Here is a 71779-nt window from a genome sequence, read left to right on the forward strand (position 1 = left end):
ATTTACATCGGAAGTCGGAACTGGGAGTGACGTCATTTCCTGAGTCCAGTCAATAACGACACCACGTGGAGTTTTCTGTACACGAACAATATAGAACGATGTTTTACGGTTCAAAAGTACCATATATAAGACTGATTTACTGTGAAAAAAAGTGCCGTTTGCAGTAAAAGTCGCAGTGTTTGTACAGTGCCAGCCACTCTGGAATCTAATGGAGTTGGTGAGGTTGCTCCCAAGTTTCCAAGTTGCAAATCTGACTCCAGGGGGCGTTCTTGTGTCATCTGTTTCACTATAAGTCACTCACAGACATAGTACTGTTCAGTTTTTATAAGCTGACTTGTTGCTTCACTGCTAGTGTGCACAAAATACAGCGTGGCCCAAGATGGCCCATTTGTGTCCAACTTCTTTGTGGAATGCAGTCAACTTGAAGCTGACATCACTCCCAGTTCCGGCTTACAATTTGAATGTGGAAGTAGTTCTACAGAGTCAGCAGATACACAACTCGAGTGTGTGCGGCTGAATCTTTAACAAAGACACCAGAATTTAGTTACACAGTAAAACAAAACCAGAACAAGCCCTTCTTCATAAATTACTCAAGTATTCACACAGGAGTCTTTGCACCACTGAATCCCATAGCACCAGCATACGACATGTTGCTGTCTGTAGTTAACAGGAAAGTGGTTTGTATTTTTAATCTCATTTAAAGTTCATCTTTCTCCTCTCCTTGACAGTAGCACGATGCCCTCTGGCTGTTCATGTAGGGCCTGCAGCCCAGAGTCCATACGGTGTTGAACAAGGTGTCGGCGACAGTTTCGCACGCTAGAAAAGTGACAAAGCGAAAGGAGAAAGTGGGGAAATGTGTCAACGTGAAGGTCACACGAGGCAGTGTCATACCCAGCCTGCTCTTCTTCTTTTTTTTTTTTTTTACATCAAATTTGAAAGATTTTCAGTGCTCTCTGACCTTCAACCTTTGACACGAAGCCGAGGCTCTTCTTGAGGTCGGAGCAGATGCTGTGGAGGCACCAGCGGAACTTGGAGTCACAGCGGTACTTGTTGGAGCCGCAGGTGTCGTAACACATGTCCAGCTGATTGCAACACTTGGTCATAGCAGGGATGCCCATGTCCATCTGCCACAAAACAACAACAGAAGTCAGTGAGGGTGTGGTGTCAAGAGTTTGGACTGAGGACTAGGCTTTAGGAAGGGAAATAGGGGACAGTTATGTTCACTTGTGTCTAGTTATATGGGTCTAAAATGAATATACTTCCCATAGGAATGTTTGTACAAGTGTATTATTGCTCTAGAATAAGCCTTCATCATTTTAATGAAAGGATTCTAGGGATTCAGTACAGTCAAAAGAACTGCCATTCCCACAACTACAACACAGCTTAGCCAGGTACCGGCTATAAGATCAAGGCAGTGATAGAGTTATTTTAGACGTTCATCATGGCAGAGTTGGCAAAAAAGAAGCAGAGAAAACGATCTGTGTATTTGCACTTCCTCCGTGTTTGCTATTGTTGTAAAGGCATTTGTGCTGCCATTTTTTATGAAAGATTGCTTTTTAGTTTTCAGTGGGTGGTTGGCTGTTTTGCCATCGGCATGGACATGGCTCCCTGGCACTGTTGAAAACAAATGCACATGGCCAGGGGAGGGGAAGTGAGGGGAAGTGAGGGGGGTCGGGAGCATCAGAGGTGAGTTTTTATGACAATGAGGATAAAGAGGTTGACACAAGGGGGAGCTCTGTAGAGACAAACAACCAGACTTGCAAAGTTCCACTGCTTCACAACATGTAACCTACAGTCATGGCTGCTGTGGGAATGTGGTGGCATACAATGGCGGCCTCCATAAAGCAAGGCCCTTGCTTAAAGTGCATATTAAAGGCTTATTTTTAAAGCTACAAAAACCAAAGTATTTAACAGTCATACAGACATACTACTTACTTATATTTAAGTGTATACATATTAGGAGGTTAAGAGTTTGTTAAAAGGGGAAGGTACAAATTAAATAGCAAACTCTTGTCTGTCGAGCCCCTGATAAGGGGGTCACACCCTTATTTATACAGTAGTTTGAGCACAGTCAGAGGGGAAAAAAAATACCCCTTCTGGAATAGGAAGTCCAAAGAAGTAGGAGGTGCATCCATCAGGTTCAGGCATCTGGTATCCAGGACGAGGAACAGGAGCTTTACCTGTGAGGGAATCAGATTAGGTGTGATCAGATGGAGGTCGTGTTTCACAACAGACTAATATCTGACACGTTCTGTGTTGTCACCACATGAAACCTCTGCTATCACACTGAGGTCACAGTCCATTTCCAGATATGCACCTCCACGATAACAAACATGGCAATAAGTGAATGAGGTCAAAATATCAACCTAAGTGAACTGTCTTAGTCTTTAATTGAAGATTACGATTATTAATTTATATATTTCAGATGTTTCAGTGTGCACTCATGGTGAATTCATTTTGATACTTAAATTGTGAATTCCAGCAGTAATTAACTAACAACTAATTAAAATCCTAAACCAGTTATTTTCAGACTTATGTTCTAGCTGTTTCATTTACTGTTTAAGATGGCACTGAGTGGTTTCTGTACTCTGGTGTTTTTTTGCTTTTTACTTGTTAATTCTGTTTCTGCAGCAATTCTGGACACCCTTAAACCAGAGGAAAGTTAAAGATTGCATAATTTTTATCTTCTGACTCGACATATTGCACAACTTCCGTAGTGCACAGATAAAAACAGAACTGTTGATATTTTAAAGTAAGATTTGACAATGTTTTATTGTTTATCTTCACATATCTATTTCTAATTTGTATGTTTATATTTTCATTGTTTCTACAGTTACGACTGAGTTAATTTTAAAATGTACAAGAGAAATAATTATACTACTACTACTATTATTATTGTTATTATTATTGTTATTAATAATAATAATAATAATAATAATAATAATAATAATAATAATAATAATAATAATAACATCATATACACATAGCACTTTTCAAGTTATTTCCAGATAAAAATGGAATACAGAATAAATGCAAAGAAAACTGATATTTAATCGGTGTCAATAAATTGATACTAACACATTAAGTAATGTGCAAATACAGAAGATGCTCTCGTGAAAAAGATAAAAACATCCACATAAAATTTTACTTAAAGAATATGTAAGAATGTGGCCAAAAACGGTTACTACACTCAAATTCAAAACACCAAGGTCTTTTAGGTTTCGTTTTGTTTCCATTGTTTCTCAGGCGTAACTGGCAACCCGTGGTTGCTCGGCAGCTGAGATTCTACTGACTGCAATGATTGGTAGACGGCGGTAGGTGGCGCCACATGTGAAAACATGATTTCAAAACATAAACATGATTTGCAGTCCGCAAAATATTTTTTTAATGCAAATATTTTGTCTGTACTGTTGTTGTTGGTGAGTTCAGTTTGTTATATGAACATTATTCCTGAGTCTGTGACATATTAGGAGGTTTTTTATGGCCAGATGCTTTAGATTTATTACATAATGCACCTTTAAATTTTGAAAATAAATGTTTAAAATAAGAAGTACATAACAATATTGTCATAGACGTAGAGATGCAATATTATAGGAATTCCATCTTATTTGCAGTAGCTTGGTACCAAAAGTTTGGTCATAACATTGAAAATATTATTGGTTATTATCTATTTTTGGTTCCTAAAGATTTTCATGTGAATATATTTGCTGATAGGCATTGCCATTACAAAGCTTATAGTTGTATATTACTGCAGAAATTACACGTTATTACTGTAATTAACTCCTTGTTACAACAATATTGCACATTCTTGCTGTTCTGTAATGTAAAGTATTACCTAGTATTTTGTGTTTACCAAAACATATATCCTTTTATATTCTGTTGTGAGTTTTATATCTGAAATTGTCTTGTCTGTAACTATTTGTACTATCCATGCTGCAATCTTGACCAGGACTCCCTGTACGAAGAGAAACCCTGAATCTCAATGGGACCTTACTGGCTAAATAAAGGATGAAATAATAATAATAATAATAATAATAATAATAATAATAATAATAATAATAATAATAATAATAATAATAATAAAATACCACTCACATCTCAATGGGACCTTCCTGGCTAAATAAAGGATAAATAAAAAGATCAAATAAAATACCACTCACCATATCTACAGCGGTACTGACACACTCCATCACGTCCACCCATAAACTCCAGCATAGAGTCAAAATAGCCGCCGACAGCCTCAAAGCTGCCTCTGATAGAACCCACTCCCCATTCCTCATTCTCATCCTCCGTCTGTGCTCCATCAGGAGCTTGGCCTGATGATGAGGATGGCGTTGGAGGTGCAGCAGAGTCCTCGGCCTCCTGAGCAACAGCACCAATGGCGAACAGCCCCAGCAGGAGCAGCAGAGGAGCGAGAAGAGCCCAGCGGCAGGTCATCCTGAAGCTCGGGCAGGTCAGTGTGAACACTGGAAACACAGACACGCACGGACCGAGGCAACAGTGAAACTGTCTGAGTGACCTGAACTTTGAGCCAGACACAGGGATGGCTTCACATGTGGAGGAACAAAGTCCAGATTCTATATCTCGGTAGATTTTCAACATCACAGAGCTTTTATTGTTCCCCCTGATTGACCAGTGGTTGCGTTTGCTGACTCATACTAAGCCAATGAAGATTTAATAAAATTTTAATCCCATCAGTTTCAGATTGGATCTGACTTAATCAGTGTTGTTTAAAGTACATAAAGGGATACTTGAGTAAAAGTACAAGAATCTTACCATTAAAATGACTTTAGAAGTTGAAGTCACTTTTTGTAATATTACTTAAGTAAAAGAATGAAAAAAGTGAGTAATGCTTGAGCAAGGTGTGGCTTAGTGGTAGGGCGAGGTGTCTTTCAACTGGAAAGCTGTGGGTTCAATTCCTAGTCCTGCTAGTCTATATGTGTCCTTGAGCAAGACACTTAACCCCATGTTGAAGTGCCTGAATGGGTATGAAAGATGGGTGAATGGCAAAACTGTAGTGTAAAACAGCTCATTGAGACTAGAAAAACTCTGTATAAATACAGACCATAATACCAACTCTTCTTCTGTTATTTTTTGGTAGTATTGAGTAACAAAGATAGTTAAAGGAAATGTGGTGGAGTAAAAGTACCCAATTTATTTAAGAAATGTAGTGGAGTAAAAGTAAAGTAAAGCTGCGAGAAATGTAAGTATAAGTACAGATATTATGTGAATTTATATTTCTAGCAAATTTTACTTTTAATCCACTACATTTCCTCTAACTATCTGTGTTACTCTTTACTACCAAATAAAATCAGAAGAGTCGGAAATTGTCTGGAACATGGGGTTAAATGTCTTGCTGTCGGACGTATAATAGGCTAGGAAGGCCCGGGAATTGAACCTCCATCCTTTGAGTTGAAAGACCATTTGCCCTACCACTGATCTACCATCAATCCTCACCTCTCTCCTCAAACTTAAGTACATTTTCATCCATCTAACAAGAGTTGCAGGGGGAGCTGTTAAGTACATATTTTATATTACAAAATTACTTTTGATACTTAAGTACAGTAAATAAATATACTTTAAGACTTTTACTTGAATTCAACTTCTACTAAGTAATTTTCTGTTAAGATTCTTGTAGTTTTACTCAAGTATCTGTTTTAGGTAGTTAAACTATACTGATTAAGTGTTGCTTGCTTTGTGGAAAAGTGTTGATAATACTGACACCACTGGCGTTGCTTTTGCCTTAACGCATGCGCAGATACGACAACATCAGCAAAAATAGTGGGCGTGTTTTACCGGGGGCGTCCTTTCCTGGGTGGCTGCGGCTTCAACTTCAATGACGTTTGTCCAAAACACGGAAGAATAGCTTAACGATGAAGTGATGTCGACAGAACCACGCGAATGTGAACTGATGTGAACAGCTATTAAACTTAAATCAAATAATATTTGTGGAGACCAGGAACTGAACTCCTGCTGCAGACAGCTGGTTTAGTTAGCTTATTTGCTAGCTTGTCTTTTTAAAACGTCCTCCTGTCGCTTCTCCTCTTTCTTTATATGGAGTAACAAACAACTCGGGCCAGGGGTCATAGAATGGCTTTCGCAAACCTGTTCAGTGGATTGTTTTCTGCCAACGAAGACATGAAGAGTCAATCAGCCATTTCACACAGGTACAGTTCTTAGCCTAGCGATAGCTTATCCTTTAGCTGTGGTGCGTTTAAGGGCCAGTGTTGTTACCGTTCGATCTCATTTTTCCCCCAGCAACGAGGTGAATGACGGTGAAAGAGGGAGCAACAGAAAGAGGCAAAGAAAGAAGAGTCAGACGGAACCTGACAACAAAGTGAGTAAAGGTTAATTACAAGAAGCAATTATTATGTACACGTGTGTTCAATTGCTTGTCAGTGATCTTGTATGAAGTAGCTAAAAGGGATACTTGAGTAAAAGTATCTGACCAGAAATTACTTTTATACCAAATTACTTTGGTAGAAGTTGAAATCTCCTTTTTATAATATTAAGTCTTTAAGTATATGACATTTACTGTATTGAAGTATCAAGTCATTTTCTGATATAAGATAAATAAACAACTAAAACTGTAGTGTAAAGGCGCTCATCAAGACTAGAAAAGCTCTATATAAATACAGACCATTATCAACTTCTTCTGATTGTATTTTTCTAATAATGAGTAACAAACATTTTACATTATATTTGGTTACATTTAGTGACATTTATTCACATTTATTCTGTATGACAATTACATGTGGCCCTTTGAGGGTACCAATTATACTGATGTGGCCCTCAGTGAAAATAAGTTTGACACCCCTGCTTTACATGAATAAGTAGTAGTAACAAAGTATTTGTACGTTGTTACATTGATAATATCAACACTGATAATATCAAGGAATGAGTGATATGGAAAATGTTATCACGATAGAAAACATTTTTTTTTGTTTTTTTTATAATTGATATCCATTTATAGGGCTGAAACAATTACTTGAAAATTGATCGTTATTAATTTTGATAATCGATTAATTGTTTTTAGTGTTTTTTTTCACCAATTAAATACTGGTTTTCTGATTATTTTTTGATGTGAACATTTTCTGGTTTCTTTGTTCCATATAACAAATAAATCATTAAAATGGAATCATGTTGCTTTGTGGACAAAACAAGACAATTGAGATCGAAATAATCATTTGTTGCAGCTCTATATCCATTATTATAGTGATATTATGTCAGGCTGTAAAATGACGCTTGATGAAAAAAAACAGTTCACACATGAGGCAAAACACTTAAAAGTACAGTGTGTCAAATTAAGGTGAAATTATTTTTTTATTTGACAAAAATTGAAGGTAAAATAATTATACACTTACCCTAACCCTTATAAGCATACAATCACCGCAGTGTATGAATTATTTCCCCAAAATGAGACAAACTAAATATCTTTTGAGTTTTGATGCTAACTGAAGGCTATAAATGTTTCTAGATTTTTCACACTGTACTTTAATTGTAATTATGTGTTATGTCTCAGAGTGTTTGCACAGTGCTGTTGTAAAAATTGTGTCCAGGGATGGCACTTTTTCATGTCTGATACCGATGTCAATATCACCAACTTGAGTATCTATCGATATCAATGTCAGTATGATATACTAGTTTTAGACCTTTTAAATTATGAAGTTGTTATAGAAGCATGCAATATATAGGATTGTGTCAGATTTAACATTTCTTATCCTGTGATTTTGAACAGTATCAGCCTGGTCGGCTCATCCCTAATTTTTTCAAGCATAGAGAATATGAATGACACATTCTTTTTTGTTCTTATCACATGTTTGGCCCCTTATAGTGGGCGTTGTTCAATTTATTACATTTCTTTCCACAGAGACAATGTTCTCAAACATGGCAACCTTACAATACCAGAAACAACACAATGCTTAACAGTCAAGCTGGAAGTATTGGCCTCACCAAGGAAGTGACCTGTAACAACACGAGCCACAAAGGTCAGAACAACAAAGCCAAAAATGGCCATTACAAGCAGCAGAAAAATGAGGAGGAGCACCACAATAATTTGCATAATCAGAATGAAAGAGGAGGCAAAGGAAGAAGAGGGGGTGGAGGAGACAGAGGAGGAGGAAGAGGAGGAGGAAGAGGAGGTAGAGGAGGTAGAGGAGGCAGAGGAGGCAGAGGAGGAGGAGGAGGAGGAAGAGGGGGAAGAGGAAGCAGCTCCTATCAGACCAGATCAACTACAAGAGGAGGCAGAGGATATGGTAAACAGAGACCTGACAGACAGGTAAGCAGGATACATATTATTTATCATCAGGCTGTTTTCTGTTAAAATGCTTGAATGAAATCAAAATGATGTGTTCCATGTACCTCGGAACTGGGAGTGAGTTCACCTATTCCAGCCAAGAAGTCGGTAATACTTTACAAGTACACACTATTAGCATTAGTTAAGCATTAATAAATATTGAATTAATCATTTCTAATACATGAATACTCATTAGTATATGCCAACACTTCAGCACATGAGTAAAACATAACTGTGTTTATAAACTACATACTATGAGTAGTCATGCTTTATAAATGATGAATTCAGTATTTATTAATGCTCAACTAATGCTAAAAATGTGTACTTAAAGTGTTACCATGAAGTCAGAACTGAAAATTTATCTCAGGCTAACTATGAAACTATTATTATATGAGTGCTATTAATGGGCAATGCAATTATAGTAGTTTAGTTACTAGTAATGAAGTTGCTTCAAGTTTCTGTGGAGCTGTTTGATCTGAATGATTTGCCTTTTGCACTTGGTCACTTACTCTCCACAGCAGCAACAGATGAGATAAAGTCACGTTTATAATTTGTTTCTGAAACCTTTTTCTTTTATTTATTGTGATCCCCTTCATGCCTTGCGAGAAAAATTGCAAGAAGTCAAAATGAGTGGATGGGTTAATCTAATACTTGTGCTTATGACCTCTTAGGATGTCCAGGTAAAATCGGTGAGATTCATGTCTGAAGAGTTCAAGGAGCAGAATGCTTTTCTGGTGGATGGACAGCTTCTTTGTCGACATTTCATTTGGGGACGATGCATCAAGGCAAGTTGTCTCAACTTTTTAAACTTTTTTTGTTTAGAATTTAGGAGAATCTGTTAAAGTTTTGTATCATGTTGGCTTTTTATCCACATGAAATTGGTGTTTTGGGAGCGCACTGAAATACTACACTACATGGACAACAGTATTGGGACGCCTGACCATTACACCAACAGGGACTTTAATATGGACAGCTTCCACACTTCTTGAAAGACCTTTCTCAAGATTTTGAAGTATTTGTATGAGAATTCGTTCTGTAGAGCATTTATGAGGTCAGACACTGATATTTGACGAGAAGGCCTGGTTCACAATCTCGGTTCCAGTTCATCCTAAAGGTGCTCGATGGAGTCTGTGAAGGCCAGTCAAGTTCTTCTACAACAAACTCAAAGTCAAACCATGTCTTTATAGTCCTTGCTTTGTGCACAGGGGCAATAGAGCAAAAAGCACCTTCCTCCAACTGTCACAAAGTTGCAAGCATAGCATTGTCAGTGAAAACAAAATGTCAAAATGTCACCCTGACGTTTTCAACCAATATGGAACTTTGGGAAAACAGTGATGTCATAGCTCCACTCCTCTAACCTTTAAACCCACTGGACATATTTCTTCATGGAGCTTGTACTTCATGCTTTATGAGCGTGCCTATGTATATCCATTATTGATGTATTTCCGTGGAAGTTACAGCACCACATACAGGCTTGGTATTATGTCTGACAGCTTTTACTTTAATTTTGTTATTTTTGTTTTTGTTGTGTGGATGAAGACATTGCTCCCCCCATTAACCTGTTTGCAGGGTGACGACGAGTGCCAGCTGAAACACATTAAGGGTTACAACGGTCTCATCAAAGACGTCTGCAAATTTTACGTCCAAGGATTCTGCACGAAAGGGGAGAGCTGCCCGTACATGCACAATATCCTTCAGTTCAACTTCAATAATGTGCTGTATAATAAAATATAAATGTTGAAAATATTTCCTTAATAAAACTGCACAGTCATTTCCCTGCAAGTTCTTCCATAAAAAAGGAAAGTGTCTTCAGGGAGCGGAGTGCAAGTTTTCTCACGAGCCACTTGATGACACCACTAAAAGACTGTTAGATGAGGTGTGTATGTAAACATTTATGTTTCTGAATATTTCATAATGCAATGTATTGATGTACTGAAAAATATTATTGCCTCTCATCGTAGGCACTAAAACGGGACATTGAACTTTATGAACTTGCAAAAAAAGCTGAGCAGGAATCGTCGGAGCAACCAGAAAAGATGATTGAAATTGCCGAAATCACCAAGGAAACAACATCTGAAGCACCAAAACACCCACTCAAGTATGTTTATTTTGTTTTTTTATTTAGTCAAATGTGAAAAAATAACAATCAACAAAATAACAAATACAAATAAGAGTGAAACTTCATCAAAAGAACAAAAATAATTAAAAGTCAAAAAGTGTAGGATGAATTAAAGAACTTTTCTTGTCCTAACACTTTTACACTCACAGTCTAAAAAGTTTGCCTGTCCAAAATCAGCACCTGTTATTGTGTGGAAACGCCATTCCTACCTTGAAGTTTATCTTAAAATGAATCTCAGATTTAGAAATAACCTTATTATAATTATACTTGGGTATAATTAATGTAACTTCAGTGTGATTTCCCCCCCAAAAATATACTGTACATATGAATACATTCATTTAAAAGAGCAGAATTAGATTTGAATGTATTTGCAATCAATATAGTGCAAAATGTTACAGTAGTGTATAGTCTGCTGTGTGAGTGTGCGTTCTTGTATTTGTTACCTCTTTAGGATCTTTTCTGGAATAAATCCAGACCTTTCAGGACTAGTAGTTCTCATGGAAATCAAAACTTGGTTCCTCATTTATTAGAAACTGATTATGTGTTTGGATATAAGCTGTGGTATCAATGATAAATAGATATTTTTCACTTTTCAGGCCAATCTTGTATAACAGTGGAGAAACGAACACTGTTGCAGATGTTGCACCTCAGGCATCAGATAGTGCACAGCCTCACAGTCCGACATCTGCTAATCTTAATCCTGAGGAGCCGGTGTGTTATTCAGTGGAAGCAGTGCTTGGATCTCAGCTGTTTAAACCATTCCAGAGTCTCTTTACATCTCCTCAGAGTCAAGTGTCTACATCTCTCTCTGGTCCAGAGAATTCCTCCGCTTGCATGTCAGACTCCGCACGCCGAAACACTGTCGTTCCCTACTCTGTTGAAAGGGTCTTGTCTTGTAAATCAGCAGCAAGTTCTACCTTGAGCCACATACCCACATCTTCTCCTGCACAAAGTGTGCTATATACTCCCCTAAGAGTTCACAAAGATCCTCTGCTGAGTCCAGAAACTGAGACGCTTGCATATTCTCACAGTTCCAGAAGAGAAGCAACTAAATCCCAAGAAAACATATTTAAAATTTCAGAGACTAAGCTCACTCTGTACAATGAAGATCATAAAAAATGTGGGGAAAAGGTGGCGTCCATGAAACCTACTCGAAGATCATCTAATGAAGTCAAGTTGGAGATGCTGGAGTCTGTGTCTTCCAGAAGAAAAAGACATGTTCAGGGAAGCACACAGCAGTCTGTGGATGCTTCACTCCCAGTGAAGTGTAAAGATGAAGCCGAGTTCAAAAGCAAGTTATATTCTCCTACTCGTCCCTCGCAGCCGAAGCAACGTTTCTCTGGTCAGACCCCTGCCTCTCAATTATCACCAAAGCCTCACTGTCCCTCCTCAGGTTTTTCAGAGTTTAAATGCAGAGCTGCTCATCCTGTTGAACCTGTCTCCAGCTACAAGGAGATGAGTGATTTTGAAACCTCAAAACAACCCGCTGAAACTCTCCCACAACTCAAAATACCCCAATACTGCCTCAGACCTGGCACCCAACAACATGATTCTACTGAAGAGTGCAGCAGTGATGCGGCACACTGTGGTGTCCTGTCAAATGCCCGTAATAAGACACAGAAAAGACCATTTTATAGCCTTTTTGCAAACCCCATCAACGACAGCCTGAAGTCAACTTCATGTCTTGAATCGACTCCTCCATCTCTTCTGTCTTTCTGTTCTCCTTTACAGTCCTCACCCTCCAGAAGTAAAGATACAAGTGTTAAAGATGAGGCTGAACCTGTCCGTTCCTTCCTGAATATGTTTGCTGCTCCTCTCAGTCCTGCAGCGACACCTCTGAAGGACAAAACTTGTGTCAGACATAGTCCCAAATTCTCCCCTAATTCTAAAAATAACAGTGAGGTTTTATCTGAGGCTGTAGGTCGAGATGCAGAACATCAGGCCAGTCTGACCTGTAACTTCACGCCACCTTCTCTCACCGAGGTTTCGTCCAGTTCAACACCTTGTATTGAAAATGCAGATCCCTCTACAACACGTGCTCAACAGAAGTGTGACAAAGGTGAGGACATGACGTATCACCTGTCTGATAAACACAGGACTTGTGCTGGTCACAGTCTAATGTTTTGATAAACCACTTCTAGCTTTGATTACAGCACTGATTCCCTGTGGCATTGTTTTGATAAGCTCATGCATTATTTTGTCACTAAATGTATTTCTGGTGCCTTTTAAGGCTAGGTAATGTATTGATATTATGTCTATATCAAGATATTGTCTTAGATTTTTGGTATCGTCATATTGTGATAAGGTATCTGTGATGACTTTTCCTGGCTTTAAAGGCTGCTAATCATCATATTTACTATATTCAATACATTTGTAAAATACAATTGATATTATATATTGATTAGAAAATACATAGAATCTACAAAATTGTAGTTTCTAACACCTGTAAATATCCTCCATTTAACATTAAACAGACAAAGAAATGAACCAGATATTATCTGACATGAAAAGTGTATTTTATGATCATGTAATAATAAAATTTGACTTTTCATGTCAGACAATTAGCAATCTTTATTTTATTGTATAGTGTATTGTCACTCTCACTCTTTGAGAAACAAAAACATCTCAAAAGAAAACTTTTTTTCGAGTCCAGAGAAACAACCTGTGTGCAGCTTTATATCCACATTTATAACATATTTATCAGGATATAGCCCCAACATATCAAATATATTTAATAATATTATTTATAAGTCATATCACCAAGCCTTTTGGTGCCCAGGGGTGAACATTATGACTCCCTGAACCATTCTTTCACAATTAGAACCTGATGAGCCCTGGTGTTGTCATCCTGGAAAAAACCCAACATGGTCATTTGTGGTTTCCTAGTCTTATACAGTATTCGATATTATGTTGACTGAGATGTTTTACATAATATTGGATAAGATTCATGGCCTTTGTGATAAAATAATCTTAACTCTGCTCAAATTTTCATTGCAGGTTCTGCAGCACCTGCAGGATCTACTCACACTTCAGTTCTGAAGACTCTCTTTCTGTGTTTGAGCCCTTTCCAAGACGACAGAGAGCAAGAGGACAATGTTCCTCCTCCAGGTTTGCTGCCAATCTTCCAAGTTAAAGATGCATCGTTTTGTATATCTCTGAGTAAAATGTGATCACCTGGTTTTAATTGCATTTCAGTAAGCGACAAAGAGCAAAACGGCATAGGTGTTGTCTCTGTTCAGCAACGACGGAAGAATAAGAACAAGAAGAAAAAAAGGAAAACTAAGGTCAGATGGACTGGACACATTTTCTCACGTACCACACTTAATCAGCTTCATTCTTGATCAAAGTAGTTGGAAATTGTGTTTTGTATGTTTGTGCAGCACTAGATTTTACTTTGAATTCAAGCTCTACTTTTTTAATGTGTTTATATAACATCTTTTATTTGTTGAAATCCTCAACAGCCAAGTTATCTGGAGGGAAGAACATATTTAAGCCACTTAACAAAAAAACCTCATCTCATACTATCTTCGTCTACTCTAGAATATCTTAAAAATATGTTTCCTTTTCCAGCTGGAAGCTGAAGGTAAAGGTAAATCAAACTGTTTTCTCTCCGAACTGAAGTCCATAGAGATCAATTTCACATACAGCACAAACGTGTTAAGTCCTTTGTTCAGATTTACCTCAGTGACATAAACCTACCACACGACAGCAGACGTGCAGCTCCTGTGTCATCGTGTGCTAAAACACTGATTTTCTCAATGGATTTGGTGCAGGAGTGTGAGTGGTTTACAAAATGCTGAAAATGACAGAACATGTTGTCTTGTTTGTTTGTTGGTAATCTGCCTTTCAGACTCGGACAAATTCCCAGCAACAGTCGTGTGACAGAAGTGCTTCAGAGCATCAGCTGTCTCCTCACACCTCTCCAGTCTTCATGGAGACGACAGCGGGGTCAACTATCAGCAGTACAGTCGGGACTGAACCACAGGAGCAATGCTTGGACTCACAAAATGTTACAGTAACGCACCTGACGCATCAGCACAGCCGACAAAGACCGTCACACACCACAGAGGGAGGAAAGAAAGGGACTGAGAATGTGGAGGTCACACCACTCAAAGATCTTTTTAAAACTTTAGACACTGCTCTTTTCAACTTTGAACATTAACTAATTATTTTTGTTTTATCTCAATCACAATCTTGATTAAAGACTTTTAAGTAATTAGTGTGTTTGCACTTGTGTTGATACCTTTAAAGCAGGGGTGTCAAACTCATTTTCCCTGAGGGCCACATCAGCATAATGGTTTCCCTCAAAGGGCCAGATGTAACTGTAAGACAGAATAAATGTAAATAACTGTAAACACACCCTCAGAAAAAGACTTTGGAGCACTGGTGATTTCTTCAGCCACAATAAAGCTCGCTTTCACTGCTGCATGGTTATGGCTTTTGTGAACACTAAAAATCTTTCTCTTCCTGGACATTATTTGTGGATATTTCAATCTCAATTTCACTCGTCGCATGATGCATATACAATGATACACTGCAAACTAGTGGCGGGATGCCGTCACTTCACGGGTAACACAATCACCATGCATTGTTGGAAATGTAGTTTATGGTCAACACACGCCTTAAAGCAGCATAGACCTTGCGGGCCACATAAAATGATGTTGAGGGCCACATCTGGCCCCCGGGCCTTGAGTTTGACACGTGTGCTTTAAAGTTTAAGTAGACAAAAACTTATCACATTTTATTGAGATGCTTTAATATGAAAACAAAGAATTTTCCCATTGACATGAACTTTCCGTGTTTCAAAGTAGCCATCATTGAAGGTGCTAATTGTGGTAATACATATTATGGTGGCTTGAAAAAGCAACAGTTAGAAAAAATAAAACACATACAAAAATAAATAACCATATAGATCAATGAAAACCATTTGGATGCTAAATCAAAATAAACTACAAATAAAACTAATTTTGCTCACTTTTTATTGATAGAGAGCAGAAGCATTTATAATAATAATAATACATTTTATTTGTAAGCGCCTTTCAGACTCTCAAGGTTGCTTATTTAACAATATTTATACACACCATCTTAAAAAAACGTGTTATAACTAGCATCACAAATATCTGAAGGCTGTTTACTCATAATATAACTATATATTACAATGTAAGGCCAAGGCACACAAGGTCAGGAGAGCCAGGAAATGGCTCCTCACTTCTCAGCAGGTTTTCATCGACAAAGGGTTAATGGGGGCTCGTCCATCTTTTGATCACATGATCAGACTGGACACAAAACCTGGCATTAAGACTTGGGTCTGTGCTAAAGTGACGGGAGAATGTGTGCTTTTTCATGTCGTCTGCCCCATTTTCACTTACAAGAGCAACATGTTTCTTTTAGCCTTGTGATTGTTGTAGTTCCTGAGGAATGTCATGACAGAATCTTGACTGCTCAGGTGTGGTTGCCAGAACCTGATGAATTAGGTAAACTAATTATTAACTCTCGATTAGTCATTGACTAGTAATTCAATAATCGATAGGTAACCATTTAGTCATCATTCACTAATAAAAACCTTCTTGTGGTATTGGTTTAATGTGCACCAAAAATGTACTGATGATCCCTTAATTATTAGTTCCATCCATCCATCCATTATCTACCGCTTTTTCCTCCACCAGAGGGTCGCGGGGGGTGCTGTGCCTATCTCAGCAGACATTGGGCGATAGGCGAGGTACGCCCTGGACAGTTCGCCAGTCCATCGCAGGGCCACATATAGAGACAAACAACCATTCACTCACACACTCACACCTACGGTCAATTTAGGGTGACCATATTAGTTATTATTATTAATTATTAGTTACTAATAATTAAGCCCTTAATTATTAGTTACTAATAATTAAGGGCTCAATAGACAGAGATATTAAGTAATGCTTTTCTCATAATTACATACTTACTATGAACCATTACCTAATGAGTTAATAAATAACTAATGACGTTTGTTTGCTGTGTACCAAAAATTTAGTAATGAACTCTTAGTTGATCATTAACTAATGATAAAATAATCCCAAGGTTTTACTTTAGAGATTATTCTCTTAATGGTTACCTTACTGTGCACTAAATATTAACTAATGATTACCTAACTATTAGTTAATCATTTACTAATAAGATAATCCATAGGTAGTCATTAAGTAATTATTCACTCATAGTATCCTGCTAATTACATTTGTTTACTGTTTATTAAATATTAACTAATGATTAGATAATCCACAGGTAATCATTAAGTAATAATTCACCCATGATTACCTACTCATGGCATTTGTTTACTTTGTACTAAATACTAACTAATGATTAGATAATCCATAGAATAATCATTAACTAATCATTTGTTTAATGTGTTCCAAAAATCAAGTAATGAGCACTTAATTATTAGTTAACAATGAACTAATGACAAATCATTCTAGGTAGTAGTCTATTTATTAGATGCAATGAGATAAACAAATTGTTCACTCATAAGTTAATAAATACTTAATTATTAACTTGTTATGAGATAACTAGTTATGTATTATAGTTAAATATTATTTTTTGCATACTTTATTGCACTTTGATCACGTGCTGCTTAGACGTTCATTCATCAAGAAGCATTTTCCCCTCTGAAGGTGGGTCGGGTTTGTCTCCAGTCTCTGGTTGGGCGATCATCCCGTTTGTGGGGGCGGGGCCGCAGGGTGGCACGAGGGCGTCGCCAAAAAGGGCAGCAGCTTCCTCCTGATCGTCATAATATTTCTTCCTCTTGAAACAACCCAGCTGGTGAGAAAATCATTCAAATCATTTTAACTCAGCGACTCAGATCCGAGCATCGGCTCTTAATATGAAGTTTGAAATCGTGTCTCACCTTAAACATGATGATTGTGATGATGATGAGAAGCAACACTCCCAGTACAACTCCAGTCAAAATGATCAGCAGTTGATTTGGGGGAATTATGAACTCAACACGAACTTCAGTCTGTTGGTGAAAAAGAAAATTAGGCTTAAAGGGATAGTTCAGAATTTTGGACATAAGACCAACTCAGCCGGTGTGATGGAGACGTCTGGAGACGTTTTCAAGAAATTTAATTCAGTTCTTCTAGTTGCCTAGTTCGCTGGTGCTATGGCTAGCGCAAGTCAATGCTATGTGCTAGCATGGCATTAGAAACACTCATACTGACTCCACAGTGCACCCGAGTCAAATCAATTGCAACGGCAGACTATCGATGTACATATCTGTGTTGATAGAATATTTGAAACAAAACTAACCTCGCAGAGCATGAATTTTTGAGGGACTACTTTCAGTCCGCCGCTGCCATAGCCTAACAGGAAGTATGACACGCTGCTGCTGCTGAGACATAAATCCTTCAAATTGCAAGGTTGGTTTTATTTCAAACATTCTATCAACACAGATATGTACATCGATAGTCTGCCGTTACAATTGATTTGCCTCGGGTGCAATGTGGAGTCTGTATGAGTGTTTCTAATGCTATGCTAGCAGGGGGACCGTACCTATGTTCCCCGGGTCCTATGTTCCCCGCTTTGTATGCGACCGGGGAACATAGGACCCTTTCTCTAACCCTAATCCTAACCCTACCCTTTTTCAAAAAAATGGTCCTATGTTCCCCTGTCACATACAAAGTGGACCTTTTTTGGGAAAAACGGGGAACATAGGACCCGGGGAACATAGGTACGACCCCCTAGCAGGTACCATTGACATGCGCTAGCCATAGCACCAGCGAACTCGGCAACTAGAAGAACTGAATGAAATTTCTTGAAAACGTCTCCATCATACTGGCTGAGTTGGAAAATAGGTCTTATGTCCAAAATTCCGAACTATCACTTTAAGCTTTAAAAGTGAGAATCTAAAAATTCCGATGGTTTTGACTGTTTATATGAAAAACAAGTGGTGTGTGCTGCGTTCCATTTGCAGTTGGATAGCATAGCCTAAAGTGTGGTGGCCCTGAGCGGTCACGGCGCTGCAAATATCACAACACATGAAGAAAAACACACTGCAAATATCACAACACAACACATTAAGAAAAACACGCTTCTTTTAAAAGGTGGTCTTCAGACCTACAACTCTACTTTCTAGTACTACCTTAGTGCCCAGGTAGCCTGGAAAAGTGGCCAAACACAGGTGGAGTAACCACTGACAAACCCACTTGGGGCACATATTGCCAGCCCAAAAACACCTTCTTGGGGGCCACATGGACTTGATGGACTTGACAAGCTTGATTATATCATTTTACTAAAACTGCACACGAACGCATCACTGTTAGACGCATAGAGGTGAAAGGTGAAATGAAACAGAAGCAAGTGTAACTTTTTTGGGGACTGCAGCAAAAGTGAAAAGGAAAGGTCTACAAGACGGTAGTGAGACCTGCTATGATGTATGACTTGGAGACAGTGGCACTATCTAAAAGACAGGAGGTGGAGCTGGAGGTGTCAGAGCAGAAGATGCTGAGATTTTTGTTGGGAGTGACCAGGATGGACAGGATTAGAAATGAGCATATACCTCTAAAACAGGGGTTCTCAAAGTTTTGATACCTGAGGGCCAATTTAGGATCCCAACATTGGACTGAGGGCCGCCAAAGGAAAAAAAGGGGAAAAAAACCAGAAAGAAATCCCATTTGTAATAATTTTAATGACCAGATTGCAGTTCTACACTTTAGCGTTAAGTAATATAAGTATTAATATGATAACGTTTTATAATTTACTGGGTAATAACCCAGTATTTTGGCCATTGTTCTTACCTTCTAATTACAGGTTAATACCAAGTAACACATTTCTGTTACCATATATTTACTGGGTAAATAGCTAGTAATTGGGGGCTGTAGCTACCTGTTTATTACCAGCTTATAACACAATACACTAAAATTCACCATATAGAAACCAGGTAAATACCCAGTATTTTTGTTTGCACTTATTGGTCTGTATCCAGTAATGTCCAATAAACATTTAACAAGCTTAGTAGCTCCTGAATTAAAACTATCAACTGTAATTCACTGCGGGCCGCCAGAAATGTTTCTGCGGGCCGTCATTGACCCCCGGGCCGCACTTTGAGAACCAATGCTCTAAAAGGAGAAGCCAAAAGAAGAATATAATCAGTATAGTCTGATTAAAATTCAGTATTACCCATTTCTTTGTTGGATCGTTGTCTTTCCATGAGCTACTTTCATGAGACGACGTCTGCATCAAACCATTGTCATTCTACATGATCAAAGAATATGATAAATTAGTCAGTAAAAAAAAACTGTGAAATCAGTATTCCATCGGAGCAACATTATTCTGGTCAAACCTTTCGTTGACGAGAATCCAGCACGTATCGTTTCCTGTCGCATGCAACATGGATGAAGCTTTTGAATTTGACCTCCGCGCTGTCTCCAGTGTATCGCTTCAGAAATTCAATATTCTGCAAATAAATCCAAGACAATCAATGATATAAACACAGTCACAATTTTGGAAGATTAATTAATGCGGTGTGTTTTGTTGCCCCGTACCTCTGCGTGCTTCTTGAGATTCTTAAATTGTACGTTTCCTGACATTATAACTTCAGTGTCGGATTCTTTTTCCAGGGTGAAAGTGTCACACACTATGGCTTTGCAGTTTGTGTCTGGCGAGCAGTTCTGTAACACAGCAGCAGTTCATTTGTTTGATATATTTGTACTTAAATTGACACATTTGACAACTATTTTCACCATAAATAATGTTTTACTCACTTCAGAGTCAACGTCGGTAACACTGCACCGAGATTTGTTCTTAAAAGAGAGAAAATTATTGGTATTTCTGGCATGAACAAAAGTGCTGTTTTATGCACAACACTAGCATCAGTTTGAACAGTGGTTTCCAAACACTGGGTCAGAGCCCACAGCAGGAGATTTCTTTAGGGGCCCCAAAAAAACTTTTAGTGAAGTTTTGTGTGTAAATGCATACAATGAAGTAATGACTTTACCTCTATGAACTGATTAGTAATTCAAGTGTTATTATATTACATATTAGGTGTTAGGGATGTTGGCTGTAAATGAGTTGCTATATTGTGCACACATTTGCTCTTATCATGATTTATGTTTTTAAAAAGTGGGTCCCCGAATAGAAAGATTGGGAAACTAAAATTAAAAGAGTCATTGAATTACCTTTTGGACAGAAACTTGATAGTCCGTCATCTCAAAGTTATGTTCCAGTTTTGTCGGGAAGAACAAGGACACGTTGACGGGGAAAGACTTCCAACCCGGATTAGCAATCTGTGAATGGTGAAACACAGTTGATCCATTTTTATAATAAAGAAATATTCTTGAAATTATCACGGTTTCAACGTCAGCATAACATTTATCATTGTCTGTTTCATTCTGATCAATAACTCTCATGTCATTTCCCAGCCACCTGATCTGAAAATTGACTTTCTTTAAATCCTATGTTCAAATTTCATAATTATTTCAATTTAATAATAAAAATCATTATTATATTTATTATTGCACACATGTATATATATATAATTCTATATATAATATAACAATTTTTATTGTTACATAAATAATTGATTTTACAGTTGTTTGTCGAGAAGATGGAAGGACAGACTGATGTTTTTTAAAGAAGGGTTTACCTTATATATAACCTCCACTTTTTTAGGTGCGTCATCATCTGAAGTGAAGTTCAGATAAGTGGTGGTCTCTTCTTTCCTGAAATTAATATTACATACAACATAAATTCATCAAAAAATAATAATAATAAAAAAAATCTACAGCCACAAAATGTTCTTTGTGTGTAATTAGTGATACTTACACTGTCACTGCCATTCTGATTTCAAATTGTACTGGAATGGTTCTGGTGAAGGAACTGATCCCGGTGATGTTCGAGTTGTCACTGAGGATGCAAAAAAAAGCAATTGTTGTAAATATATTAGAGTGTGGTTGAAAACCTTTTTTTCCAGGCAAAAACTAATGTATCTGGGTTTCTAATAATGTTGGTTATTAATCCAGTTTCAGGTGAGACAAACTATGTTTTGTAAACTGTGGGCTATACAAATAAAGATTGATTGATTGATTGATTGATTGTTTAATTTCTTAAAGAAAAAGCAGATCACAGACATGACACAAAACTAAAGTCATTTCAAATGGCAACTTTCTGGCTTTAAGAAACAATCTTAGATCTGCACATTAGTCTACAGTTAACAAAGGAGTGATCACACCTTGGAGAGCTGTTGCACCAAGTGGATTGACATGAATCATAGCTCCAACTCCAGATATGTCAATTGAAAAAAAGGAGAGGATTATCCAACTCCTTAAAGAGGGTAAAACATCACGCAATGTTGCAAAAGATGTTGGTTGTTCACAGTTAGCTGTGTCTAAAATCTGGACCAAGTACAAACAACATGGGAAGATTGTTAAAGGCATACTGCTTGACCAAGGAAGACATCAAAGATCCTTTCAATTGATGGAATAAGAAAAGTGTCCAAAATGTCAATGTAAACTTGTGCATTTATTGATGATGTAACCAACATCGTTTGCAACATTGCACAATGATTTACCCTCTTTAAGGAGTTAAAAATCCTCTCCTTTTTTTCAATTGACATATCTGGTGTTGGAGCCATGATTCATGTCAATCCACTTGGTGCAACAGCTCTCCAAGGTGTGATCACTCCTTTGTTAACTGCAGACTAACGTGCAGATCTAATCTGATGCAGGTGTTTGTTTTGGGAAAGACAATTTACAGGGTGATTCCATCATTTTTCCTCGGCATTGAGTGATTCCACACCCCCCCCCCCCCCCCCCCTTATTGACTACCACATTTTTTAAAATTTCTTTTAGAGTTTCTTAAAGCCAGAAAGTTGCTATTTGAAATGACTTAAGTTTTGTGTCATGTCTGTGATCTGCTTTTTCTTTACGATATTAAACAACTGAATGAAAATCCTCCAAGTCTGGTGATTCCATCATTTTTGCCAGGGGTTGTAGTACCTTCTCAACGTGGGTGTGGTCATCAGTGACTTAACTTTATACGCAACACACAAATAAAAACTAGTGACTAGTGACTTGTAAACCAGTTGTTTTCGGCGTGCTCAATCATTCGAATCAGTTAATTAAAAAGATTTGTTCACAGAATCGTTCAGTACTTCCTGCATGACTGGAGGACAGACTCCGTCACTGAACTGAAATACAGTGGCATGGGTTGTGACGCGGCTCGCAATCTATGCTTTCAGCAGTGCTGAATACAAGTGATTGTCTTTGGGATCTTGGCCAAAATCAGTCTTTTCCCAGACCTCACGTCATTTGCTTAACTTTACTTGCTCATTGTTCTGCATGGAATCTCACGTCAAGGTGGGCAGTGTCCACACTGCTAGTAATTATGACTCCATGTTTGTTCTGCGTAGGCCTAGTTCATGTACATCAAACAATGCAGGGCATGAAACAGTAGACGGTGTTGTTATCAACGAGAGCGATATTTACCTAAATATCTTTGCACAAAATTCAAGCACTTTCATGACCCATGTCTATTTATGGTCATTTTCAAAAACTTTCAAGAGTACCCACGGGAACCCTGATTAAAATAATGCAGAGAATCAGTTTTCTACCTTCTTCCAGTAATGGTCATTGACAGGGTGTCATTCCACTCATAGTCAGTTATGATGTAGAAAGAAGATTGGAATGTTGCCTTCACAGGGAAAAAGACAGCGATGTTAGATTTCCACATAAGGGAAGTTTACCAACATTGAAAAGGTCAAAGGTCAAATGCAGTGCAGTCATTCGTGGCGTTTCACTTCTGTGTTTAGTGAAAGCGTCTGAGTGTGTGATCTGTGACTCACAGCAGATCTGCTGCGATAAACAGGAAGACTGATGCCACATATGGTTCTATCGTGCACTTCAAGATCAATGCAGTTGTAGAGCGTCTGCCTCGTCGCCTGTTTTAAGACAAAAACACACAAACTGTATTGAGCTGAGGCTGAAATTCAGTGCTGTGACGTTCGGGTGACATTGACTCTGGTTATTGGTTTAAAATTTTAGCCAAGTTAAAAGGAAGAGTGCGGTGTTTATTTTCACATTTTCATGCCGTGGATTTCCATCTGACGACACCCACTTCCTGTGCAAGTTTCAAATCCTCCAGAAAATTTCTGTTCCGTGTCAGAGTAGAGTGGGGGGTTTTGAAAAATCCATGGATACATTTCACAAATTGATAACAGTATACTTTTTTTTTGTTGCAACAATTCATGCTACTGCTTTTATAAATGACATTATAATCCTATGAAAATATCACCACTTCTATCCCCCTTTTGTCCCCCACCTCTCCTCTGTCTTTAAACCCCAACCAGCAGAGACAGATGGCTGCACATCTTTGAGATCGTTCTAATTGCACCGTTTTATATCCATGAAACATGCCATATTTATCCAGCCGATCGTAGAGAAACATTGCGGTTTCCATCAGATCCAAATGGACTCTTCTATTCTCTCAATAGAAGCTTCTGTACTTGTACAGTTGTTATACCGTAATGCGAGAAATGAATGTAAAGGAATTCAATGACATGATAAAGTCACCTCTATCAGAGTCATCCTGGAGAAGGAGAGGCCTGGAGGATAGAACATTGTAAGGTTGGTGTTGTAGGAGTCATCGCCATGATTGGACAGTTTTACCATCACGTGGAGGTAGTTGTCTTCTGCTACCAATAAAGTCGGTGTCCTATAAGAGACAGAGATTCTTTTTACATTGGCTCAAGCGATGATCAAATTACAGTTGCTGCTGTGTTGTGTTTGTCACTTGTAATGTACGTACGTGAAGTTGAAATCCACCTCGAGTTCGGCAATACAGGTGTCATCCTTTGCACAATGCTTTTCAAAGGGAACCTGTAAAAACAGAAGAAAAAAATGGCAACTTGTGTGAAAGACCAATGAAATATTGTGTGTTTTGTGAGCAAATGCAGAACATCATTAAAGTAAAGTTGCTGTTCGTACCTCAATCACAGCCTGGCTTCGACTGTCAACGTTCAGCACGGCTCTCGTGCTCTCACTGTCGACTTTGGAGAAGTTTAATTTAATGCTGATGGGCATTAAAGTGTCTTTCACACATTTCTGCAAGATAAGAAGAACCATCTGCATATTGTTGAACAGAGGACAGTGGCAAATGTTTTTTCAGTAACCCGGTAGCGTAGTAAACAAATAAATACATTTTACATCTATAAATACTAGGAATGTCCGTCTGTCTCCTTGTTCATTGCATTAACCTTCCAATGGTTTGCCTGGCAGGCTTCGACCGTGGCAGGAGACTTACAAAGGACACCAGTGTGTGCAGTGCCAACTTTGATGTTTGGATAAGACATGCAAGAGAATTGGTGCTGCACTAGCATCACTTAAGGGAGAAGAGCAAGAGTGAATGTCCGTACTGGCATGGAGATGTGGTAGCTGAAGCAAACATCTGCATTCCTCAGATTGAAGGTAGACGTAAGATTCCTGGCTTTACTGTCACCTCCAAAGAAACCTCGATACGTTTGTCTCATCGGATCCACGTTGAGCATGTATGAGATGTTCATCCCCGAGCTCATCACCCCTGTGAAGACATGCAGCAGCAGGGTTTGAGATCATTTAAAGGCACAGTGCGTAGCTTTGAATTTATTTCCTTTCTACCTGCTTTGCTGTTTGTCGTTTCCACCATTTTGAAGCAAGCTGTTAAGTTTCCCATTGGTAACCTTTCATCTGTTTTGGTCACGCAGTCAAATGTCTCAGTGCTTATCTCGTTAGGTTGGAAATAGAGATGAGCCGTGACATTGACGACAGGCCTGGACCTGAAAGACAACCATTAACATTAAACTACCTGATCACATCAAATCCACTGCTCATTGATGTGTCAGTGGCGTTTTTCCTTTTATTTAAAAAAAAGGGTTAAGTGTTTTGCCCAAGGACACGTCAGCATATAGCGAGGTCAGGAATCAAACCCACAACCTTCACATTGAAAGACAACTTTCCTCCGGCCTCTGGGATGAACAAGACATTTTCTACCTGAAAACAGCTGCTCACTGGATACTATCCCTTTAAAAAAAACAAAACGAAAAAACAACCATTCTATGCACTCTAGATCAGAGGTTCTCAAAGTGTTGATACCTGAGAGCCAATTTAGGAACCAAACATTGGACTGAAGGCTGCCAAAGGAAAAAAAACAAAAAAAAAAACACAAATAAATAATTTGTAATAATTTTAATGACCAGATTGCAGTTCTACACTTTAGCGTTAAGTAATATAAGCATTAATATAATAACGCTTTAGAATTTACTGGGTAATTACCCAGTATTTAGGCCATTGTTCTTACCTTCTAATTACAGGTTAATACCAAGTAACACATTTCTGTTACCATATATTTACTGGGTAAATAGCTAGTAATTGGGGGCTGTAGCTACCTGCTTATTACCAGCTTATAACCCAATAATACACTAAAATTCAACATATAGAAACCAGGTAAATACCCAGTATTTTTGTTTACACTTATTGGTCTGTATCCAGTAATGTCCAATAAACATTTAACAAGCTTAGTAGCTCCTGGATTAAAACTATCAACTGTAATTCACTGCGGGCCGCCAGAAATGTTTCTGCGGGCCGCCATTGGCCCCCGAGCCGCACTTTGAGAACCAATGCTTTAGATAGATAGTTGCATGCATGAAGATCCTAGTAAGTCAGCTTTTTCTGAAATACTCAGAACAACCCGTCTGGCACCAACAAACATGCCTGTTCAAAGTCAGTTGAAACGATTTAGTGTTTGGCGCAACTTTTCACACTCTTGAAAAAAAAGTTGACGATGTTGTAGTCAAGCTCATAGGATAACTTTCTTTGTATTAATTTGATTCCCAATCTAGATACACTGGTAACTGTTGGTTTACAATGTTAATATGGTCTTCTTTGTATTGGGTTGTCAATTGCATAATAATATAATTTTAAATGTGATAAAATGCGATTAATCGTGATTAACTATTGCACTTCAGCCATTAACTGTTTGACAGCCTTAGTTATTGTACTTAGGCAAATAAACCTTGAAATATAAATATCCATATACACTATGCAGCGACACAATATTTATACCTCAAGCAAACAGCTGTGCCCTGTGATCCAATCACAATATCTGGCAGTCCGTCCTCTCCAAGGTCAATGCCTCCATCGATGGCTTGTCCAAAGAGTCTCAGTCTAGGCTGAATTTCCTGAGCGCTGATTCTCTGAAATAATTTGTTAAGCTTAATTTAATCTTCTGTAAATACAAATGCATCAGTGGAAACACTGATAATGTCACGGTTGATCATTGATCACCTGACTGAATGTGCTGCGTATTCCTTTGCGTCTGTCACCCAGGTAAATGTACACAGCCCCCCTGTTATCATCCTCCAGAGGAGCTCCAACAGCAACATCCCGGAGTCTGTCACCATTCAGATCTGCAAGGCTGGATATGGTGGTGCCAAATCTGCCCACAGATGGCACTGCTATTTTCAGCTCAATTTTCAGTTGTATCTGTGGGAAATAAGATCTTTTCAGTGACTTGTAAAATACAAAACTTTGTTTTCTTTCTCTCAGTAAGCCGCATCTCAGAGACTGTACCACCGTCCCCACCTCATCATTCAGATTGTAGATGTAGACCTGGCCTTCTCTCTTCTCCTGAGGCTGGTAAAACATGGGTGCTCCCACCAACAGGAAGTCAGTAGTACCGTCTGAGTTGATGTCTACTGAGCACAGCTCTGCACCGAAGTATGAACCAATCTGAAAACATGTAGCACACAAATTAGAATATAGTTGTCCCGCGGTTCAACTTTCGCAGCCTCGCTGTTACGCAGATTTTTGGCGCCAGGACAAAGAGGCCGTGGCACAGTCTGAAGAACTGTGAAATACGCGCTACGAGTAACTATTAATAATTTCTTATGTGTTTAACTTCGTAGGTTGATCATTCAAATGAAATGTGTTATTTCTAAAAGCTGTCATATTTATTTATTGGAAAATGTTTATATTTGTATTTCTCTGTTTTAAAATCTACGAAGGTTTGAACTTTGTGAGTGTTTAAACAAGAGAGAAATGTGAGAAAATTTAATTAATTCCTGTCTAAGAAAATAATATAATGTGTGTGGTGAGGGGTTTGACAGCCTTAAAACATATATAATAATTGTAAAATATAAAGTTAACTACTTTGCAGATTTTGCCTATTGCGGGTTATTCTTACAATTCATTTCAGCTGATACGATGCATGAATTTACTCACTAAATTAACTTTGCTTTTCTTGCAAGCAACAGCTGGGGTAAGGAAGTTCAACAGTTTCCTCTCTACAACCACAGATTAAATGTGCCTTTGCGTTTAATGTGCAAGTGAAACAGGTGGCCACGCATTGTGTGTTATTAATACTGTTTGTTATATGCTGTTATATGTGCTGTCATACAGTAAGTAAAAAATTGTGTTGTGACACAAATTGTGCATTTTTAACCAAAGTAAAGTGGACAATCAGCAACAACCTTGTTTTCAGCTATACAAGCTGCAGGGACCATCTATATATTGCAACACAGACAAAGCAAACAAATCAAATGTGTAATGTCTTCACCATAGCACAGTGTAGTGTCTCTAAACACTTTTGGCACTTTTCCATTATACCATTCTAGCACTACTTGGCTGTACTCCACTCAAGTCTACTCGGTTAGGTATCAGGCACTTTGTTTTCCCGTTACTTCATAGTACCTCCTTAACGACAGCATGTTTTGTATGCTACACAAATACACAGAGTAGTGATTTGTAAACCAGTGGTTTTCGGTGAACTGGATCATTCGAATCAGTTACTGTTATGTGCCAGGGTGCTGAGTGAGACTTCCTGTTTCCTTTGTGTGCTGTGTGCTTTGTGGATCCGCCCATTTTTCCTTATTCCACAGGTGCCTCAAGTTCAGCAATCAAACTGAAGTGCATAAAGCTCTCTATCCTACGGTGGCCCTGAGGTGCAAAACACAAACGCAAATCACAAAACACAAACAAAAAAGCAGAAAACACAACGGAAATGCATGTCAAAACAGAAACGTAACTCAAAAAACAACAACGAAAAACGTTGTTTCCCGCAATTGACCAGTGTCGTCACCCATTGCACAGTGTTTTTTGAGTTGCGTTTCCGTTTTTACTTGCATTTCCGTTGTGTTGTCTGCTTTTTTGTTTGCGTTTTATGACTTGCGTTAATGAGGCTTAAGCACTTGGTGCCACCTGCCATGCAAACAGTAAAACAAGGAAGTACGCTGCTGTTCTAATTGAAGAAATTGTACTGGTGTACTCCCGTACTGGGTAAGTACTCCAGTCGTACTTCTCAAGTAGTATGTACTTCCCAAGTGCAAGTATGTACTTGCATATTTGGGTATTGGGAAAGGGCCACTGCTCCCACAAGTGTTCTGTGCCACAGCCGGGATTCAGCCACATCCACAGCCTCGGCTGCTCTCCACTTCTGACCTGTCCGGACTTCGATCCCAGCCTGAGAGACCTTGTGATCTTGTGAAGGACTCTTGGTATTGCAGCACCTTCCTTGTACAGCTCACCATGAACTCCTCATTCAGGCTGCTGATAGGGAGCCTCATGATGTCGCTCCATAGAGGGCGATGCTGCTCAAGCTCCGAGGTAGGCTCAGGATGCAATGTTGGTAAATCCAGGCCAAGGCCGGATTTGTTCACTGAGGCCAGATCTCGGTTGGTAGGATGGCTGCAGTCGAAAACCTTCCCCAGTCTCTTCACCGGTTTCTCTGTGACGGAGGGTATTCTGGTGTTGCCAAGTGTAAAGTCACTTGTCAGTGACCTTTCCTTTCTTCGGCACAAGGGATCTGGATTTCGCTGGCTTGAAGCTCATGTGGTGTTGTGACAGGCTTGGTGAGGGGCTCTCTGCACTGACCTCCGGCCGACTTCACCAGCATGTTTATGGCAAGTGCGAAAAGTATCACTGAAATGGTCCTTTTCCAGTGAAGTATAGATAAGTATATGTTAAGTACCCTGAAGAAACTCTCAGGCTGAATCCATTATAATAATCCAGGATTAGGTCTCTGAATTTTCCTGGGATGTGGTGGCCACACAGTGCTTGGGCAGTTCTTGTACACCTTGTAAGGTAACCCACTAGGCCCTGGGGCTGAGCTTGCTCTTGCCTTCTTGTCCACCTCCTGGACCTCCTTCCAGAAGGGCTCCTTCTCGTCGAAGTCCAGCATCGGTTCAGATGGGTTGATCAAGGGCTGGCAGTGGCCCAGACCCTTGCCCCTGGCTGCATCCCTAAAGGTAGAATTGGTAATCCCTGTTTGCTGATTCGACTCACGATCCCCGGCTTTCAGCAGTGCTGTGACTAAATACACCAGACTGCTCTGTTAAATATTGAGATTTTAGACATTTCCTTGCTAAATGTTGGCGATTAACTTATGTTTTCAGGGCTTTAAATCTTTATAACTAATCTGCAATTCGGCATTGTTTCGGTTTGATTCTTGTATTGGACGTGACACATTTTAGTAGCAGCTCAGCTCGCTTGGACCCACGCCAGAGCAGATACCAAAATACCAGGTACTAGATACTATCCCTATAAAAAAAAAATCAGTCGTCAAGCCAATCTGAGTTGAGTTATTCTCGATCTGTATAATGAAAAAGCACCACAACAGCTCCTGTGGTTAGGGTTATGGACTGGAGCAGGAGATTGAGCAGTTTACAAACTTCAGTTTCTACCAAAAAAGGCTGTAAAATGTTTTATTTTTTTGATCCTTTTTGCTAGGTGGTTAAAATATGTTGTCAAGGAGAGCCAGTCTCCAGATCCCAGGCATCTTCACAATCATGACAGTACACTTGGCAGTGTACTCAGCAAAGTCAGGTTTGATATGTGTCTGTACCTCATACAACAACAATTCAAAAGACCTGTACTGTCCCCCTAAGATAAGGATGAATAAATCAATGAAAATTAACAACCTGCTCCCCATTTAGTCTTTGGGCTACAGTCCACTCTGTGCCATCACGTTTGAAAAGTACGACCTGCCCCGTGTGCTCGAATCTTGGTGCACCCGTGAAGTACAGAGGAGTGTTATCCATCTGTCCAATAGATATTGAGTATCCTGCAACAGAGACAATCATCGTCTTGTAAGTGTGCACGCACATCATCAAATGTGAAACTTTAAAGTGATTATGTCATTATTATATTTGAGATGCATGAAACTACTTTACCAAGGTACGAGTCATTCTGCATGCGTGGATCTTCAATTTGCCTTTCCTTTTGTTCATGGAGCTCTTGGAGAGAGCCTCTCCAAGTCTTTGATCCCACTGAACCCAGGACCAAAGTATCCTGTAAACAGAAATATGCACGTTTACCCTAAAGAGGATATAATAATTGGGAGCCACCGATTGCGGTGAGTAAACAGACCAAGAGTCGGAGCTACTGCACTCAGACTCCTTTGATTGGGACTCGTTGGTTTAACTATCATTCATAAACCAAAAACATTGAACAAACAAATCATGTTGCCGTCTTGGCATGGTAAAACTTTTTTTTGATATTAGACAATAGGTTTTACAAGGTATTGTAAGACTGTAGTCTCTTGTCTTGTCAGGAAGACATCTTTCCCCACGAACTCTATGTCCCCATGTTGTCTCTGTTTCAGCAGGACAATGCCAGGCTTCATTCTGCAGGAGTTACAACAGTGTGGCTTTGTAAACATAGGCCCTGATTTACTCTATTTAAGATTCCAAATAGAGAGCGCTAAATTGCGTGCGCAAGCTTAAAGACTGCGCCCGCTTCTGGATTGCGTTTTGCGGGTGAACTACTAAGATTGCGACCGCAATCAACTACAGGCGCAGAAGTGGTTAAAACCGCCCTATTTAAATGAGGATTTTGCGCTAGTCAAGGGTTGTCAACATGGAGAAAGAGCAGACACAACGGAAGCACAGAATGACATTTGAAGCCACTGAACAGAAAGTACAGCTGACGTTCTACGATGAGCAGATAACTGAGATCGAGGGATATGACATCCTTGTTCACAGGGCCTTTTTATATTATTATTATTTTAATCCTGCATCGGTATTTTGGACAGCTCCATCATTACCTGACGTATCAAACAAAGAAAATTATGGACTATGGATGTTACTTACATGTTCTCCTCCCCGCACACGCAAAATTGTGTGTAAACGCCCCACATTGCATATGCATTAAGGCAAGACCGCTAAATGGGTTGCACTCCTCATTGCGCCCTGTTAGTAGATCAGCATCAATGCAAATTCGCGTGTGCAATCCAGTGTGCGCACGTTTTTGCACGTGCAAAGCTTTAGTAAATCAGGCCCATAGAGTGCATGGGCTTGACTGGCCTGTCTGTAGTCCAGATTTGTCCTCGATTGAAAAAGCATGGCACATTATAAGGTCAAGAATCAGAGAATGGTATCGATGGACTGTTGAGCAGCTCACATCTTGCAAACCCAAACAATCAGTATCTTGATGTGTAATTATGTTTAGTTTCTCCAAAACGTTTTTAGTGTGTTGCAGGCATCAATGAAGATAAAATCATGCTTTCCTTAAATCAAGTGTAAATTCCCTATATCATTTTTGTTATTATTAATTATTATTTTGTACCCATTTTCCTTTGTTCAGTCGAGGATCTGGTTTTTTTTTTATTTATGATCTGGACTGGTGTCCATTTAAAAAACAAAACAAAAAAAAACTATTTTTTAAAATATTGTTTAGTTGCTGTTTATAAGGATGGGACATTTGTTAACAACATATTTGTGCCATCTCAGAGACATAATTCTGTGTAGAAAATATTCTTCTCCCATAAAGAAGAAATACACAACCCACAACATATTTATATATATACATTCAGTATGTTTACCGGGTTTCAGTCATAAATATCAAACATGTTTAATACTTAGGATTTGGAATTGGGAAGACTCTGATGTGTTTGATTATGTTAAAATTGCATCTGTTAATCCCGCACACTACAGGATATTTTGGCCAAATCATCCTAAAATCAGAAGTTGTTGGACGGGCCAGATTGGGTCATGAATCTGGCCTATTATCCTTTCGTGTGGGCATGTTTTAGTTCATAATTCATTAAAGTAATACCTACTATATATGAAGATGATCAAGTGCTTTGCAGTCATGTAAGGTGTACATGAAGATTGAAAGTGATACTATTTATTTTATTTTTTTTAAACATGATTATTGTTTTTCAGAATAAAACAAGAGCATAAGACAAACAGATAACAGGAAAACGACCCTCACTTTACCCACCCCAAAACTACAAATAAAACGAAAAAACCTGAATGAATGTGCTACTATTTGATTTGACTTACATTATACTTACATTATAAAAGGCAGCACTGGATCCACTTTGAGACATTTCATTTTTCATGTCTCCTCCTCGATCCACGCTGGAGCCTAAATTTGAGGCCCATCTGGTTAATTTTCTTCATTCATTTGTGGCAACACTAATGTCAAAATCAGACTACACAACATTTTTGTCTTTCACAATGGTCACCATGTCAGATTATATTATTGCCGTGTCTTGGGGGGGGGGGGGGGGGCAAGGCGTTAAGGAGTCAATCATGGTTATCTAAGCATGGAACGTTCTCCATCATCACTATACCACCCTCTTCCTCTTTAGTTTTGGTCACAACCAAAACGCTCATAAAGCAGCCTGAATTTGTGTCGTCTGATCCCAGCATTACACAACGAGGAAAGAACCTTACCTTCCATTTTAAAGATCTTTTTTTGAAAATTCTCCAGTATTCCAGTGAGTCCGGTGTACTCCTCAATTTTGAAGGCATATTTGTCTGTTGGTTGTGAAGCAATGTCTTTAAATTTATCCAGTTTGGCATCTTTGACCTGAAACCGGAATTCAACTTCAAATGAATAAATATCTGATATCTGACAGACAAACAGCATTTATGCAAAACATGAAGTCATAACCCTAAGTTCCACAACTTCCAAAAGACCACATCTAATGTCTGTAAAAAACATGGCTGAACTAATGTTTTTGTTTCCTGAGAAGTATAACGCTCAGGCATCATCTGCATAACGGTGGTTCACTGGATCACACATTTCATGTATAAATTTCATCACGTTGACAAATGACAATGACATATAATGACATCACAGCTTACCGCAATGACAAAGCGAATGATTTGTTTCTCAACATATCTATCAACAATGTCCCCTGCAGTGAATGAGTCAGTGGGCTCTCCATCTGTTATCAGAACAATAACTTTAGTTGCATCTGGAGAGGCACCTACTTCTGTTTTTTCCAAGATATTTTCCCTGAAAAGAAAAAATAATAATATAAAAGTAGAAATTGAAATACTTAGAATAAACACAAGTATTAAAAATGTACATGAATGAACTACATTTCTTGGACCAATTTATATTTCTAGACATATTCAAATGCCAAGAAAAATACATACCATATGTTCTCAAATAATCTCAAATGTTCCTTTTAATATAAAATACATCCCTTCCAATGGGACACTTGATAAAATCTGCCTCATCCATTGACTAATGCTTTTTTTGTGTGTTTCCCCCCTATAACAATGTAATACCTTTTTTGGCATAAAGTACCTGTCCTTGTGTTTCTCTAGATTCAGACCCAACAAAAACTGCTTTGAAATAATATTTTCAATCACACTTCTTACATAACGGGACTTTTAATTCTTGTGCTATGCTTGTATTTTATGTTATATTTAAAATAATGTTGACTTTTGTTCCTATGACAAACAATGAAAAAATATTTTATCTTCATCTCGGCATTAGAAGATAACATCATGCATTTTGACCCATTTTCCTATTTTTCAGCAGAGGACCTTGTCAGAGTTGTTTCATAATTGGCTGGTGGAAGCTAATTCAGAAAATACAGAAAATAAATTGCTTTAGTTGTTTTGATTTATAATCAGGACTGATGTCCGTTAAAGAAAATAAAAATTATTTTCAGGTGAAAAAAACTGTGCCCAGAACACATAGGCTGATGGCAGCCTAAAGGTGTGATTTCTAAGCTTTCAATCAAGATCTAACACATGGAAATCCGAAAATATTTGAAGAAGATGTGGTCATTTGAATGTAGGCACGCCAAAGGGATAATCATCACATTTACATAGAACAACCCCCTCCTGGTCTAAGTTGTCAGTGACATCTGTAGATAGTTGCTTTTTATAAGGATGGTACCTTTTTGGTGCTGAGAGGGAGTAAATTATACAACTTAAATCATTGTTGTTGGTAATTAGTGAAAAATCCTAACTTGTGTTATACCTCTAAAGATCTCATTATCATGTAGTACATTTGTTTTGAAGTGAAATTTTATGGTCTTGTAATTACATTTGAAAAACTGGCATTCAAAGGGTCTATGCTAATATGCTAAAAATGTGAGGTTTGATATTGCTTAAAATGTATAATGTGTAATGGCAGTTTTTAGGGAGTGTAGATATTTTTTGTACTTAAGATGAAGAGTGTTATTTTTTTAAGGGTTGATTCATTTCATTGGAGTCACACATTGACTTTTTGTAGATTTCAAATGCAAAATTTATATTTGAGTCATTTAACTTGTGAAAACTTGTTTATGACACCTTTCCTCATAAAATGCTCATAATCAGTTTTTGTTGGAATAGAAAACAAAAACAAGGAAGGAAATAAACAAAACAAGAAACAAAACAATTGTTTAACTTTACCTCTTTCTTATTTATTTCAACCTCTTCTCTAATTACTACCATTTATCTTTATCAATAAATCTATACATTCATTAGAGGTAAATGTATCCTTATCAAAAGTATAATTTAATTTTTATTTTCCTAACAATCTATATGAGCAATGGAACTGAACTTACAGCACAAATCTGAGGGCTCCGTATGTGCTGGTGAGCTGCGTCATGTGAGGCTCTTTATCAAGTTTACCATCAGCTCTGCCAGCTTGATAGTCATTGAAGTCAAAAACTGTCCTGGAATCTGAGGAGAACTGAACTGCTGCAAACTGCAAATGGGGTTACAGCATTTATTTAATCACTATGTGCATTTATTTAGAAGAATGACTCTTTTAATATTGCAGTGATGTAGTGACCTTGATTGATGTGTTCTTCAGACTCTTCATTATATTCTTAATGAAAACTTTGTTCTCTTCGAACATTTCAGTTGTCATACTGAGTGATCCATCAAACAGAAAAACAAGGTCCACTGTCTTTTTTGTACATTCTGAAAAAGAAATGTATAAACGATATGTTCATTCATTAGCCATGCTGCTACAGAGTGGAATGCTTCAGTTTAGTACAGTAGGACTTTTTTATGTGTTCTATTTCTTTGTGTTTCCATGAGGAATAGCACCAAAATAACCTGCCCCAACTGTTCAATTTTTGGCACCCTTCCCTTGCGGTTCCAGAGTAAAATGGTATGGTACAGGTGGCGCTATACAGGCACCACCCATGACAGTCAGCTGATTGAGCTACTGAAAACAGAACTCCCTTGTGATCGGTGTTTCTTCAACACCTGCAGTCTATTCTCATACAAAGCTTGATGTCTTTTTGAGACAAACAGCCACAAATCGAGCAGAAAAAAAGAGCTACTGTCCATCGTTTTCTGTTGTGTCGCATTTGTCGTCGTCGCACATCACGTTACATATCTCATTGATGCGGCCATCGGGCACAGCCCACCTACCGAGTGCTGTTCTCAGTCAAACACAAGCCTGACCAAGGGCTTTACTGTTCCCAATCGTACCGTACTGTGCCATGATGGAAACATGGCAATTGATACAAATTTAGTCTTGACACAGGGTGACAGGCTGGGTCACACACTGGACAGGTCGCCAGTCCATCTATTCTCACATTCACACGTCTGTTTGGATGTATGTATACGGTCACAAACCCATGTCTTTTTGTGGCAAGGCAACGGGTCAAGACAAAACTCTGCCATAGGCGAGGAAAACGCTCTAAGTGAACCCGGTCGTCACTAGCTACGTTTACATGGACACAAGTAATCGGAATAAAAGCCTGATAGGATTAAAAATAGCTCATATAAGCATGGCAAAAACTCTGAAACGATACAGCCCATTCAGAAACAAATTTAATTCCAAGCAAGAGAGCCGGTATATGCTGATCGTGACTTCCCAACAGAGCTGCCGTCCAAAGGCATAAGCAAACTAATCGCCTGCTTCGGGCCCCATGATCACAATGGGAGCTCCCTAGATCATTTCATTATCTTATTGTTTGAGATTATTGTTACCATATGATTAACGCACCTCCAATTAACTTCTTTCTCTCCGGAGCTACTGGAGGACTTCCTGACCTGCATGTGCCGGTGCGCAACACAAAACAGAGTCAGCAGAAGCTGACACCTTCTAACGCTGTGACAGAGATGCATTCAGTGGAATCCCTAGGGAAGACACTTTCAAACCCTATCTGTGTGAACGTGACATTCAGGTTGAAAATCTAATTTTGACTGCAGTGTAAACTCGGCTTAGAGGGTTAGTCTGACGTTACTCTCAGTTTCGACTTCCATAAATTCGAACGCAGCGTTAGAGCATCATTTAAATATGTGTCTTACCTTGGAATGTAGGTGTGAATTTGGAGATTTGCTTAAGTTGATCAGTTAACTTGTAACACACACCGCTCAGGTAGGAGTTTTCATTACATTCACGGGCCACATTCGGACTGCAAACCTAAACCACAACATGACAATCACTAAATTGTTATGCTCAGAATGTAAAGAAATGTAATGTAAAACATTATTTTTTTTATTGTTACTTATAGTGGAATTTCTGATTTTCTTACAGTGAACTGAGAGTTTGCAGAGTCAGCGGCAATCGACAAACCAAGGTGCTTCACTGGAATTGTTTTGTCTTTCATCGTGATGTCTGAAACAGTAACATTCAATTAATAAAAGCAAAAAAAACCCACACTATACTTCTTAGTATACTCTGGACTTAGGACTGTGACTTCCATTAATTTGGACAGACCAAACAAAGTCTTATCACTAACCTTAAAGCTCCCATAGAGTGGTCCTATCACACATATATGTTAGTTATGGAGGTCTACTTACATACATTAACTTGTTTTTATGGTCAAAAACCTCCTAGTTGCTGGAAACGAGCAGATAGAAATCTCTCCTCACTGAAGCTCTCGTCAGCCGCGCTGTTTCAGACCGAAATCTCACCCCCAGAAGACAGACTGTGTTGTGATTGGCCAGCCAACGAGAGCTCTCTCAAACTGTCTTGTGATTGGCCAGGTACCTGCAGGCCCGTCGCAAGAAGGGTTATGAATAAAATGCAACGACAAACTGTGTGGTTTGGTCCTCCATGTCCATTTGCTTGGGGCTCCCTTATCCTTGAAACGGCCCTGGGTACCTGGAAGTGACGTAATTAGCACGTCAGCTCTCAGAAGCGCAGCTCCCCCCGGTGGAACGGTGGATGCACTGCTACTCATTATCAAAACAATGTTTTAACAATGTTTAAAAATAGTTTCTTCACGACTCCCCGCCGCAGTCCCTTTGACGACCTTTGACCGGGAGGCTGACCCAGAGTCAAAAGACACTGACGCTCGTGAAACACCTCCACAACGGACGTTCTTCTTCTTCTGTGGTTCAATGTACGCAACCGGATGTGCCTGGACTAGTGCCTGGAGCAGGAGGATCTGCTGTTCAGGAGAAATGATCCTTACGCAACAATTCCAGGCTTTTTTAGACCGCTTACTGAGCCCGAGAATACAATATGCGTTCTCAGCAGTGGCTTCATAAACGAGGTAATGGATACACACCAAAAAAACAGCGTTTATTGGAACTTCTGGTCTATGGGAGCTTTAGCCCTAACGACTTAATGTATAAATCCTAACTTTTATTTTTAATTTAGAATTTTTATTATTTTACATAATTATGAACAGGAAACAAACAAACAACCATACATATGAACGAGTAAAACAGAGAACATGAAAAAGAACGAAAACAAAAATGAGAAAATGAATAAAACAGGCAGGTCGATAGGCAGTTCAATAAATAACATACATTTGGACATGAGGGGCGATCCATTATTTAGGCAAAGTGTATGGTCTTAATGTAAAACATCAATACAAAACAGTTCTGTACATATCTGTACATGATTTAGCTGTTCTCTCTAGGTATACATTTACCAAAACTGTCCCACTGCTCATTTATCATATCATTTTCACTGTTTAATCTCAGCAACATTTTCTCACGTGCAACAGTTTCCATCATCTGAGTTCTCCACATATTCAGTGTGGGAGCTTGAGGCTCCTTGCTACACCTTCAAATTTAGTCATTAGGCCAGTTTTTAAGATTCCAAAAATATGTTTGTTGAAATGTTATAAACCCTAACCTTAATGTTATCTTTGCATTAAACTTTAAACCAGTTCCTCAGAAATAAAAAATAAATGTAGATCATCTCTCTAAATGTTTTTAGAGAGATGTGAAACTTTATTACAGTATTTATTTGTAATCAGCCTCAACTAAAATAAAGCTCAGCATACTTTGCTGAATAGCCCTTTTTGGAATTCTATTATTCTTATTCTTACCAGTAATTGCTTATTTATTATTAATGACTTTATTAATGTCTTTTATTTTCTCTCGTTATAGATCAAATATAATATATATATAAAATATATGCAAATATATGTGCTAAAACATGGAAATCAACTTCAGTTGCAGACACAGAATAAAAAAAAGCACCATGTGTTGATATACCTCAGCAAAAATGTTTTAAGTTAGTTCTCAAGAAGAGTTATGTAACTACAATGTAAGTGAAGTCAAAGCACACTTTGTAATCAGAGTTGCATCTGCTCATAATGCACCAGTGTGTTGTTGTGTTCATATCCTGTTTTTACTGAGTTTCAGCGACAGAATAGTGTAATATTGATTGCCTTTATGGTTGTGTCTCTGTGTTTTCATTACCTTCAGAATTGAAGCAGAAGGTGCTTTGGTTTTTGTCCGGTTTGCAGACTCCTCCGGATCCATTTAGCTGCAGAGGTGCAGTGACGATGATCCTGGGGACAAGGTTGATGAACATAGTCATGATCATCTCAACCTGGGTCTCTCAAACTTTCTATATAGTCACCTACTTTTTAAAGACAGCAAACTCTTGTGACCTAAATAACAATGTAAGTGACTTATTAAATGTTTGGACAATTACAGTAATTCTACACAGTTTAACTAAATGGTTGCAAATTTGTAAAAACAAAATAAGTCCAAATCACATTTGTTTTGCTTTTTTTCATTACCCCAAAATAAGCATTTTATATTTGGAGCTCTATGGAGGTGGCCACTTTGGAGTACCTAATTTTTACAGTAGCCCACAATGGACAACATCATTTTAATTAACTGAATTCTAACTTAAGGCTCCACACTCAAAATAGGCGTACAAGACAAGTTCCTTTCCATACCTGCAGGTACACATTAGGACAGTGGTTCTCAAAGTTTTGATACCTGAGGGCCAATTTAGGAACCCAACATTGGACTGAGGGCCGCAAAGGAAAAACAAAAGAAAAAAACCAGAAAGAAATCCCATTTGTGATCATTTTAATGACCAGATTGCAGTTCTACAGTTTAGCGTTAAGTAATATAAGCGTTAGTATAATAACACTTTATAATTTACTGGGTAATTACCCAGTATTTTGGCCATTGTTCTTACCTTCTAATTACAGGTTAATACCATGTAACACATTTCTGTTACCATATATTTACTGGGTAAATAGCTAGTAATTGGGGGCTAAGTTACCTGCTTATTACCAGCTTATAACCCAATAATACACTAAAATTCACCATATAGAAACCAGGTACATACCCAGAATTTTTGTTTACACTTATTGGTCTGTATCCAGTAATGTCCAATAAACATTTAACAAGCTTAGTAGCTCCTGGATTAAAACTATCAACTGTAATTCATTGCCGCCAGAAATGTTTCTGCGGGCCGCCATTGGCCCCCGAGCCACACTTTGAGAACCAATGCATTGAGAGAACATTCCTTACAATATTAAATCTCAGAGGTGCCAGAAATGTACCTTTTACTACCTTTTAACGGCTACAACATGAGCAAAGAAGAAGCAGAGAAAACGGTTGTGATCGGACCTTGGACTGGATCAGACTTGCAGACTTTCCATTTTATAAGTTCCACTAGATAAGTGATTAACATATTAACACGTTTGCAATTGGGGTGAGTCAAAAATATTGATTTGTTGATATATCGCTGACCTTCCTTGTGCCATACAATAATAAATACGTCAGGACAAATGTCGATACATTAATTAATAAACGGAGGCGCTCTAAAGTAAACAGTCACTGTTACCCCTTTCATGTTTACTGCTGTTTCTACATACAGTATCATTTTACACACTGTACCTTTAAAGACTTACACCCTCTCTGTTGAGAAGATGTCGTGCGATCTCGCTGTAACAGACAGCTTTGCCGATTTGTTCATTGCGACAAACCACAATATGTTCTCGTCTTTACGGGGGTTTCTGCTCAAAGCAAATGTCATCGTCACTGTTTTTTCACTTGACACTGCGAGTGACAACACGTTCCTCTAAAGTAAGAAGTATTTCAAATCAACGAAAGCATTGAGTTCAAAATGTAAACTTACCCTTTGTCTGTGTCAGAAATGAACTGAAGCACTTTGTATCCAAAGAAATCCTCTTGTTCACCGGTGTAGACGTCAGGATTTGTCATGTCGATGTTGAACGCCAAAGAAAGAGGCATGGCTGCAATTATATATTTTATATTTTTTAAGAAAGGGGGAAATGACATGTTTGAGGCAAACAATCTTTAGATATGTAACAATTTGTTTTAAATGGCTGCCACTATAAGAAACTCATTCACTTCAATTAGTAAATAATGTAAATTAATTCACCAAATTTTTACTAGTTTTAATTGATGTAAATTTTTTTAATTTGTCACCTATTTACTTTTTTTCAGTTCAGTATCTGTTCAACTTTAAATTTAGATTCAACAATGAATAATGTACGAATAACTTAAATAATATTTTCTGAAATAAAAACTTGATTTCTAATGTGTACAAAAATACTTTTTAAAATTTTATTTACTTTATTTAATATTTGTCCAACTTTATATCTTCACATGTATATTTATATGTATTGTTTATTTATTTATGAATCTTATCAAAAACCCAGTTTGTCATATATATGTATTATATATATAATTATATATTTGTATATACATGTAATAATTGAGACCCTCTGATTTTACACATGAACATTGCTCCACAATGACACTGCTCGACTCTCTATGGATGAGGATTTATAAAAAAAAAAAAAAAAAATCACCTTTTCAAGTTTTATAATGTGATGCAAAATTCATGATGTGTATATTATATAGCACATATTGCAGGAAATACTCATAAACATATAAATACTGCATAAACTACCTCTATCTTAGTTTCTTTGGTCTCATAAATGCAGTAAAATTTTCGAGCTTTACCATGAAAAAAGCAGGATTTGTATTAAAAAAATGTTTTTGTATTCTTTGTTTTGTGTGTGTGTGTGGGTGTGTGTGTGTGTGTGTGTGTGGCGTGTGTGAGATGCAAGATGTTTTCTGAATGTTTTAAATATATATTTATATTTTATGTTGTTGTTGTATGGAATAATAATAATTAATTGCGTTTGTTTGTTTGTGCATTTCAAACATAAAAAAAATAAATAAATTGAAGTATAGTATCTAATTATCCTTTTTTTAATGTAACAAAAACCCCAAGAAATTATATAATTAATTTAATTATTAATATATAATAATTGGTTTTCATAAATGAAGTAAAATGATAAAAGTAAAAACATGTTTTAATGTGTTACAAACCTAAAATGTTAAAATGAGTGTCTTATGAGTGACTCAAATGCAGCTAAAATATCTATAATTATACTTGATTTGAATTTTACAAAAACCCAAGAAAAGTCAATTAAAGTCTCTACAATAAAAAAAAAATATCCTGTGAGGAAGCATGTTGGTTGTAATCATTGTAGTAAAAAAAAATTGTCTTACCCAGAGCCAGGAGGCCGGTGAACAGGAAAAGGGGACACATCTCTTGCATGTTTCACACGCTGCTGCTTCTGCTGCTGCTGCTGCTGCTGCTGCTGCTGCTGCTGCTGCTGCTGCTGCTGCTACTTCTGCTGCTTCTGCTGCTGCTTCTGCTTCTTCAGCACATACTTCCTGTGCGCTTCACAAATGAGGGTGTCTCCGGAACAGGTGGGGGATTGTGATACTTCTGTTTTCCTCCCAAAAACGTATCTTTTTGGTCTGGTCACACACACACACACACACACACACACACACACACACACACACACACACACACACACACACACACACACACACACACACACACACACACACACACACACACACACACACACACACATAGACACACACACACACACACACACTCCCCCCCCCACACACACACACACACACACATACACACACACACACACACACACACACACATACACTAACACACACACACACACACACACACACACACACACACACACACACACACACACACACACACACACACACACATACATACACCATACACACACACACACACACACACACACACACACACACACACACACACACACACACACACACACACACACACACACACACACAAACAGAGTCTATTGAGTAAACAAAACAAATTATTTTTATTTCCCTTTATATTTATTTAAAGATTACAGAGAAAAGTTAATTCAGAGTTTTCTTCTCACACTTTATAAACAGTCTTGTCAGTGTGGAAATAAAAATATACCTGAAGACGTTGATGTTCACAACATCTATTTATTAAATATTGACTTATTGACTTTTGTTTTGCCTGATTGTCCTCAACATTTGAAACAATGATTTAAACTTCAATCACATGTCCTGTTATTATGCTGTTCCTCCAGGACACTAATGTAACTTCCAATAGATATTGTTCTTCAATCCAATCAAACTTTATTTATAAAGCACTTGAAAAACTACAGCGGAAACAATGTGCTGTATGGAAGCGTATTGCATTCACTTGCTTTCTGAGTTACTCAGAAACACAGGAAAAAAATATATTAGTCAGAAAAACAGAACATTTTTTTTATAAAAAAAACCAAACCGAAAATTAATAAAACAGTTTTTTTTCCCAAGTGAATGCATTATGCTTCCAGAAAGAATTACTCACAAAATTAGGAAAAAAATAGTCCGAAAAACAGAAAAAAAAAATTATCAAAAAAAATAAACTAGTTTTTTTTTTCAAGTGAATGCAATACGCTTCCGTACTGTACATCAGAGATAAATAAAATAAACACAAGGCCTAAAAACAATAAAACAGACTATAAAGACAATAAAATATGGTTGAAAATATAAAAACAACACAAATAAAAACAGTCATATAGGAAAAAAAACAAACAAGAAAAACACGTTTTAAAGAAGAAATAATCATTTAACCCAAATTTAACAACATGCATTCACATTTTAAAAGTAAAAATGTGTAATTTATTTGTTTAGTTTTTGCTGTGATTAGTACGGAAGCGTATTGCATTCACTTGAAAAAGAAAAAAATCCTGTTTTTCTCACTAATTAATTTTCGGTTTGACTTTTTGAATAATCTTTTTTCTGTTTTTCTGACTAATATTTTTTCCCCTGTTTTTCTGTCTAATTATTTTCCTGTTTTTCGGAGTAAATTTTTTTCTGTTTTTCGGAGTAATTTTTTTCTGTTTTTCGGAGTAATTTTTTTTTCTGTTTTTCGTGCAAATCTTTTTTCCCTGTTTTTCAGAGTAATTTTTTTTCTGAATTATCGAGAACTCTCGCGAGAACCTCCAACCTGCAAGTGACTCCCATACACCCATGGATATACATCCATGCATACACATATTGTGACTCCTTACCGCACATACATGCCTCATAAATGATCTACCGTAGCGGGTCAATTAAAACAACCGCAAAGTCCTCAGGTGCCTGCGTAAAGTCGACAAACTAATGATAATACCATCTATGTGACTTAAAGACAGGACTATCTCCCAGTGTCTTAAACCCAGATCAAAGTAAAACTTGATTAAACTAAACAAGCCATCCATGTTGTTATAAATCGAACTCTCAATAAAGGAGTGAATGTGTTTATTATTTCAAATGCTCTCTAAACTCAGAAAAAAATTACTCCGTAAAACAGGGGAAAAAAATTTGCACGAAAAACAAAAAAAATTACTCCGAAAAACTGAAAAAAAATTACTCCGAAAAACAGAAAAAAAATAACTCCGAAAAACAGGAAAATAATTAGACAGAAAAACAGGGGAAAACAATATTAGTCAGAAAAACAGAAAAAAGATTATTAAAAAAATCAAACCGAAAATTAATTAGTGAGAAAAACAGGATTTTTTATTTTTTTTTCAAGTGAATGCAATACGCTTCCGTAGATTAGTACCTCCCTCATACATTTAATTTCCTTTCACTATTTTAAAATAAAAAAATATTTTTTTAATTTCTATATTTATTTATCTTTTATTAATATGAAGGTGTGGAACTGAAGTGCTGGTACCCAAGTTTGCACCCGTTTCCTGTTCACTTCCGTGGTTTTGATCTCTTTTTTTGCTTTCCTTCACTTTAGACATGTTCCCATCATGGTACAGTTCACTTACAGGTTACACTTACACTTTCAGTTTGACTGAGAACAGTATCTTCACGTGGTATAGGCTGTGTCTGATGGTCGTAGTGTAGTAACAACAACGCAGTTTTTGTTTTGTGGCTGTTTGCCTCAACAAGACATTTGAAGAAACACCAGTGGCAAGAGGGTGATGCTTTTCTGTCGCCCAATCAGCTGACTGTCGTGGGTCTAGCTCCACCCGTATCAATACATTACAAGGGAAGAGTCCTGAAAAAATGGGAGTCAGTTGGGGTCGGTTATTTTGTTAATATTTTATTTCATTAAAAAAATGATTCTTGTTTAATTGAATTTATCTGCAGGCCTTTGGGCACCCTCATTGATCCGTCACTACAAATGTGGAACAGAATTCTGAAATAATAAAAATAAATAATTTTCCACTACACTACACAGACGGCTCAACTCATGCATGTTTTTTTTTTTTTTTTTGCTTTTCCAGTAGTGCATGAGCATGACGTCCGACACAAGAATCAAACCAAAAATGCCGAACTGTATTTAAGTTGTTAATCTTAATTTTTTTTCAAGGCCTAACTAGGAACAGGAGTTGGAAACTAGCAATAGCTACAATCTCGATGTGCAAACAGTCATGTACACAGCAGGCTGGATTTGTATGATTCACTTTGGTGAATTTGAAGTCTTTAAACTGGTTTATTCCTTTAATGCAGGGAACATAAATTAGACCATCTTTGTGTTTTACTGCCCTCTATAGATAAAAAAGCAGTGGTTTATAATTAATGCAATTTAAAGATTTGTATCAGTAATAGTCAGGCACTGGCTACTCCGAGGTGGTGAGCCCCCCACATCTTCAGTAATTCAGTGTAGGGCCCCATAAAGGCTTGGGCTAGCACTGGACCTACCCTTGACCTTGACTTTCTTAAATCTGGATTGGAACCATAATTAATGTAACTGGTTTAAAAAAAAATAAAAAAAATCAATATCAACAAATATCTGCAATGAAAAATGGTATGTTACACCAATTTTATTTAGGACAAGCTTGATCATTACAAACACATGTTGTATGAGACTTTCTGTTCTGCCTTGATTCTTATCAAACGACTGGTGATATCACACAGGATGTGCCAACATAAAGTCACTTTACCAGCAAAATAAATGAACATACTTCTGATCAGTCAGGCTTTTGAACCTTGAGAGAAAAGTCGACCACTGGGCAGCCTTGTGTGACACAGCCCAGGGAAATGATGTCAACATGTGGTGACAAATACAAAGATAAGTTCTCTGGGCTGATGCCTCCACTGGATTCTATCAGCAGAGTTGGGAACTCTGTCTTCAGGGATTGAGCTGCAGCATGGAGCTCCTATAGGTGAGACAGAGGTGTGTTTTTTTTTTAATTTCATACACAGTGACATAAGTCATGAAAATGAGAGATAATGTGGACCCTTTTTTTCACCTGAGGTTTGAAGTTGTCCAACATAACAATATCTGCTCCAGCTGCAGCAGCTTCTCTGCCCTGCTCTGCAGAGCAACACTCCACCTCTATCTTACTGCTGAAGCCACACACTGAACGTGCAGCTTTCACTGCCTGGAGAACAAACACAGTCATTCATTCATTCATTGGTTGATTGTGGTATAGAGAACCACAGGGCAGAGTACATTTCTCTAAAGAGAAAATAGTATATGTATCTATTTGTATGTATTTCTTATACATCTGTTATGTCATATATTTCTTATATCTTATGTATCTATAAGATAATCTCTTATCCTATCATTGCTTGTGTTTTTTTTATTGTATTGTATTGTAATATTTCAAATTGTAAGGTAATCTAATAGATAGAATAGGTAGATTTTATTTACTTATCTAATAGATAAGTAAAATACACATACAGAACAGTGATTTAAGCTAAGATGACATCAACAGACAACACTTAATTAAATAATAAAAAAAATAAAGGTACGTTTTGAGCCTGCTTTTGAAAAGTGTTATTGAGGGGGCATTTCTGATGTCAAGGGCAGTTGGTTCCACAGGTGAGGGCCAGCAACAGAAAAGGCTCTGTCCCCTCTTTACTTAAGCCGGTACCGTGGGACATGGAGGAGACCTTGGCTGGAGGATCTGAGGGACCTGTGGGCTACATGGTGAGCCCACAGGTTGAGCAGCTAGGCTGTGTTGGTGAGCAGCCTAGCTGAAGCGGTGCCACCAGTGTCATAGGGAGACCAAAGTAGAGGGAGTTACAATAGACGGGAGGTTATGAAAGCATGAATGACTTTCGTTTGGAGATTATTCTTAATTGATAAAAACTGGTCCTTGCAACAGATGAGATTTGCTTGTCCAGGTTATGATGAGAGTCTAAAATGACACGCAGGTTACGTGCATGGGGGACCAAGTTTGTTGTTTGTTATCATTTAACTGAAGGAAGTTGTTAGCCATCCAGATTTAAATTTCTTCCAAACAGTCTAAAAGAGGCTGCATGGAGTTGCCAGACATTTTTCAAAATAAAACCACAAATAAAAAAATGAAAAAACGACTTCTTTTCTTTGTTTACAAAATCTAAATGAAAAAAAACCCACACGTTTTTCCAATTTCCAATTTTGTTCTGAAATGAAAAAGGAAAAAAACGGATAACGAGAGTTTCCCGTTGAATCCAATTTTGATAAATGCAAGCTGCATGACCCAGAAGTGACCTGTCAGAGGGCCTGCAAAACAAACCAAAGAAGAAGAAGTATGGCCGGATTGGAGGATAATTCTGGCATGATTTGGCCTCTTTTTATGACGGTGTATCAGGGCCATGTATAAAAAAATAAAACAATTCTGGACCAGGGGAGGGGGGTAATATCGAGAAGAAAAAAGTTGCAGATTTACGAGAAGTGTCCGTCACTTGCTGCCGGCTGTCTCACGCTGCGCTGGGCGAAGAAATAAAGTAAATGAGTGATGAGTTGATTTCTCCCCATGGCGCCGACATTAAAACTATTTTGGTTAAGTAAATTTCTGTCAGTAAGCACTGCGGTCAAGCCAGCCGTAATAATAAAGTGCACCTTTATTGACAACTTTATGTCAGATACATTTGCGCGCTGCCTACAGCGTGTGGAAAATTCAGGTTTTCAAAATAAAAGTGGGTATTAAATTTTAAAAATATGAGTGTTAAGATTGTTTTGTATTTTTAAAAGAAATAAATAAAGAGGTGTATCTCATTAAGTGTGATCCTGCACTGATTTTGAGCCAGCAGGTGGAATTACCTGGAAGCTATTGAGCTATAATGATCATATTTTACTGTATGAAATGTATTACAACATTTATAAAAATAGGAAAAGCGTGTAAATGTGGAAAGAAAAGGTGTGTCTCATAGAGATCACAGCAAGTGTAGCTCTACTGTCCTACACTGATGTTGACCCACTAGGCCACATGGCCTGGAAGCTATTGAGCTAAAATGCTAATATTTGCATTTAAAAATAAACAAAAAACAGACTGAACTGATCAGTCAATATACAACATACGTTTCATATGTTTAAAACACATAAACAGCAGGAGAAATTGCTGGTGTGAGTCGATATATTTAATAAAATGGAAATGCACTTTTAATCTCATAAATCTACAATTTTATTGTCTCGTATAATTGCCACTTTTAATCTCATAAATCTGCAACTTTATTATCGAAACATTACCCCCCTCCCCTGGTCCACAATTATTACATAATTATTATAATTTTTTTCATATTGGCCCTAATACACCGTCATAAAATGATGCCAAATCATGCCAGAATAATTCTCCAGTGAACCAATGACACATTATTTTATTGTATAATTTCTTATCATATCTGTCATTTCATATATTACTGGATTGTATTGTATGATACAATTACTTAGTGTTTAAATATTTCATATTGTCAAACGAGCCAGGTTGAGTGTTTTGGATCATGAGGTAAATACTAACTAAACAAACAAAGAAGAATGAGATTCTTTTTGACACTGAAGTTCCCTGACACCCTTGAAAAAGAGAGGTGGGTGGAGGAGTCGTCTTTTTTTAGAATCTGCAATGGCCAGATCAAACCACATTGGGTGTAGTCCAACACACACTGAAGCTTTAAATTTTCATGACTTAGTACTGTTTTACCGTTAGCTGATCAGTTTATTACACATCTTAGTTATTAAATACTTCAATGAAAATGAACTATCATCTTTTTTTTGATGAATTATAAAAAACATTGGATCTCTCAGCTGCTCACCTCACTGATACTTCCTGATGCCCACACATGGTTGTCCTTCAGCATCACCATTCCACTCAGGTCCTGCCTGTGCATGGACACGCCCCCAATCAGCATGGCGTACTTCTCCACTAGACGGAAGCCCGGCGTGGTCTTACGTGTGCCTGCCACTTCTCCATGCCATCCTCCTGCCACTGCGATCGCCTGGAGCTGAGAGCAGCGTGTAGCGATCCCCGAGGCCCGGGCCAGGCAGTTGAGAGCTGGCCTTTCCCCGAGGAGGACGCACCTCGCTGGGCCTCTGACCACAGCGGTCACTGTAACTGCATCTGGACCTGAGGAGGATAAACAGATCTGAATCCGATCCCTTTCTGGACAGGTCACTAGTCTGAACAAGCATTCACACCTACGGTCAATTCGGAGTATTCAATTGACCTCTGTATGCTTTTGGACTGTGTGAGGAAAACCAGAGAACCTGGAGACCCCCAGTTGTGAACATGAGTCTTTTTGCTGTAAGAAAACAGAGCTAGCCACTATCCCACCATGTGGCCCATATGTGATTGTACTCAACAGGGGACCACATAAAGAATGTTGAAAGCAGTGTAAAAAAAATTTTTGGCCAAGAATTAGAATAAATTTGAATTTATAGATTTATAGAACGTGAGGTTTTTCCACAGACTTATCTGACTGCCCAGTGAGAAATTGAATGCTTCTACAAGCACCTCCATGCTTGAAAATCCATGGAAAACTACAGAATATGCATGCACATATTTACTGCTAGTTTATTCGCATTGGATTAATTTTTCCAAACATTCTTACCTAAGGTCAATGTCGGATTAGTCTTTATTTATTTAGTGTAGTCTTTATCGTCCAGTAATAATTACAGACATGACACTTTCAGACAGGACTAAAATCACTTTACTACCTTTATTACCAGAGCCTCTCTCACCAAAATGGCGTTCTTTTGGTCAGCTACAGTTATTGAGCCCTGTGAAACCTGTTTGTGTTTCTGTCTGTGTTTTATGATTCAAATGATATCGCACACAGTGTGCACCTCCCTTAGCCTTCGCTTCACTGGCTTCCTGTCATCTTCCTGCCATCTTACTTCTCGTAGTTGTTGCACCGTCAGAGCACTGAGGTCAACAACTCAGCACTTCTACATTCTAGACTTATGCATTCCTGCCATATAGACCATAGACCATAGACGAGCCATAGAAGACCCTCAAGGGTTTTAAGTATTTGTTAAAGAACAATTTTGGCTTTTGTTTAATCCTTGTTGAGCATGTCTTTTTACCTATTTTATTTGTTGTTTCTTTTTACCTAAATTTTGATTTGATTGACGTCCTTACCGATCTCAGCTCCCTCCTGGAAAATCCAGTCCACGGTGCAGCCGACCTCGGTGAACACCGCTGTGAAGAAGGGGCTTCCTGCCAGAATGCTCTTAGGTGTCTTACACAGCAGCCTCGCCTCCACCTCCCGTGACCCCACACACACTCCTGCAGGGTCAAAGTTGGGTGTGTCCTCTGCCAGCCACTGTCTGGCCAGCTGTGTCAGCGTGTGAGGTGGGATCGCATTTGCTGCTGTGTGTGTGTGGGGAGACATTCTGAAAAGAGAGCAGCGTTGAGAAAATGTTGTTGCCGATTGACATAGTAGTCCAAAAATAAAAAAGACAAAGATGCAACATGATTTTCAAGGTGATTTCTTCTCACTTTGACTGAATATTAAATACCAGGCTTTAACTTTGATAATTTACAACAATACTACTATATTTGTATTTTATTGTGAAAGTTACCGCGTGGGAATCACAGGAAAATATGATTTAAACAGTTTTTATACAGGAAAATACAAATAAATCACACTGATTTACTGAACGACATACATGTGAAGGCAAATCAAATTTATTTGTATTGCATCAAATCATAACATACAGTCCACCTCAAGACACTTGACATAATAAGGCAGAGCAAGCCTTATAATATTATAAAAAGAAAAGAAGTGAAACCCAACTAACATTTATACAGTTAGTAACTGTTATACAGTTTCTGTTTAGTTTAATTGAGTACAGAACAACGTCTGTCCACCACCTGATAGACAGACGTGATTGATTTTGATTTTTTAACATTTCTTCATATCTTTGGTTTTTCAAATGTGCATATTTATACTGAATGCGTCTCATTTTAACCACTTCTTCCCTGACCCTCTTTTTGGAGTCCCTGCTCGAAAATGACATGCCCAAACTAAATAGAGTAAATCTCTGCAGTTTCAAGCTCTATCATCAAAATCAAGATAACACTTGTGAGATTCCACCAGACGTGTAAGTTTCACTGAAGATGCCACTGTGTCAGAGTAAATGTACATGGAACACAGCATAACTGAAGGATGTTTTTCTCTCGCCTAAAAAAATATTGCATTTTAAAGCAAATATCACCTTTAAAATATGCAGTAGGAGCTTTAAAACACATGGAGGTCATGTAACAACATGTGGACATGAGCTGTGCAAAGTCTGATGCTGCTGAAGTGAAGCAGAGTGAAATTTCAGAGGTTTTATTTAAGAGATGTCTAGGCGTTCTCTCTGTTGGCACAGTTTGCCACCATCTGTGCCATTTGAGATTTCTTAGGTACCAAATTATTAAAACCCCATTTAATTTTAGTTATATGTCACTACAGATCTAAAAAGAACTTGTTTTGAAAAAAAAAAAAGTATGATAACTCGCTGTAAATCGATGCTCCCTGTGCAGTGTGTAATAACAGCTCAATTAGTGATTGACAGCTCGTTTTAAACCTCTAAACTGGTAGAATCAGACCCCCCAAATGCGTGTGAATCACTTCATTAGCGAGTCAAAAGGACATAAATGCATATGACGCATTTGTGCGGACATTCGCTCTTCTCTAATCAGAACGATCCAATGTCGCTCTGCAATGATCAGTCAGACCGGGATTTGTTCCCAAATCATGCTGGAAAGTGTAGTTCTTCATTCACTGTGTTTCGTGAACATAAGTTTATGGTTTATATGAGGTTTTAGCTGAGTTTCTGACTTTTCCGTGAGTATGCAGCACGTATGTGTTTGTGTTTGTGCGTCTGACGCTGCCAATGGTACCGGGAGCAACCGTGAAGAAGAGGTTAAACAACCTCTGGATATTTGGTGGTAAGTGTTGCTTTGAGCATACTTTTTACAACTAAATCTTTAAATTGCATTATGTTTAGTTAAATAATGGTGGGTTAGTTGGCTTTATATTAAGATTGTTTGTTTACAATCTGTATTGCTTTCCTTTGCAGTTGGTAAGAAAATACAAGGTGTGTTGGTTTTATGTGTAAATTAGAATGGCAACCCAAAAGAACAACCTTTGCTAGAGCACTGTTCACCCCTCCTGTTGGAAATCTAAACCAAGAAGCACTGACACTGTTCCATGGATTAAATCTGGACAAGAACATTTTAAAACACGATAACCATTCATAATATAATTTTTTCCTTTCATTTGATATGCATTTGCGGTGAGTCAGGTTATTTTCTCCTGTCTAAACCTGCATGAACAACTTATGTTGTCATGCCATTTCTACTGCAAGGCTCTCAACTGGTAAAGTTTATAAACAGAGCATTTTCAATCACAGGACCAGCATTAATAAACACATTGATAGATTTACTTACTTCCACCAGTGGCTCTCCTTTGTCTGTTTCTCTCAGACTGCAGTGTTGGAACTCTGCATACAGAGTCACAGGAAACATGATGTGGAATTTGCCCCGTGTCCATGTTGGAATGTTTACGTTAGTTTGGGGGAGTTAGCACTACGATAAAAAAAAATTGATTGACAGGCAACAGGAACAGGCCTGAAAAGAAGTTGTTTGACAAAACTCTTATGTCATAGATTTGTGATATCAGGTTTATGAAATTACTTAATTGCATGTAATTCCTTTTTCATTTGTGGATCTTTGCACATAAGCCAGCACCGTCCTGTTTCAATGGCTGAACTGACCGCACACCAGGGATGACTTAGATTATTTTCAGTGTTTTCATGCTTTTAGGGCTGCTTTTGTGTTACATTATCAAGGCTGTTTATCTGAGTGTTTGTATGGTGGCAGCCCTCTTGGAATCCTAACCCAGTATGCATGTGGTTGCTCTGATTTCCGAGCTCGAAAAGTGGTCTTCAGGTAGAATTCCTATGTAAGGACCGGCCCATGTCCTTGCACATTCCGAGTTCTGGCTATAAATGGAAAGCTGCATTACTTTGTTGTTTGTATTGGTCAGTCTTGTCTAAATTACCTAAAATGGATACTTGAGTAATGTACAAGTATCTTACCAGAACATTTCTTTGGTAAAGGTTGAAGTCACCTTTTACCATATGATTTAAGTATAAGTCTTAAAGTATATGACATTGTACTTAAAGGTGAAGTAAGTAGTTTATAGTGCCATCTAGAGGAGAGGCTGAAATTTACAACAAAGAACTGCTCCTCTGCTCACCCCCTCCCTTCCCTGAGCGCTACGGTATCCGCAGCTGGTCAAATGTCGTCCTCGTCGTCTTTCTCCGTGTCAGCAGATGAGGTTTGTGAGGCGAGGGAGAGGGCGAGCTACCACGGCCGTAGCAGACGAATCGGAGAGAGAGGAGGCGGGACTTCCTCTACAAGTAAAGCGACGCTTGATTTGTTCTCTCGCATTTGTCCTTACAGGCTCCGGTAGAAACATGGCGTCTCGCTGCTAACAGTGGCAATGCAACCGCGGCCCGCGACCATGTTATTTTACATGACTTTTTGAAACACTACGAAAATGAAACAAAAACTATTATACAACGACTAGACAATGCAGGAGCACATAATATGTATAAAAAAGTGGATTTTGGGTTATATAAACCCATAAATACTACACAGTGTCCCTTTAAGTATCAAAAGCAATTTAAGTAAAGTGAAGTTAAGTGGTCAACCAAGCTGTCTTTCAACTGGAAGGTTGTGGGTTCTGTTCCCAGCTCCACTAGTTTCTTTGGGCCCAATGTTGCTCCTGACTGATGTGGTAGCTGTGTGTGAATGGGTATGAAAGATGTGTTGGTGAATGGCAAAAACTGGTTGTCAAAATTCGAAAAGCACTTGTCGTATTTGTTTCCCAGTAAATCAGTTGAACACATTTACATTCAAGCATTTAGCAGACATTTTTATCCAAAGCAACTTACAAAAGAGGAATAAGCTACATAGACGTAGTCAGAAAGAAATCCACTAGATAGGAACAGTGGACTGATAGAGTGAGCGTGCCGAGGTGGATCCAAGTGCAGAAGGAGGGGGTAGGGTAAGTGCTCAGACAGAAGATGCACTTGGAAGAGCTGGGTTTTCAGGAGCTTCATAGAACACATAGTATAGTTTAATCTTTTAAATGTAGATATGTTGCTACGTTGTTTGTGCTCAAGAAATATAATGTAGAGCATTGATACTGACTTATGAAATGGAACGTGGAATGCTTCTGAGGTCTGATGTAAATGGAACAGAGCATCACTGATTATACCATACCATTATACCTTTATCTTATTGTTCTTTGTTGTCCTTGTTCTTTCTAGTTGAATGTTTTTTATGTTGTGTTTATGTGTGTTCATGTTTTACGTTTAATGTACAGTGTGAAAAGTCAAATTCCTTGTATGTGTTCACATACTTGACCAATAAAGCTGATTCTGATGTGTGTGTGTGTGTGTGTGTGTGTGTGTGTGTGTGTGTTGTTTTTAAATTAAGCACTTTTTGTTCGTTTGATTAATTGATTATTACTTTTGCAATATTTTGACAAGTGTATTTTTAAAAGCTGTGTTTACCTGAATCGAGTTTGAGAGAAGCACAAAGACAGGAAGTGGAGTACGAAGCTATTTCAGTGCTTCCGGTCAGTGGCCTACTACAAAAGAGTGGCGCTGACGTCAAACAGCTGCTGTTCAGTAGGCTGTGCGCGCTCCCGCGCTTCCTCCTCCTCCTCCACATCCAGAGCAAAGAACCAGGAAGTGAAAGTACACACATGGAGGGTGTGTCTTCCCCTTCCAGTGTATGTTTTATTTTTATAAACACAGTCCTCCTCGGATAATTAAATGGGGGACTCGGCGAGGACCAAGCGGCGGGAGCAGCTGAAGCGCTGGGCCGGCTCCTGCACGGACAAAGCGTCTGCCGTGCCCCGGCGGAGGTGGCCGGGCGATGCCGAAGACTGTGAAGGGGAGCTGGTCGAGCCACCGAGGGAGCAGGCAGTGTCTGCGGTCTCGGATGAAGTCAGCCCCCTCCTCAAACGACGGTAAAGGAAACCGTCTCCTGTGCAATTGTTTTAATAGGAAGGGCTAGGCTAACAGCTAGTTAGCTTAGCTATACCACGTCAAGGTGCTGCTAAAGGAGGAATGTTGTCCGTGGGCTTTGGACAAAATAACAGAAAACAAGCTCTTCAGTTACTGATAACGTCACTTGTTACTGCGGGCTGAACGATTCGAACGATTCTCGATTATTTTCAAATCAGTCGATATCACGATACATATCAAACCATGAAAGCTTTTTTTTGCTCATGGGTGATTCTGGCATGTTTGTGAACCATTCAATAGCTCGTCTGTTCATGTATGACCGATATAATTCATTTCTTCTTGGTCACAGTGAAACTGTCACATATCCTCATTGACATCCTTCCTGTCCACAATTGTCACGTCAAATAATTAAAATAAAATAAACAATGCTTTTTAGGACAAAGTACTTTCATTCACATGTACAGTTTGTCATTACAAATGACTGTAATTCACATTACTACATACACATTGTGAATTATCTACTACTGACAAGTATTAATAGTAGTTAATTATAGTTTCTATAACTTTGTAGAATCAGTTCCATTGAGAATTAAAGCAGTCCTAAAGGCAAAATTGGAGTTTGAATACAACTAATAGGTTTTACCTAATAAAGTGGTCAGTAAATTTAATCTAAAATGGTAATTTGACACACATTTTGGCTGTAAGAAATATTTTGCCTCCTGCGATTAGAAAATTGCAGCAGGTCATATTGCGATCTTGATAAAATTTTGATTCGGCCCTTATTTTTCAGCGATGTGCAGTTTGTCAGATGCCATGTTTTTATGTCCGACTCTTATGTCTCAACCTTGAATTTATACCCAAACTCTTTGACAGTTCAGAACAGTATGTTACACAACTTTTATGCAACATATCTTTCAATAAGACATTTGTGCTGATGTATTAACCATCTTGCTCAGAGGTGTCAAACTGGCGGCTCAAGGGCCACATGTGGCCTACCACTTAATATCTTGTTATAATAAAAATATGGCCTGCAAGCTCCTCTTATTTTAAACGCAGTACATGTGGCTGAGGCCCAGCTGCTAATTACGTGATAGAATAAGAATAGAATAGTAATAATAAGACGGCCAGTTGTAAATATCACATTATTAAAATTAAATTACATACATATAACATTGTTTACAGTTGTCCACGTTATTATTGACTTAGTAGATTTATTTCTCTGATTTTGACATTAATAGATATATTTTGCATCATAAATTATTGCGAGATACATCCTTCCATATCAAACACTTTTACTTTGGAATTTTGTGAAGGATCATCATGAATATCTTTATTGCGATATTATGATGGAATATTGTGTTATAATTTTAAGATCATATTTCTCACCTGCCACTGAGCGGTAGTTGTTTCCAAATTTTTCTCTTTCTTTGTGCCAGACTAGACACTCCAGGGCATTTCACTGACATCACTGATCTAGCTAAAACTGGCCATTTAAAAAACGAACAATAAAAACCATAAAGCTTCACTTGCGTGGAATATATTTACAGATTATTTCCTTGGTCAGGTCCTTGTCACTTGATGGTGGAGACAAATATCTTTGTTACCTCATATTGAGTGTATACATATTTTATCGGATTCCCCGATATCCAATCCAGTGATTTGTCACATGTGTCAATACCTGACTAGTGATCCACCAATATGTGGTTTTCTATGACAGATGCCAATTTTTATATATCAGGATGGCTGATTTATTAATGTTTTGTTATTTTTGACAGTTGTTTATGTAAAGGTCAGGAGAAATGTGGTCGCCTAGGATTAGAGGTTGACCGATAATAGTTTTTCAATGGCTAATACTATTTTTTAGAAATTGGGGAAGCCATTGCCTCATATATTTAACTGATTTTCTTTTTTTTCTCCCTCCCTCTGATAAAATATCACTGTTTAATGATAACAAATAATAGAAAACATTGCTTAACTTCAGTAACAAGTTATGGAATAACACTGATGGTGTATTTCTGCAATTTATGTCTGTACAGCAATGCAATTATATACAGTGTTTTCAATAAAAAAATAAATCCATTAAATGGTAATCTAAAACATAAAAATAATAAACTTTTTGGATGAAAAAATCTCAAATGTTGGCCTGAGTAATTGACCAATATTTTTTTGTTTAATCAGTCAACCTCGAATAGGAAGTATTGCATTGGATTATCCTACATTTTGTTCTTGCTGTATTTGTTTTCCTCTACAGTGTTGCTCCCTCTCCTTCCTCTTTGGTTTTGTCACTATTTTGTAAGACCACAAGTATTTTTGTTGAGTAAATTCCCTCCATGAAAATATTTATTAGCCTGTGTCCTCTGTCTCCAGGAAATGTGTGAGGTTTGACAGGGCTGCAGAGTTCCTGGCTGCCTGTGCTAGTGGGGACACAGAGGAGGCCCATGTGATGCTGGAAGAGGCCAAAGAATCCAATAAGACCAATGGTGAAGATGTGGGAGACATTATCAATTGCTCTAACGCAGATGGAATCACAGCTCTACACCAGGTGTGGCACTTTCTCCCTCTTAACATTTTTATCATTTGGCAAAACAAGACACATTTTCAACCGTGTTCTTAATTTCTTGTCCGCAGGCCTGCATAGACGGCAGCATGGAGATAGTGACATTCCTCTTGGAGCATGGTGCGAATGTGAACCAGGTTGACAGTGAGGGATGGACACCACTGCATGTTGCTGCCTCCTGTGGCTACCCTGAGATTGCAGAGTGTGTAGAATAAGTCGTCTCTACATTGAGCAGTATATAATAGCCCTATTGCTGTGTAATAATACACTCTGTACCACTGTGAGGACGTCAGAGTGCAGCGTGGCTGCTAGAGTATTTGTCCATTCAACAATGCTAACATTGTTGTAGTTGTTGGCAGGATAGCAAGTCGGCTAAAGCATAAGTGTGCTGGCCTGCTACACAAAACACAAACAACTCAAAAGATTAACACATTTATGTACTTTTTGGCAATTTTTTAAAGTACATAATACTGTTTGTTTTCACTTTAGACGATTGTATATTTCAGCATTTCAGTTTTGTTTGGCCTGTATCTACGGTTAAAATGATTCTCATCCTCCAACTTTGTTTTGTCAGTTTCCTTTTGCAGCAAGGTGCTTCCCTGTCTGCTGTGAACTGTGACGGTGATGTTCCTCTTGACATTGCTCTGGATGAAACAACGGAGTCTCTTCTTCAGCATTACACTCAGAAACAGGGTGAGTGGCACTCACTGACGACCACACAGCCCTGGTTGTTATCGTTTCATAATCTAAATCTTTGCTACACTGTTTGTGTAATTTTGTGTTAAATATATAGAAGGAGTTTGCAGCACCCTGGTGGGCCTGTTTGTAGTTGTATTATCAGTGGTAGAGTATGTATTAGGGCTGTCAAAATTGCTCAGAAAAGACGTTTGAATATTAAAAAACATAGGTTCAAACCATCTAAATATCTATATTTGCATGCATTATTGTCAATAACAGGTGGACAAACTAATAGAAGGAGACGTAACTCCTTGTATAGGTATTTTTATTTCAGTTTTAATATGCCTCAAACATGCATACACATTATGCAGGTACCAACAAAAAGCACCAGGTACCAGGTGCTATCCTGAATGGAAAAGCAAAAAAATCTGTTGCTATCTGTCAATCAATCAATCAATCAATCAATCTTTATTTGTATAGCCCACCGTTTACAAAACATAGTTTGTCTCACGGGACTTCACAGGGTTGCTTTGAGCAGAGTAGTGCAACAACGGTGTCATGGAAAAGTGCCATGGGTGTTTTATTTGGTTTACTTCAATTTAGTCGTGTTAACAATGAACAACCTAAGGGAGAAGTTAAATGGAATGCATTTTGAATGCGTGTTCTCACACTCTGGATGCATAAAAACTAGGAACGCATGTCTTTGACATTTCTGTTCATGTCCAGGAGTGGACTTGGAGGCAGCTAAGCGGATGGAGGAGGAACAAATCATGAAAGACGCCCGCAATTGGGTAACTGATGGTCCACCTGCTGATGTTCGACACCCCAAGACCGGGGCCACCCCACTGCATGTGGCTGCAGCCAAAGGCTACTTAGAGGCCCTAAAGTAAACACCCCTGACTTGTTTTTCTATACCTGTGGCCTGCTTTTTGTTTATTTGTTCAGGATTTATTATCCAGATGATAACATTTAGCTGGTTCTGCTCTTGTGTTGTGTCAGAATACTGTGTCAGTGTGGCCTGGAAGTGTCAGCTGTGGACTTTGATGGCTGGACACCTCTCCATGCAGCAGCACACTGGGGGCAGGGGGAGGCCTGTCGCATTCTGGCTGAACACCTGTGCAATATGGAATCCCGTAGCAATGCGGTGAGGACCAAAAATAATATATGATTTCTGTTGTCATGTGATTTTTATAATCCTGACAGTCACTTTGATGTTTTACATGGTAGCTGTTTTTGTTGACATGTTGTGTCCTCTGTCACAGGGTCAGACGCCATTTGATGTTGCTGATGAAAGTGTCGAGGAACTTCTGGAGGAACTTTCACAGAAACAAGCAAATGTGAGGAAGTGTTTATATTTACTTTATCAAATGCAATCATGGTTTGTAATTTTGAAGTGCGACTGTCTTAGTCACTGACTGCTGTGTCTCTTCCTCATTCAGTGGCGGAAGGAACAATCCAATCTTGACAGGCAAAACCAACAACCATCCACTGCAAATGCACAAAACAGAAAGCGGAGGTCAGTGGCTACCTGTAAATTATCTTAAATGTTGTATATTCTTTCCATTTAATAAGCATCTACAGTCATCATCAACACAATTCCCATTGGCACACCACTACAATGGATTTGAAATGAAACAAACAAGATGTGCTTTAACTGGACACTTTCAGCTTTAATTTGAGGCTATTCCCTCATTATGTCATCTTCAATTAAGCAGGTCAAAGTTCTGGAGTTGATTCCAGGAGTGACATTTGCATTTGGAATCTGTTGCTGTTAACTTTCTATATGAGATCCAAGAAGCTGTCACTGTCAGTGAAGCAAGCCATCATTAGGCTGAAAAGTCAAAACAACTCCATCAGAGAAATTGCAAAAACATTAGGTGTGGCCAAATCAACTGTTTGGAACATTCTTAAAAAGAAACAATGCACCGGTGAGCTCAGCAGCACCAAAAGACCGGGAAGACCACGGAAAACCACTGTGGTGGACAACAGAAGAATTCTTTCCCTGGTGAAGTAAAAGCCTAAAAAATTACAATTCTGGAAGAACATCCACTGGACAGATGAGACCAAGATCAACTTGTACCACAGTGATGTGAAGAGAAGAGTGTAGAGAAGGACAGGAACTGCTCATGATGACTGCCAATGGAACTGGTTCCCTTGTATTTAATAATAATACTTAATAAATACTATTTATTGATGATGTAACTGCTGAAAAAAGCAGCAGGCTGAATTCTGAAGTGTTTTCGAGCAATATTATCTGCTCATATTCAGCCAAATGCTTCAGAACTCATTGGACGGCGCTTCACAGTGCTGATGGACATGACCCAAAGCAAACTGCAAAAGCAACCAAAGAGTCTTTTATGGCAAATAAGAGGAATGTTATGCAATGGCTAAGTCAATCAATCCGATTGAGCATGAATTTCACTTGCTAAAGACCAAACTGAAGGGAAAATGCCCCAAGAACAAGCAGGAACTGAAGACTGCTGCAATACAGGCCTGGCAGAGCATCACCAGGGATGAAACCCAGTGTCTGGTGATGTCTATGCCTTCCAGACTTCAGGCTGTAATTGACTGCAAAAGATTTGCAACCAAGCATTAAACAATGAAAGTTTATGATTGTTCAGTTCGTCCCATTACTTTTGGTCTCCCAAAAAGTGGGAGGCACATATAGAAAGTGTTGTAATTCTTACACCATTGACTTGATTTGGATGTAAATGCCCTCAAAACAAGTTTGTTTAATTTCAAATCTATTGTAGTGGTGTATAGAGCCACAACGAAGATAATTGTGTTGATGACCCAATATTTATGAGAATATTTATGTATATTGATCTGTCCCATGAACAGCAAGAACACCTTAATTTTACTAATTTTTACTGAAAATTAACTCTGTTCAATCCTGGTATTTTCCTTTGCCCTGAGTGATCAAGTCACAATTCCTAGCTCTAACTCCAAGCTCAGCTTCTTGATAATTTCTTATACTCAATCATTTGGTAAAGTGAGGGAGGAGTCTGCAGTCTTTCTAGATGTCACTAATTCTTACACACTGGACTTTTAACATTACCATAGTGAAGCCCAGTTGGTTAGTAACGGGCACTATGACCGTCAACTATATGAAATGTGTGCTTTAGAAACAACGTATAGCCTCAAACTTAAACAAAAAGAAATGCTAGATTTTATTTGTCAAATCCCAGAATTGGCGTAGCGCTACCGTTTGAGGTCAACATCTGTTCTGTTCAATGGTTCCAGGAGCTCGGTGTGCAGGATGAGCAGTAAAGACAAGATGAACGTGCAGGACCAGTCTAAAGAGAGGGGCGTCTCTGGAGACCTGGAGCTGAGCGAAGAGAAAGACAGCAGTCCCGGTAAAAATAACAATTACTACATTTGTCTGCAGCTTGACAATTTCTCTGTTAATACAACACATTGTGCTGATGCCTGAATATTTTGGTTCCCCTTTCCCAGAAAGCTCTATCGTGTCTAGTCCAGACACTGAGAGTGTGACCACATCTACAGTGAGTCCAGCTGACAAGGTAATAGTCACTGAGCACAGTCTGCTAAAGTCAAGTCAGTCTACCTCTAATACTGTACAATGACTGCAAAAAAATTCATCAGTAGCACCATAAAAATGCTCTGATAACTCTTCTATTAAAGAACACATTCCATTTTTAGTTCAGTGTAAACTCAAGGACATTCCCTTTGGAAAAAGTGTTAAATTCAGATGTGAATACTCCCAAGTTGCATTAAAACATGTAAAAAAACATATATTAATTATGTTTCTCAGCAACATAAAATTTGTTGATAGCTAAATGACACTTGACACTGCTGTTGTTCTGTGGTTCAGACACCAGAGGAGAAAGATGAGGAGGAGAAGGAGCAGGATAAGGCAAACCGCACGGCAAGAGTCCAACCCACTCCTCAGACGAGGGACGCCAATGCTGAGAGTCCTAACAACCCCAACGCTGACAGGCGCAAGTATGAAAAAGAAAATACTCCCGTTCAACACCAGGTCCAGGGTCAAGTTACTTTATTTACACCCTGAGGTAGATCTTTTGTTGTGTAGCAAGATGGGAACTTTTCAGTCCAGTTTCGCATCTATTTACAAAACAAACAACATGGTACAACATATTTATAGACAAAGCAGATAAAAATATGACATAAGAGAGCACTCGCGCCAGTGCTAATTCAGAACACATCCAAGGGGTTTTAAACAAAGAAGAGAAAACATTAAATTGAATAAAAATAATACAATTTCTTGGATAAAAGAGCAAAAATAAAATACTTCCTCAGGAAACAAGATAAGATTTTAGTTTTAAGTTGAGATTAGAGGAGCCGCTTCAAGATGCATTCTGTAAACACACATGCAGTTGACAAACTAGATACTTGCTGCTGCTATCTTGAGATAATGGATGCACCACAAATGAATCTGAAAGGTCTTCTGATTCTTATTATTGATCACAACTGTTTGCCACTTCTCATGCAGTATATCATGCTGTTGAAAATTGAAGGTTCAGGGTGTAAGAAATGGTGACATATAATGGTGGGACTCCTCCCTTTCTTGAGCACATTAGGGAACTATGGTGATCTTCGCATACCAGGTAGATGTTGTGCTTCTTCGTTGGAGTTGTTGGCTCTGCCCATATTATGAGACAACTTTTTCTTTTTAAGCAATTATAAACTTAAACAACGCACTTACGGGTAGTATATAATTTTTTGTAATTTTATGTGTCGTGATCTATTGTCCATTTTCCTCCAAATCATGACATAATTCACTAAACTAACACCCTGTCAACTGAAAAACAGCTGAAACTGCACAGTCATAGTTTAATGATACTCCTGACATTTAAAAAAAATGTCATAGTAATATTAATGTGTCATTTTTGGTTGTTTCTGAGTTTAGGTTCCAAGCTCCAGTCAGAGATGAAGAGTCTGAATCTCAGAGGAAAGCTCGCTCTCGGCTGATGAGACAGTCTCGCCGTTCCACCCAGGTACGTCTTACAAGTAGAGTTACAACGATGAATTGATAATCTCTATCACTAAATTAACCTTCAACTATTTTGAGTGTTTTTTTATTCTTGAATGTGAATATTTTCTTGTTTCTTTGCCCTATGTAACAAAGAAATCATTCAAATTCAGTGATTTTTTTTTTGTGTGGACAAAATAAGGTATTTGGGGACATTGTCATTTAAGGGAAAGTTTTTCAAAATTTTATGGACCAAAGTTGATTAATCAATAACATAATAAATTGAAAACTGAGTGATAGATTTTGTTAATATTTTATCAAAACTAGCTTCGTTTCACTTTTACTTTCACATTCTAAAAGAAAAACAAGGGATTGGAAATGGAATTCCATAATTTTTTATGAAAACGGTTTGTAAAGCAGCATCTGCCATGTTGACTTATGTAATCATCCAAACTTTAAGCTATACTTACCTTTCTTGCATGTCTCACAGCACTTGGTAAAATTTGAACATGAACACCTCCACTTCCCTCAAATTCCCACCGTCCAGGGCGGAACGGTGGCGGCCATGCGCATGCGCCATTAATTAGCAGCCTGGACACAGAGTTGTCCACTCTGCTCTGACTGTAGGCTGGGACTGTGGCGGTTACTGTGTTACTTTGGGAGGTGTTCCTGGCAACACACGCTGTTTGTTGAGCACAGTAACTGCAGAGTGATAAGTGCTTTCACGTGAGAGTCTCCAAACACCACAAAAAGTTTTAGCAACAAAGACGCCACATTGGTAACACTGTTCTGTCAGAGATGCGCGCTGACAGAGATCGGCAAGGCAGATGGGTAGCTTGGCCAATTAATTTGTTTGGTTTGAATATTTTAATTGGTTATACTTTTATCATAATAATATGAGAATTAAATAACGATGAGTTTCAAAACCTGGTGGGTTTATCTTACATTTTAGAGTGCCATTTGCTTATTAGGAGCAATTTAAGATTACAAAAGAAAAGTGTAAAACTGCAAGAAAGGTGTATATATAGCCTTAATTATATCCCACTGTAAAGAAAACAGTCGAGAATGTAGGGAATGAAGACACCTCTGACATAATGATCAGTCCTCAGGATATGGGTAGCAAATAAACATGGGATTATGTCCTTGAGGGTTCTTGGTACAAGCGTTGAAAGACAAATGAGTGTGTTTGTTTGTGCTGAAGGGGGAGCTCGGCCCGGCCCTGTCAACAAACACGGACCTTGACTCAGCAAGTCACTTTTACTCCCAGGCTCCTTCAAGTACCAATAAATGAACCAACCGTATACAATATTGTACCCGTTCATGCCTTCTGTGTACGAAAGCGTTTCAAGTGAATCCATCTTTATGTCAAACAAACTTTTGTTAGTTTTCTGTCTGTCTATTCTACAACAAATTTGTGAAATCCTTCAGTCACCTGGTGAGGCATTATTCTGCATCACACATCTAAGAACTCACATCCTCAGTGCACAACTGTCAGGTGCTACTGTGAGCATTACATTACATATCATTTAGCAGATGCTTTTATCCAAAGCGACTTTGAATTGAGTACAACCAGCTAGGGGTGGAGTTGGACTCGTGACCATGATGTCTCCTGCACATGGGAGTACTGGTCTTAACCACTGAGCTACTCCATTAATGTGTACATCTAACAAAGGTACACTTTAACTGCAGTAACTGTTGTGTAACTCTAGTAACTCTTGAGGTCAGATTGCAACATGAGGGCTGCCAGTGGTTTTAAATATGCTGTGTTTGTGTGGGCAGGGTGTGACTCTGACAGACCTGAAAGAAGCAGAGAAGGTTGTGGCAAAAGCTGTAGATCCTCCAGCTCGCACCGTCCAGCCTGTCAGTCCCATTGTCACCATCACACCTGCTGAAAGGGGTGAGTGAGGATTTTCTTTTTTTTAATAACAAATGTAAAAAAAGTACAAACTGCGGCAAGGGGTCGTTGATTTTCAAAATTCACTACCCACTACACGTGCTAGACATGGGTCATTGTGAGTGCTTGAATTTTGTGCAAGAAAGAAGTTAAGGTAAATGATATTTAGGTAAATGTCTCCCTTGTTTGTTATGACACCACAGACTCTTTCATGTGCCCTGCATTGCTTGATGTACAGTCGGGGCCATAAATATTGGGACATCGACATAATTTGAAAAAAAAAAACAAACCCATCAGAAAAATAGCAAAAACATTAGGTGTGGCCAAATTAACTGTTTGGAACATTCTTAAAAAGAAAGAATGCACCCGTGAGCTCAGCAACACCAAAAGACCTGGAAGACCACGGAAAACCATTGTTGTTGGCGATGGAAGAATTATTTCCCTGGTGAAGAACAGCCCCTTCACAACAGTAGGGCCCTATGATTTCCGCGTTAACAGAATTGTGGACGGAATCGCGGAATTGGCCAATAAAAACGGAATCTAATGTTAAACGTGGAATATCGCGGAAATTGACATAATGTGACTGAAATGCTGTCATTGTGAGGAGAAGGAACATTTGTCTGGGGAAATGTTCCGGGGACCGCTCATTCGTGGCACCACCTGTGCATCTCCTCACAAACACTCACCCGGCCAGGGTCTCCCCCAGTGCGTGTTGCTTGTTTATTTACTCTATATACACTTTATTTTAATACACCACAGATTTTTCTAAACCACGGAAGAAGCACGCTGCGCCCGCATGTAACCGGCGAGCGTCCTCTTGTCCAGGTGCCGATTGAGGCCGCTCACGTGAAAATCGGCCTGTTCCGGTCACTGGCCGATCAATCGGTGCATCCCTAATTGTCTCAATTACATATTGCTTTCAAAAATATACCAGTATAATTCTTAATACCGGTATATCGCCCAGCCCTAGTAGGTGTATGTGTTTCAAAGTCAACAATCAAAAGAAGACTTCACCAGAGTGAATACAGAGGGTTCACCACAAGACGTAAACCATTGGTGAGCCTCAAAAACAGGAAGACGAGATTAGAATTTGCCGAACAACACCTAAAAAAGCAGTTACAATTCTGGAAGAACATTCTATGGACAGATGAGACCAAGATCAACTTGTACCACAGTGATGGGAAGAGAAGAGTGTGGAGAAGGAAAGGAACTGCTCATGATCCAAAATAGGGATGGGACTTTTTTGTCGACGAATCGATCGACAATCGACACGTGCGCACCTCGACAAAAAAATTGCAGGTAAAAAAAGTCCAAGTGTCACAAACGCGTAAAGTTCACAACCACGGAGGTTGTGGAAGCTGTGCACGAAAAGGTGATCCTGCTGTCCAGGCTCCCTGCGCACTCAGATGAAGGTGCGCGCGTCACCGGCTCGTTCTCTCGATGTTGCGCTTAGGTTTAGGAGGGGGGTGGGGGACATAACACAAGAGCTACACAAATGAAGACAGCATCTCACCCAGTCAAGATCACTGTACTTCACTCTGGTGGACACCTAATGAGCGCAGGTTCAAAAACCTGAGCCGTCTGGCGAGTGGCGACACACAAGTTCCAGCGGAGAGTCTGCTTTTTTTTCTCTTTTTTTTTCCCTCATATATATTACTGCTGTTCTGATGGTCAATAATGGACATTACAGCCAGCTTTTTGAGCCTAAAATGAAGTAGTACAGTGTATAATAATTTCCACCCCCGCATGGCTGCTGTTGCTGCTGCTGTAAAAAAAAAAAAAAAAAAAAAAGTCGACAAAAAATTTGACACCTGGATCTCGACAATAGACTCAAAAAATGTGTGAAATTCCCATCCAGAACACACTACCTCATCAGTGAAGCGTGGTGGTAGTGTCATGGTGTGGACATTTATGGCTGCCAATGGAACTGGTTCCTTTGTATTTGTTGATGATGGAACTGCTGACAAAAGCAGCAGGATGAATTCTGAAGTGTTTCCAGCAATATTATCTGCTCATACCAAACGATCTCTTGGTATCCAACACAGACTGGATAATTTCTCTACACATAGCTTTATCCCCACATCCAAATAATGATCTTTATGACGAGGATCGAGTACAGTTGCAATGAAGTGTAGCGGATCCGAGTAGATCTTTGTAAAACGTGTTTGCAGACACATAGTGTGGTCCTATAGCACATATATGTGAGTTATGGAGGTCTACTTACATACATTAACTTGTTATTATGATCAAAAACCTCCTAGTTGCTGTAAATGAGCAACAACTGAAGCTCTCGTCAGTCGCACTGTTTCAGGCTAAAATCTCACCCCCAGAATACACTGTGTTGTGATTGGCATCTCAAAGATAAAACGGGTTCCTGCATCTCTCAAAGTTGAATTTAGTTGAAATGATGAACCATATTTTTGAGTTCTGGTTTCACTGAAACCATCAAACACAAAGAATGTATGTTGAGATATAGACATTCTTGAGTCATCAGCAAAAGTACACCAAACTCAGGTGTGTTTTCTGTCGACCTGCATGTATTCACAGAGACGGACCTGGTGAAGCAGACGGAGCAGGATGCAGAGAGGCGTCTGGCAGTGAAGGACAGGAGGAGAGGCAGGAAGGAGAGACGCTCCACTGGTATCGTTCAGCCAGGAGAAGTAAGAAACAATCACAGAGTAATAACGGCCAAACAAAAACAGCCTGGAGTTAATTTTAACAATTTCATAAGCAGATTTTTTGCCATCCTTTTAATTACCTTTACATTTGTCACCCCTTGTGGACGTCTGAGTAATTACCAAAATATTGCTATATCTTTTTCTAGAATGAAGATGAGGACGGTCATCTGGAAGAAACACTCAGTATTAGCACATCTGGGTGAGTCTCACTTTTCTGATTCATGTGTAACTATCTTCAATTTCACAATTTCAGTGATCTTGATTATTTTGAGATTCAAGTCTTAAAAATGCCTCAATCTGTTCAATGTGTTCGTAGTTCATAGTGTTCATAGTTTTGTGTTCATAGTGCCGGGACGACACATTTACAGACTTCACTTGCAACCAGACTTCTATTTGACAATACCAGCTATCAATCACACTAGTGTTCACTCATATGTGCCACAGTTTATCATCTATTTTCTCTAAATGGGTACATGATTTACAAAACTGACATCATGTTCTATTAAAGAAGAGCTGAAACTACTGATTGCGACTATCAGTCGTTCTAAATCTAGAACTCCTAGTGACTATTAATTATATTCTTACTTTTAATTAGCAGAGTTTGTCCACCTTTTAAGTACAGTATTTGCATGATAATTATTATAATACTAATACATTTTTTTTTACAATCTAATTATATTTTTTAAAGTAAAACAAGACCCGTTGCATATGTTCATAAAGATACTCACAGATTAAATGTCCTGAAGGTAAATGTCGGATATATAAATGTAAAATGTGCTGGTGTTGGCAAGAGGTTTGAACGTGTTTTCGCATGTTTCTGCAGTGAGAGTCACCTGGGCGACTCGTCGGCTGACTACAGAACGGTACGTTCTTTCTCTTTTCTCTTTTCTTTTTTCTTTTTTTTTAAACAAAATGTTACACATTAGTGAAACACCCGGGAGCTGAAAGTGAGTCGAGGCATACAAACAGGAATGATGTTCAACAAGCTTGATCGAAAAGTGACCAGGAACTCTGGTCATGACTGTGTGCTGTGTTGCTTCTTTCTTTTTATTTTTTTTTTATTTATTTTTTTTTTTTTAAACAGCTGTACTTGAAGGTACTGCAGGATAATCTGGCTCTCAAGGAGAAGGTGCAGGAAATGGAGCTGCTGCTCAGCCAAAACAAAGTGGAGCTGGAGAGACTCCGACAGGTTCGTCAGGTTTGCTGCGATCTCTGACCTTTAACATTAAAAGAGCTTTTGTGTGTGTGGGGACCTAAATCTGTTTACACTACCGGGGGCAGCATCACACGCAGTGACAAAAACGTCATAAAACCATATCTAACTTTAATAAACACAGACATGCTGCATACCCACGGAAAGGTCAGAAACTCGGCAAAAAGCTCATATAAACCATTCTTATGTTCGAGAAGCAGTTAAAACACAGATGGATCAAACGTGGATATCAAAACAAGTTATTTCCACTGGAACAAAACCACTTTTCATGAAGAAGTACACTTCCCAGCATGCTTTGGCAACAAATCCCGGTCTGATTGATCATTCCAGAGCGACATTAGATTGCATTAGAGAGGCGAATGTCCACACAAATGCATCATACGCATGTATGTACTTTTGACATGCTAATGAAGTGATTCACATTCACTTGGAAACCAGGGCCTGATTCTACCGGTTTAGAGGTTTAAAACGAGCTGTCCATCACCCAAATTGATCAAGGTAAGCCAGAGCTATGGTGCTGCGTAACTGAACGTGCTGCAGAGACACATAGTTGTCATTACGCTCCGCACAAGGAGCATTTTTTTACAGCGAGTGTTTTTTATTTTTTTTAAACGTGTTCTTTTTAGACCAATAATGACATTATTGGTCATAATAATATGTTTTAATGACATATTAAAACCCATTTAATTTAATTTATATTATAAATAAAATTAAATGGGTTTTAATAATCTGGTACCTCAGAAGTCTCAAATGGTACAGATGGTGCCAAACAAGAAAACACCTAGATGTGTCTTTACAGTGCTGAAGTGAAGCAGAGTAAAATGACAGAGGTTTTACTCTGTCATTTTACTCTCCTTCACTTCAGCACACACACATTTCAATCAGTTCGACTCACACGCCACACATTTCTCATGCTGATAAGTGATAAGTCACCGCTCATGAATTAGTAATCTATGAATCGATAAGGCAGTTTACTCTGCTTAGTTCATTCAAACAGCTGTCTTGAATTAACGACCAGTCAGCCACTCAGAAAATAGTATTCACTGTTTCTGGGCTGAATGGACGCGATATGCTCTGGTTCACAGCTCCGCAGCCCGCTTCCACACGGCTGCACAACTGGAGTCGCGAGACAATGTTTTTTTGGGGTTCTTCTTGCACAGAAATACTATGTTGTACAGATCCAGAGCAGGTTTTCTACCGATTGAATAAACGGGAGCATGCGCTCAGCAATACACTAGTTTTAACCTAAAAAAATGGGTTTAAGGGACTGCGTGTGCCTTTACCACTTCTGTCATTAACATTGATCATGTGAGGACCAGTAGTCCTCATTTAGACCAAAACCTGGTCCTAATGAGGTAGAACCTCATTACTGAGGCTCTGGTTAACGCTCCTCTATTGCCCCCCTGTGGATTTCTGAGTAATCATTAATAAAAAAATAATAAAAAAAGTCCAGAAACCTGTGGTAAAATGACCACGCCCCCAAAACCCTCTCACACAAGTTTGCTCAGCTATTCTTCTTTGGACACTTCATTGATTTCAATGCTTTTGTATGCATTCAATATGCATAATCATGCTAATTCAAAGTTTAGTCCTACACTTGACCATCCATTAATTGAGAAAATAATCAACTGATTAACCAACTGATTTTAAACTTTTTAATCAAGTTTCAAACTGGTATATTAATAATCAGTTAATTGCTTTAGTCATACTTCTTCAGTATTGCTGACCTGTTTCGAATGTGTTGGATCTTCGGTATTAATTTTACTCCATGTGTTCAGTATGTGTTGTAGTCACTTAAAATGAGTTTCTCTGTTTGACAGAACCAAGAGAGCAGCACAGACAGACCAGCCATGCTGGAGCTGGAGAGATTTGTACGTATAACTTTTTTCACTCCATCTGGCCGAATCAACTGTTTACTGTAATTTTTCTAATTGTGTGTCCCATTTGCATTGGAAGTCAGAACTGGGAGTGAAGTCACCTCAGAGTTGACAGTGTTCCAGTTGAGAAGTCAGAAAAAATCTACTAATCAGAATAAGATAAATGCAGTTCTCCATTGATATTTGTAATCCATCCATCTCTGCTTCAACAACTTACCTGCACTTGTAAATTAACATTTTCTTGAACTTTTCACATTTATGAACCATTAATTGACATTATAATATGAACACAGAAGTGCAGTTAGCAGTAAAGTAGCAGTGCTTACGTCAGGGTTTGTGTGGTTGCTTTCACTCTCTGAGTTGGAAATCCGACCTGAAGTATTACAACTGTAATGCACCATTTGTGAACAACAAATGAGGGTCGACAGACTTTTTACATTCCCTCACAATAGTTTTCCCTCTGGTGCTACCCAGAGCTCCCCGTCTCTTCCTGTGCCTGCCCGTGCATGGCACTTGCTCCCTGCAA

The 71779-nt window shown here is 38.5% G+C and overlaps 6 protein-coding genes across 6 annotated transcripts in view; 3 read left to right on the forward strand and 3 right to left on the reverse strand.

The window, feature by feature from the left end:
* Positions 1 to 697: 697 nt before the first annotated feature.
* pla2g12b (phospholipase A2, group XIIB) lies at positions 698 to 4190 on the reverse strand (the record flags this gene model as incomplete). The annotated part of the gene is made up of 3 exons (XM_083906268.1): positions 698 to 816; positions 959 to 1124; positions 4161 to 4190. The coding sequence occupies 3 exons, from the start codon at positions 4188 to 4190 to the stop codon at positions 698 to 700; spliced, it is 315 nt and encodes a 104-aa protein (XP_083762394.1).
* A 1724-nt stretch (positions 4191 to 5914) lies between these two features.
* LOC310940984 (uncharacterized protein) lies at positions 5915 to 12166 on the forward strand (the record flags this gene model as incomplete). Its single annotated transcript, XM_083906055.1, has 10 exons — positions 5915 to 6167; positions 6259 to 6337; positions 7871 to 8099; positions 8394 to 8404; positions 8968 to 9081; positions 9866 to 9983; positions 10063 to 10172; positions 10258 to 10394; positions 11012 to 12021; positions 12147 to 12166. Exons 1-10 carry the CDS (start codon positions 6091 to 6093, stop codon positions 12164 to 12166), a joined length of 1905 nt encoding a protein of 634 aa, XP_083762181.1. The 5' UTR covers positions 5915 to 6090.
* Positions 12061 to 14725, forward strand: LOC310940719 (uncharacterized protein). Its single transcript, XM_083905710.1, has 4 exons — positions 12061 to 12474; positions 13413 to 13523; positions 13611 to 13699; positions 14266 to 14725. Exons 1-4 carry the CDS (start codon positions 12216 to 12218, stop codon positions 14575 to 14577), a joined length of 771 nt encoding a protein of 256 aa, XP_083761836.1. The 5' UTR covers positions 12061 to 12215; the 3' UTR covers positions 14578 to 14725.
* Positions 14726 to 16880: 2155 nt separating this feature from the next.
* On the reverse strand, positions 16881 to 42466 carry LOC310940985 (integrin alpha-L). Its single transcript, XM_083906056.1, has 31 exons — positions 42361 to 42466; positions 40952 to 41069; positions 39268 to 39359; positions 37140 to 37222; positions 36913 to 37027; positions 35438 to 35568; positions 35208 to 35350; positions 33502 to 33655; positions 33088 to 33223; positions 32703 to 32776; positions 30580 to 30697; positions 30328 to 30470; positions 26996 to 27142; positions 26699 to 26896; positions 26477 to 26607; positions 25034 to 25191; positions 24793 to 24956; positions 24365 to 24481; positions 24186 to 24256; positions 23951 to 24092; positions 23224 to 23319; positions 22993 to 23072; positions 21207 to 21287; positions 21028 to 21103; positions 20561 to 20668; positions 20147 to 20185; positions 19928 to 20053; positions 19726 to 19839; positions 19563 to 19637; positions 17293 to 17403; positions 16881 to 17204 (listed from the first exon to the last, which is right to left on the reverse strand). Exons 1-31 carry the CDS (start codon positions 42407 to 42409, stop codon positions 17028 to 17030), a joined length of 3567 nt encoding a protein of 1188 aa, XP_083762182.1. The 5' UTR covers positions 42410 to 42466; the 3' UTR covers positions 16881 to 17027.
* Positions 42467 to 46136: 3670 nt separating this feature from the next.
* Positions 46137 to 50763, reverse strand: LOC310941337 (nicotinate-nucleotide pyrophosphorylase [carboxylating]-like; the record flags this gene model as incomplete). Its single annotated transcript, XM_083906492.1, has 4 exons — positions 46137 to 46325; positions 46419 to 46550; positions 49186 to 49496; positions 50511 to 50763. 4 exons carry the CDS (start codon positions 50761 to 50763, stop codon positions 46137 to 46139), a joined length of 885 nt encoding a protein of 294 aa, XP_083762618.1.
* A 4444-nt stretch (positions 50764 to 55207) lies between these two features.
* ppp1r12c (protein phosphatase 1, regulatory subunit 12C) overlaps positions 55208 to 71779 on the forward strand; it is a gene marked incomplete at its 5' end in the record, with an annotated part of 17717 nt that continues 1145 nt past the window's right edge. The window contains 18 exons of the mRNA XM_083906442.1: positions 55208 to 55404; positions 57770 to 57944; positions 58031 to 58161; positions 58534 to 58652; positions 59364 to 59523; positions 59637 to 59781; positions 59900 to 59974; positions 60077 to 60153; positions 61881 to 61993; positions 62094 to 62161; positions 62473 to 62603; positions 63529 to 63616; positions 65371 to 65488; positions 68033 to 68145; positions 68310 to 68362; positions 68987 to 69026; positions 69248 to 69352; positions 71197 to 71247. Of these exons, the coding sequence (XP_083762568.1) occupies positions 55208 to 55404; positions 57770 to 57944; positions 58031 to 58161; positions 58534 to 58652; positions 59364 to 59523; positions 59637 to 59781; positions 59900 to 59974; positions 60077 to 60153; positions 61881 to 61993; positions 62094 to 62161; positions 62473 to 62603; positions 63529 to 63616; positions 65371 to 65488; positions 68033 to 68145; positions 68310 to 68362; positions 68987 to 69026; positions 69248 to 69352; positions 71197 to 71247 (1959 nt within the window). The remainder of the gene's footprint in view (positions 55405 to 57769; positions 57945 to 58030; positions 58162 to 58533; positions 58653 to 59363; positions 59524 to 59636; positions 59782 to 59899; positions 59975 to 60076; positions 60154 to 61880; positions 61994 to 62093; positions 62162 to 62472; positions 62604 to 63528; positions 63617 to 65370; positions 65489 to 68032; positions 68146 to 68309; positions 68363 to 68986; positions 69027 to 69247; positions 69353 to 71196; positions 71248 to 71779) is intronic.

Source organism: Microchirus variegatus (genome assembly GCF_963457635.1).
Source record: "Microchirus variegatus genome assembly, chromosome: 19".
Lineage (NCBI taxonomy): Eukaryota > Metazoa > Chordata > Actinopteri > Pleuronectiformes > Soleidae > Microchirus > Microchirus variegatus.

Bases quoted from the DNA above. Each gene is read 5' to 3' on its own strand.
- LOC310940719 (XM_083905710.1), top strand. From the start codon at position 12,216: ATGTTTGCTGCTCCTCTCAGTCCTGCAGCGACACCTCTGAAGGACAAA. The intron at 12,475-13,412 runs GTGAGGACATGA...TTTTCATTGCAG, and splicing joins TCAACAGAAGTGTGACAAAG to GTTCTGCAGCACCTGCAGGA. The intron at 13,524-13,610 runs GTTTGCTGCCAA...ATTGCATTTCAG, and splicing joins GGACAATGTTCCTCCTCCAG to TAAGCGACAAAGAGCAAAAC.
- LOC310940985 (XM_083906056.1), bottom strand. From the start codon at position 42,409: ATGCAAGAGATGTGTCCCCTTTTCCTGTTCACCGGCCTCCTGGCTCTG. The intron at 41,070-42,360 runs GTAAGACAATTT...ATATAATTGCAG, and splicing joins CACCGGCCTCCTGGCTCTGG to CCATGCCTCTTTCTTTGGCG. The intron at 20,054-20,146 runs GTGAGTAAAACA...GCTGTGTTACAG, and splicing joins TTACCGACGTTGACTCTGAA to AACTGCTCGCCAGACACAAA.